We start from the raw sequence: 60817 nt of genomic DNA on the forward strand, positions 1-60817 counted from the left end.
ACCAAAAGTCTCTAAATATGTATCAAAAGCTCTTTCCAAAACACTGCAGCCAGTCAATCTTGATCAGTAAATGAAACGTGAAAGCTGAGTATGGCTTTAAGTAGTGCTCCCAATGTTCAAAATGACTTCTATTTCTCCTATTCAGCTAGTTGTTATTAGGAGAGGTTGATAATTGCAATGTGAGCCAGCAAAACGATGTGCAGTCTCTTTAATGAGCATTAGGAGCCAACTTAAATGATAATCAGAGATTTAATCATTCTTGGTGTGGCTGCCCTTAGCATGTAGTTAAATTCCTTGGCCGAGAGAAAGATGAGCTTACTGCCTTGGATGTTCTTCAATTCCTAAACTATTAGCACTACAGCATCAAAAATAGCTATATATGTTTAAAGATGTCCTTATCCTTCTCTATCTATGGCCAATTCCAGCCTTATAGTGTCCCCCACTCCCATTTCTTGGACTCAGTCCTCTTCTGCATTTCCCCCATAACCCTTTGCCCCACCATCGGAGGTGCTACTAGAAACTTTTAGGTTTAACTTGACTCTCTACCTCTCTCTCGTTAAAACCTACCTACAACAAAACATTTTGTCAACCCTTCCAATTTCTCCTCTCGCCTCGGTATTCATTTGCTTTACATCTCTGCAAAGCATCTTGGGATATTTTTCTGTGTATAAAAATGCAAAGTGCTGTTGAAATTTTAAACTCTGAAAATGGGCACAAGAAGCTGGAGGTTAAAGGGGACTGCAGGTGAATATCCTTAAGCAACTGTTTCACAAAATCTGCTCCAGGATCCAAACAGTTATTATACTTTAATATCTACTAATACAACCACCTCTGCATCTTCTCGCCAATATGATGAAATATTATTGTTGAAAAGATATAAAGTAAAGGTGCCATCAATAATCATTTATCTTTATTTTCAAACTTCGAACATGGGATAGTTTATCTTTGATGGCTGCAGTATAATGGAGTATTTTAGACAAACTCCCATAAAGGGTTAACTGCAATAGTGTGTGATGTCATAGAAGGGAGTGACATATATGATGTAAGACTCTGGCACAGTCTAAAGTGAAAGTAAAGAGGAAAGCAAGTATGGTCAGAAATTTGTGAGAGTGTTTTCCATAGTGTGTAAATATGCTAAAATAAATGTTAGATGTTTATAGCTAGCAGTCTTCTGAAATTATTGAAACTACTCCAACCCAACTATACAATAATACACGGTGGCAAGCAGCAAAAAGATGGCCCTATAAAAATCCCTACTCTATTGGATTGTTTCGAGAAAGTTGTAGGCCTAAATCAGGCTGAAGTGTGGCCAAAGTGGCACATGAGATTTGCTTGATTTCGCACTACATGGGTCTTGGAGTGAAGCCAAACTGTGAGCAGGTCAGGACACTTTTGTATACAATAGGCGACTGTGCAGATGACAGTTTAATTACCCTGGGGATTGATGAGGGTAAAGCTACATATGTAATGATGCATTGGAGACATATTTCAATCTCAGTAAATACAGCATCATGAAATGCACAAAGAACACAAGAACATAAGAAATAGGAACAGGAGTAGCCCATTTGGGTCCTCAAGCTTGCGCTGCCATTCAATAAGATCATGGCTGATCTTCTTGTCTTTCGATTTCCACATTCCCATCTAACCCCGATAACCTTTGATTCCCTTGCCTAACAAGATTCTATCTACCTCTGTCTTAAAAATGTTCAATGACTCTGCCTCCACCACCTTCTGAGGCAGAGAATTCCAAAGTTGCACAACCCTCTGAGAGAAAAAAATTCTCCTCATCTCTGTCCTAAAAGGGTGACCGCTAATTTTAAAACAGTGCCCCCTAGTTCTGGACTCACCCACAAGGGTAAACATCTTTTCAACGTCCACCATGTCAAGGCCATTCAGGATCTTGTATACTTCAATCAAATCACCTCTCACTCTTCTAAACTCCAGTGGAAACAAGCCCAGTCTGTCCAACTCTTCCTCCAGGTATCAATTTAGTAAATCTCCTTTGAACCACCTCCAATGCATTTACATCCTTTCTTAAATAAGGAGACCAAAACTACAAACAGTATTCGAGGTGTGGTCTCACCAATGTCCTGTATAACTGAAGCATAACATCCTTACTTTTATGTTCAATCACTCTTGTAAAATAAGATAGCATTCCATTAGCCTTCTTAATTACTTGCTGTACCTGCATTCTAACTTTTTGTGACTCATGTACTAGAACCCATAAATCCCTATGCACCTCAGAGTTATGTAGCTGTTCTCCATTTAAGTAATACTCTGCTTTTTTGTTCTTCCTGCCAAAGTGAGCAACTTCACATTTTCCAATATTAAACTCCATTTGCCAGATCTTTGCCCACTCATTCAACCTATCTATATCCATCTGCAACCTCCTCAAATCCTCTTCACAACATACTTTCCTACCTATCCTTGTGTCATCTTCAAATTTAGCTACCATGTCTTTACTCCCCTCATCTAAGTCATTGATGTAAAACGTAAAAAGTTGAGGCTCCAGTAGAGATCCCTGAGGGCATCCACTCGTCACATCCTGTCAACCTGAAAAAGACCCATTTGTGCATACTCTCTGCTTTCTGCCGGTCAGCCAATCTCCTATCCATGCTAATATGTTACCAACTACACCATACGCTTTTCAATAAACATACCCAGAGACATGGGGAAAGCATCGATGCATTTATTAGTGATTTATACCAATTAGCAGAACTTATGCTAATACGGTAATCTGAAAGAGAAGCTAATTCACGACTGAATAGTTGTTGGAGTAATGGATGATGCATTATCAGATAATTTTCAGTCCTGACTAGACTTGACGCTGGCGAAGGCGATTCAATTATGTAGGCAAGCCAAGATCAGGAGGCTGAACGGATTGGTAGTCAGAGGAGAGAGAGACAGTCTGAGTCACAAAGTACCAGATACAGTTGAATTCGTCAGACATAAAAAAGGGAAAATAGAGACGAGACACATACAGCATGAAAAGCAATTAATGGCGGCAGCCCGGACTAACTGTTGCTGGTGAACAAAAGAAGGGAATGGGCATGGGAGTTGTTCCGCCAAAGACGAGCATGCTTTTGATGTAAAAAAGGGGGTACTTTCAGGCAGTATGTCGTAGCAGAAAAAATGGGCAGAACACTCAGAAAGGAAGTTTTAAAAGGAAACAAATTCTATGAAGTTGAAGATTCACAAAACATGCTTGGAAGAGATTAAAGAAATACATGGAAATTATTGGAGTGCAGAAATCCAGGTAGAAGGTCACAGGATACACTTTAAATTAGATACCAGAACAGCAGTTTCAATTCTTTCAGATGCTGAACCATGGTTAATCAAGAAAGTTCTTCAACCATTCTGCAAAAAGCTACACGGCTAGGAGGAACAGAGCTGAAGGTTCTGGGAGAATTAACAGCTACTTTACAGCACAGAGAGAAAGTAATTACTGAAGTACTGTATATAATTCAAGATCAGAGTTGTTCACTTTTAAGTAGAAAGGCATGTACAGAATTGGATCTAATCCACAGAATAGAAGAAATAAAAAACAGTGAAGATCACTCAGGCGATTTCCTAAAGTTATTTATAGGATTGTGAGAACTGAAAACAGCATATCATATAACACTAAACCCAGAAGTGAAACTGATATGCTTATATACTCAGAAAGGTTCTACACCCTTTACTTCCAAAGGCAATGAAAAAGGACAACTCAATTATAAGACAAGGAGTAATTTCACCTGTAAAAGAACCAGTGAGTTGGTGCCCCAGATGGTATTGCTTCCAAACCAAATGATTCCATAAGAATATGTGTTGATCTAACTCAATTCAATAAAGCTATGAAAAGAGGTATCAATAGATGAGAGTTTAGCAAAATTAGGGAAGAGCTCAATATTCTCTAAATTAGACTCTAAAGTGGATTCTGTCAAATACCACTAGAAGTGGAGCCCAAGCTTCTCCCAACTTTCATAACACCATTTGGAAGATTCTGTTTTAATCCGTTACCCTTCGGAATAACATCAGCACCAAAGATTTTTCAAAGAACAATGTCAAATCTTTAAGAGGGCTTACATGGATTTGTTTGCCACATGGATACTGTGTTGATACATGAGTCCACTCAAGCGGAGAATGACCTGAGAGGGAGGGCAGTGCTGAGGGAATACAAGAGGCAAAATTGACACTGTAAGTGGAAGTTTTCACAGCCAACAATCCGGTTTCTTGGTCACATAGGTTGATAAATGGAATAAAGGTTGATCCACTGAAGACCAGTCATAAAAGAATTTCCAGCTCCAAGAAACATCAAAGAGTTAAAAAGATTCATGGGACTGGTGAATCAAGCAGCAAGATTTCACAAAAAAAACCAGCTCAATGAGCTACTATGCCAGTTGTTACACCAAGGCCTGAATTTTGTACTTGTCAGACATGCTTGATCAGCAGGCCCAGAAATGGCCATGGTTTCTGCTTCTGGCTGTGATTGGACCCCAAATGCAATTTCATGCTCACTGGCCAATTAAGGGCCAGCCAGTGTAAAATGCGCCCAGACATTGGCGATGTGCTGGCAGCAGGGGCGGGAGCATGACAGGCACTGGAACGAATGTGGACCGGCAGGGCATTTAAAAACAGCGGAGTCAGCTCTCTGGTTTAATGGTCTTCTGCGCTTAGCAAGGGTGTGTATCAAGTTGGCGTGGTACAGTGTGGAGTTGTCGTGAAGGGTGGCCATCCTTCATGGCGCACAGTAGTGTAAGAATCAGAGTGACAAAAGACACATATACCTGTGCTGGTCAAGGCTGGGAGATGTGGCTGCTAGCCTTGGGGGCATAGAAGGGAGGGATGTGCAAATTTGTTGGGCTCCTCAACCCTGTCCTCCAGGAATGGGAGAGGGGTGGTGGTGCGGGGGCTGGTGTGGGTGGTGGATGCGAGGCTGGTATGGCGTTGAAGAAAGAGGGTTGACTAATGAATGCACTTTGTTCTGAACAGGAGAAGAGAAGGCATGATCATGTGGAACGCAGACAAACAGGTGGTGGGGTGGCCAAACTGCTCATACTGACCAAATTTGACATTGACCCTCGAGCTAGAGTGCCAGGAAGGAGCAAGGTCCTCAAGTCGCGGAGAGGCAGGGGTGTCGGAGGAAGGTAAGAATCCAGTGGGCAGATGCGAGACTGGAGGAGAATGCAAACAATGTAGGACTGTCTCATCTCAAATTAGGACTTCTAATCAAGAGTCCCCAGTGATCCAGCAATCACGATGCCACCATGGTACAGTTGTCCATTGTCTCACTCACCCACCTAGCATGCACATTGACTATATGATGATTGTTAATACTGATATCTTGGCTTCCACCCTCAGATGAGCCATCCTCCAGTGACTGACAGGACCCCAAGGATCCTCCTTTTGACACCTGAGGAGGAGCCGCAGACAGATCCACTGGCATCAGACTGTCTCTCGCAACCTGGCACCAACACAGATACAAGCACATCAGTGGGCATTACTTTGTCGGATCAGATAGTAGTGCACTGTGGAGAGGGCACGGCACATTTGTATGAGGAGCTGGTGGAGGCAGAGAGTGCCCAAGGTGCCAGCTGTCGGAGGACTGCTGGAGACTAAGACGGTTCTGACTCTGAGCCTCTGGAGTCGTCCATCAGGTGGCAGATGCTGGATTGGACATCCAGGAAGATCTGACAAAGATCCCCGAGGGTTTGCGTGCCATGTCACAGAGGAGTCCATAAGGAGCTTGAGCATTGTGTTGACACTGAGCACTGAGCGCACAGCTTCCTCAATTGAGATAGCGCCTATTCTCATGGAGAGGCAGCTCCAGGAACAGAATCTGGGCTTCGTGGGGTTGCGCTCAGACCTGCAAGCCCACACACTGGCTGTGAACTCAGGAAGTCACTGTCAGTGTGAGAGATGAATGAGGCACTTAGTCTCTATGCTGGGTGCCCATCCATCAATGGTGAGCAAGGGGTCCAGATGTACCTCACACTGGCAGACAAGCTGCCTGTCATCCCTGTGGGCTCCTCTCATAGCGCTCCAGATGAGGGCAGCAGCTCCTCCAAAACTCTGCCAATGGCTGTGGCACCTGATGAGGCCACGATGACTGGGGAGTGCCTTGCCATGTCGCTGGTTGCACCTTCCCATGCAGAGCCTGCTCAAGCCCTGCCAGCCAGAGAATGGCTGCCAAGGTCATCAGGGCCAATATGACAGCAAAGTCAGTAATCTGCCTCTAATGCCACTTCCAGTGAGGTTGCGGGGTGGGGGGGGTACCAAGATGTAGCACTCCCAAACGTAAGCCTAAAGCACTGTGAGCACAGGATGGAGTTTTCACGGGTGATAATCTTTCATTTCATCTGTGTTAGGTTTTGTTTTTGTGTGACAGTAGCAAGAAAATTATGTTATGTTCAATTTTTGCAACTCTGGAAATGATATAAATCCCGATTTTGTTTTTTAAAATTAATTCACGGGATGTAAGCTTCACTGGCTGGGCCAGCATTTATTGCCCATCCCTAGTTTGCCTTGAGAAGGTGGTGGTGAGCTGCCTTCTTGAACTGCTGAAGCCCATGTGGTGTAGGTGCACACACAGTGCTGTTAGTTACAGAGTTCCAGGATTCTGATCCAGAGACAGTAAAGGAACAGTGATATATTTCCAAGTCAGGTTGGTGAGTGACTTCGAGGGAAACTTCCAGCCCGTCGTGTTCACATCTATCTGCTGCCCCTGTCCTTCTGGATGGTAATGGTCGTGGGTTTGAAAGGTGCTGTTGAAGAAGCCTTGGTGAATTTCTGCAGTGCACCTTGTAAATAGTACACACTGCTGCTACTGTGAGTTGATGGTGGGGGGAGTGAATGTTTGTGGATGTGGTGCCAATCAAACCAGCTGCTTTTTCCTGGATGGTGTCAAGCTTCTTCAGTGTTGTGGGATCAGTGTACTCATCCAGACAAGTGGGAAGTACACCATCACAATCCTGACTTGTGCCTTGTGGACAGGCTTTGGGAGTCAGGAGGTGAGTTACTCATCGCAGGATTCCTAGCCTCTGACCTGCTCTTGTAGCCACAGTATTTATATGGCTAATCCAGTTCAGTTTCTGGTCAATGGTAACCCCCGGGATCTTGATAGTGGAGGATTCAGCAATGGTCAGCCCAAGCCTGGATATTGTCCAGGTCTTGCTGCATTTGGACATGGACTGCGTCAGTATCTTAGGAGTTGCAAGTGGTGCTGAACATTGTGCATTCATCAGCGAACATTCCCTATTTCTGAACTTGTGATGGAAGGAAGGTCGTCGATAAAGCAGCTGAAGGAAGTATAGCTTAGGACACTATCCTGAGGAACTTCTGCAGTGATGTCCTGGAGCTGAGATGATTGACCTCCAAAAACCACAACCATCTTCCTTTGTGCTAGGTATGACTCCAACCAATGGAAAATCTTCCCCCTGATTCCCATTGACTCCAGTTTTGCTAGGATTCCTTGATGCCACACTCGGTCAAATGCAGCCTTAATGTCAAGGTCAGTCTCTCTCACCTCATCTCGGGAGTTCAGCTCTTTTGTCCATGTTTGAACCAAGGCTTAAATGAGGTCAAGAGCTCAGTGGCCCTGGCGAAATCAGAAACTGAGCATCAGTGAGCAGGTTATTGCTAATCAAGTGCCGCTTGGTAGCACTGTCAATGACCCCTTCCATTACTTTACTGATGATCAAGAGTAGACCGATGGGGCAGTAATTGACCAGGTTGGATTTTTTCCTGCTTTTTTTGTACAAGACATGTATGAGCGATCTTCCACATAGTCGGGTAGATGCCTAGCTTGGCTAGGGACAAGGCATGTTCTGGAGCTGGAATACTGTCAAGACCTATAGCGTTAGCACTATCCATTGGCACCATATGGAATGAATCCACTTGGCACTTCTGGCTGAAGATTGTAGCAAATGCTGGGTTCCCCCATCATTGAGGATGGGGATATTTGTGGCGTCTCCTTCTCAGGTGAGTTGTTTAATTGTTCACCACTGGATGTTGCAGCACTGCAGAGCTTAGATCTGATCAGTTGGTTGTGTCTATCACCTGCTGCCAGACAAGTGGCACACAAGTGTTCTAATTTCACCAGGTTGACCCCTAATTTTTAAGTATGCCTGGTGCCTTCATTGAACCAGGGCATCACTGGCTAGGCCTTTTGTTCTAAAGGCTAATTGCCTTTGTTCAAAGGACATTTAAGAATCGATTGGTTATCATTAGACTTTTAATTCCAGATTTTCATTGAATTCAAATTGTGCCATGGGATTCAAACCCAGGTCCCCAGAGCCTTATCCTGGGTCTATGGATTATCAGTCCAGTGACAATACCACTACGCCACCACCTCCCCAGGGTTGATCCCCTGGTTTGATGGTAATGGTAGAGTGGGGAATATGCCAGGCCATGAGGTTACAGATTGTGTTCAAGTGCATTTCTGCTGCTGCTGATGGCCCACAGTGCCTCATGGATGCCCAGTCGAGTTGCTAGATCTGTTCAAAATCTATCCCATTTAGTATGGTGGTAATGCCACACAACACGATGAAGGGTATCCTCAATGTAAAGGCGAAACTTTGTCTCCACAATTATAGTGCGGTCGCCACTCCTACAAATACTCTCATGGATAGATGCATCTGTAGCAGACAGGTTGGTGAGGATAAGGCCAAGTATGTTTTTCCCTCTTGTCGGTTATCTCACCACCTATCACAGACACAGTCTAGTAGCTATGTCCTTTAAGACTCGCCCAGCTTAGTCAATAGTGTTGCTACCGAGCCAATCTTGGAGACTGACATTGAAATCCCCCACCAAGAGTACATTCTGCGCCCTTGCCACCCTCAGTGCTTCCTGCAAGTGGTGCTCAACATGGAGAAACACTGAATCATCAGCTGAGGGAGGATGGCACTGGACCTCAGACACATTGGGGTAACTGGATCGCTTCTGTGGTCCCTTCTGTCTTGCTCTCCCTGCTGGCCCTGCAACCCCTGTGCCTCTCCTCCCACAGGTCTCTCCCTGGGACGCTGGCTGTGAACACCTGGCCTCGTCTCCCTTCTGTCCTTTTCTTCCTCGTCAGACGAGTTCCCACTAGCGGAGTACACAATCCCCATCTGCTGAAATGCAGATGGCACTGTCTCGTGCATCAAAGAGTGCACTCAACAGAAATGCTCCAAGAGAGTTGACAAAACAAAAGAGTCCTCAAAACAAAACTAACAAGGCAAATACTTAAGCAGAATCCACAGAAAAAGGTATGAAATCTCAGCACTAAAGCAGCAGCAAACTCTCACCTGAACTCCTAACAATTCACATAGCTAATGCTCTGATCCCCTTTTATCTCGTCCATGGATGAGAAATGAGGAAAAAATGGATTTGCTGCTTGGATGTGTTGCCCGTATGATGAGCACTAAATCGCATGAGCAATGTAAAAATTGGATTAATTGGATTGTTAATGGGCTTAATTGCTCATTTAATTGTCAGCGGGCACACTTAGGACTCCTGCGTGCACCTGCTGACTGTAATGTTACACGCAAGTGCAAAGATGTCGGGACGTGTGTCCGTCATCTTCTCACAAAATTTCATGCGATTTCGGGTCAGGCATGTGCCCACTCATTAAACGTAAAATTTTGGCTCAAGACAATGAATGGTGTTGGGAAGAAGCATATCAGAAATCATTCGACAAAATCAAGCAGAGGTTGATGACATTAGAGATATTAACACCTAAATATAATAATGGCAGCAGACACACCTTCTACAGGATTGGGCACAGAGCTTTTTCAGGTACAAAGAGATGGAAAATGCAAACCAGTGAATGACATATCACGATCATTAACTGATACAGAGAAGAGAGACACGTGTCTTTTATTCTTTCATGGGATGTGGCATCGCTAGACCAGCATTTATTACCCATCCCTAGTTACCCTTGAGAAGATGATGGTGAGCTGCCTTCTTGAACTGCTGCAGTCTATGTAGTGTAGGTACACCCACAGTGCTGTTAGGGAGGGAGTTCCAGGAGTTTGACCCAGCGTCAGTGAAGGCACGATGACATATTTCCAAGTCAGGATGGTGAATTGCTTGGGTGGGAACTTCCAGGTGGTGGTGTTCCCATATTTCTGCTGCCCTTGTACTTCTAGATGGTAACAGTCATGGGTTCTTTTGTCCATGTTTGAATACGAAATTTTCTGACTACATATTAGGTCTGCAAACTACGATAGAAACAGACCATAAACATTTGGTCACACTATTGAATTCAAAAGAGCTTACAGCGATGCTATCAAGAGTTCAAAGGCTTAAATTAAGATTGAGGTTTTACACTTATACAGTATATGCGCAAGGGCAAGAATAGAGCACAGCAGGTGCATTATCAAGCATTGAAACAGAGAATCCAGAAAAATGTAATAGTGAATTTTGTGCAAGAAGTCAAGGAGTTTGCTGTAATGACAGTCCATACATTACCAGTAATGACACAAAGAATGAATGAAATCAAAGAGGTTCAAAAATCAGACAAGTATTGTAAGCAGATCAGAGAATTTTGCATTAGAGGGTGGCCAATATGCGTACCACGTAGAGCTATCTTGAGACCATATTTTGAGCAGTGAGTACATCTGACATTGATCGATAATTTACTGGTATACAGTGATAGAATAGTAATCCCAAGAGCATTGAGACTTGAAATCTTATGACATCTACCTTAAGGTTATTTAAGTATTACCAAGTGCAGAGCCAGAACACAGTATTTGGTTTGGTGGCTGTGTCTTTCAAAGTCGCTAGAAGAAATGGTATCCAGATGTATCACAAGTACAATTCACAGACAGGAATCAAAAGAACCACTAATGTTGTCATCTGTTCCTCAAAGGCCATGGGTATGCCAAGGAATGGACTTAATTGAGCATAGAGAGAGAAAATGTTCATAATGGTACTACTTGAGCTGGATTGAAGTGAAACAGTTACATGGTCATGCATTAGAAGCAGTGGTAAAGCATTTGTAAGAAATTTTCATGGTGTGATAGCAGAGAACACCCCACAATTCATGAACATAGAGTTTCAAGAGTTTACTAAATTATTTGGATTTATTCACATAAGTTCACTGAGATTTCCTGGTGGTAATGGAAAAGCTGGGAGAGGTGTCAGAACTATAAAGGCATTACTGAAAAAGAGTAAGGATTTTCAACTAGCACTCTGAGTTATAGATCCTCACCATTGCAGAATGGATTGGCTCCATGTGAATTACTCATGGGGAGAAGGTTGCAGACACAGATTCCTACTGTTCCACATTCATTGCCACAGGTCAAAGACACAGACTTGGAGAAAGAGGAAAGTGAACAGATGAAACACTATGATAATCATCACAAAGCAAGATCATCAGATCTTCAACAGGGATAACAAGTTTGGATCAGAGATCAGTCAAGATTTGGAGAAATCACCACACCCACGATCTTACATTGTCCAGATGGAGCAAGGCACTGTGAGAAGAAACTGAAAGGCTGATTGCAATTGGGCAACAGAGTGGAAATCAGAGGCCAGAAAAGTCGCAGTCATCAGAAATGAAAGAAGACACTGAAGTAGGTGATCCCAAACCATCTACTAATTCGAATTCAGTTCAACAGCGTCCAGAGGACCAACAGTAGAATAAGAATGCCTTATCCCCACAAACGAGAGCAAAATCAGGTATGATAGACCAGTGAAGGCATTACAATGCTTATTCGTGTAAGAGGATATGAGAATCTAAAAAAAACAGAGATGAGAGAATAAGAAAAGAACATGGAGAGACAAAGAAACATTTACAAGAGAGCAAAAAGAGGCTACATTTCCTTTGAGACTTTAAAACATGGAAATATTCTGAATGACTAGGAGACTGAAACATTGGGTTTCCAAGAACGTCAAGAAAAGGTTGAAGTCTGAACAGAGACTTGGGGTGAGATGTAGTCTAGTGGAGTATATTAGACTCCTAAGTCCGGTAAAGAGTTAACTGTAATAGCCTGTGCTGTCATAGGGAGTGATATATACATGTGATATGAGACTCCGGAACAGCCTAAAGTGAAAGTAAAGAGGAAAACAAGTATCGTCAGAAGCTTGTAAGAGTATTCGCCATAATCAGTAAGTATGTTGAAATAAACATTAGATGTTTATAGCTAGCAGTCTTCTGAAATCATTAAAACTACTGCCACCCAACATCACATTACTTCCTGATTTGGAAAGTTGGTTTGCAACTCTGGGGTTAAGAGCTGGGACAGATGATCTAGGGATTGTATTCGATAAATAAAGTGATATGTATGCTACCTTGCTGCTGGGGTCAGCTCTGACGTAATTTGGTTGGGCCTCAGTTGTCAAGAACCGCCTCAGGAGATACTCTCCCTGTTCACCTGCTGTGCCACCAGAATGTAAAGGGTTCAAGTGGAACGCCCTACATATTAGAAACACTCATCAAGTAGAAACACCTGGAAAAACTCAGCAGGTCTGACAGCATCTGCGGAGAGGAACACAGTTAGTGTTTCAAGTCCGTGTGATTCTTCAACAAAACTAAGGAAAATTAGAAAAGGGGTGAAATATAAGCTGGTTTAAGGGGGTGGGACAAGTAGAGCTGGATAGAGAGCCAGTGATAGGTGGAGATAGCTAAAAGATGTCATAGACAAAAGTACAAAGAGGTGTTGAAGGTGGTGATATTATCTAAGGAATGTGCTAATAGGTGACATCAAGGTTAGAAAGCAGGACAAGCAAGGTATAGTTAGCCCTAGTGGGGATGGGGTTGCTGTTGGGGGTGGGGGGGGGGGAGGGATCAAAATAGGCTAAAAGGTACAGATAAAACAATGGATGGAAATACATTTAAAAATAATGGAAATAGGTGGGAAAAGAAAAATATACATAAATTATTGGAAAAGGGGGGGATCGGAAAGGGGGTGAGGATGGAGGAGAGAGTTCATGATCTAAAATTGTTGAACTCAATATTCAGTCCGGAAGGCTGTAAAGTGCCTAGTTGGAAGATGATGTGCTGTTCCTCCAGTTTTCGTTGAGCTTCACTGGAACATTGCAGCAGGCCAAGGACAGATATGTGGGCATGAGAGCAGGGTGGAGTGTTGAAATGGCAAGCGACAGGGAGGTCTGGGTCATGCTTGAGGACAGACCGAAGGTGTTCCACAAAGCGGTCAACGCAAACTGGAAGAACAGCACCTCATCTTCCAACCAGGCACTTTACAACCTTCTGGACTGAATATTGAGTTCCACAATTTTGGATCATGAACTCTCTCCTCCATACCCACCCCCTTTCTGATCCCCGCTTTTTCCAATAATTTATATAGATTTTTCTTTTCCCAATTATTTCCATTATTTTTAAATGTATTTCCATCCATTGTTTTATCTCTACCTTTTAGCCTATGTCGATCCTTTCCCCCCACCCCACCCCCACTAGGGCGATCTATACCTTGCTCGTCCTGCTTTCTACTTTTAATGTCACCTATTAGCATATTCCTTAGATAATATCACCACCTTCAACACCTCTTTGTACTTCTGTCTATGACATCTTTTGGTTATCTCCACCTATCACTGGCCCCCTATCCAGCTCTACTTGTCACCAATCTCCCCCACTACCCACCCCTTAAACCAGCTTGTATTTCACCTCTTTTCTATTTTTCCTTAGTTCTGTTGAAGAGTCATACGGACTCGAAACATTAACTGTGTTCCTCTCCGCAGATGCTGTCAGACATGCTGAGTTTTTCCAGGTATTTTTATTTTTGTTTTGGATTTCCAGCATCTGCAGTTTTTTTTGGTTTTTATCAAGTAGAAATAATTCTGTGACACTCCCAATCCACCTAAAATGTTGATCCCTGGTTTTTTACTTCCGGAATAAATAGAACAAGAAAGGTTGTTCTTTAAGGTTGATTGCATGTTTCGATTTCCTTTTGTTGTTGACCTTTTATGTGTAAAAAAACACCCCAATTCTGATTGTCAAACAAAATGAAATGTGAGTGGATTAAAGGAGTGGTGATAGAAGCAGCAGCTGCTGTCCCTCAGCACAGTAATAACAGCGAGGACGCAGCCTCTTGCGTGCCAATCAAACCCTCCTGATAATCAAGACGCGGAAGTCAGAGGAAGGCTGCAGTTCCCTCATCGAATCTTTGTTGTAATGTTCACCATTTGCTTTTCTCCTCTGCTAGAATTGTTTTTTGTTTGTGTGGGAGCTTTTGGCCTAATGTAGTAACACCAGAGGTAATCACCGCCCTGGACAGGATTGGTTTGATGAAAGTTGTAAGGTACAGTAGTGTAGCGTTGACCGGCGCACGCTAACAGTGAGACATAGAGACTGCGGAGCAAACGGTGTATAGCTCACCCCGCGATGTCCTCGCACTGTTTACGAGTAATTCTCCACCCCGCCAGCCTCGCTGGGGTTCAGCGTGAGATTGTGTTTTGTAGGCCTTAATATTTTAATTAATTCCACAAGCAGTGGAGCCAAACCAGTTCAGTGTGGTGCGCTTCATTCTGACTCATTTTTGCTGTAAATCTTAAAGGGCCGACTTCTTTTGAAATCGCCTGAACAAAGCTGTTTATAACTTGTTTCGTTTTTCAGATGTATAGAAAATGCTTGAAATACACGAACATTTGTAGTTTGTTCCTGGTTAAACAATGTTTAATGATTAGTAATTTCTTTACAGTTTGTTTTTGCATTATCATTGGGATATCATGATGGACATCAACTCGTTGTCAACCATGTGACTTGACCATAATAATATCAGTGTACTTCATAAAGCTGCCCTCTGGGATTTGCAATGCCTGGCTTCTCTTCCTGTTCCTATAATATTGCCTCTGCTTCCAACGCAGCCCTTCACACCCAAGTGCAGTCCCTTATTATCCAGAAACAAAATGTCAGGTTCCAAATGTACATTGAGGATAGCCAGCTCTCCCTCCACCACCACCTCTGGACTCCACTATCTCTGACTTGTCACACTGCTCGTCAGACGTCCAGTGTTCGATGAGCAGCTATTTCTTCCAATTAAATATTTGGAAGTCTGAATCCATTGCCTTCAGTCCTCGCCACAAGTTCTGTTCCCTCGCTCCTGACTCCATCCCTCTCCTGGTGCCCTATCTGACTCAGAATTTCTGATTCCCATTTCATCTTCAACAAGATCACCTACTTCCGCTTCTGCCTCGGCTTTTCTGCTGAAAAACATATCCATGACTTTGGAACAAAAACAAAAATACCTGGGAAAACTCAGCAGGTCTAACAGCATCTGCGGAGAGGGATACAGTTAATGTTCCGAGTCCAAATGACTCTTTATCAGAACTAAGGAAAAATAGAAAAGAGGTGAAATATAAGCTGGTTTGGGGGGCGTGGGTGGGGGGAGTACAGCTGTTTAGAGGGCCAGTGATAGGTGGAGATTGCCAAAAGATGTCATAGACAAAAGGACAAAGAGGTGTTGATGGTGGTGATATTAGCTAAGAAGTGTGCTAATGGGGACATTAATGGTAGAAAGCAGGATGAGCAAGGGACAGATAGCCCTAGTGTGGTGAGGTGGGGTTGGGTTACAGGGGAGGGGTCGAAATAGGCTAAAAAGTAGAGATAAAACAATGGTGGAAATACATTTAAAAATAATGGAAATAGGTGGGAAAAGAAAAATATATATAAATTATTGGAAAAAGGAGGATCAGAAAGGGGGTGGGGATGGAGGAGAGAGTTCATGATCTAAAGTTGTTGAACTCAATATTCAGTCCAAAAGGCTGTAAAGTGCCTAGTCGGAAGATGGGGTGCTGTTCCTCCAGTTTGCATTGAGCTTTACTGACTTTGTTACCTTTGAACTCTTCAGGCTGATCTTCCACCATGCGCCATCTGTAAACTTGAGCTTATCCAAAGCTCAGATGCCCATATCCTAGTTCTCTCAAAATGCAGAGGGAAAAACTTCACAGAGCTATGGGGATAAAACAGAGGAATGGAATTAATTGTATTACTTTATCAGAGAGCCAGCTCAAACACATACTTTGTGTGCTGTATGATTCTGTAACTAATAATACCATGTAGTTAGCATCGGCCAACCAGATTTGGAAAGCAGAAAATTAACAATGAACGTGAGCAATTCCAACCAATTTCATCCTCACTTCCACAACCAGTCCCAGAAATTTTTAAAAAAGCCTTCCAATTAGATATGCACAAATTCACCAGTTCTCTGGGTGGATTTGTGTGATCATTGGATTGGCATTTTTTTTCTTCTTTTACAGGATGTGCGCATCACCAGCATTTATTGCCCATTCACAATTGCCCTTGAGAAGGTAGTGGTGAGCCACCTTCTTGAACTGCTGCAGTCCATGTAGGTGTACCTACACCACAGTGCTGTTAGGAAGGGAGTTCCTGGATTTTGACCCAGCAACAGTGAAGGAACAGCGATTATAGTTCCATATCAGGATGATGAGTGGCTTGGTGGGGGAGCTTGCAGGTGGTGGTGTTCACATGCATCTGCTGCCCTTGTCCTTCTTGGCAATAGAGGTCGTGGGTTTGGAAGGTATTGTTGCAGAAGCCTTGGTGATTTGCTGCAGTGCATCTTGTAGATGGTACAATACTACTCATCTTACCTCATGCCTATTCCTTCTAGACCTCAGAACCACCTTTGGATCCAACCTGCTTCCTGCGCCGAGCATGCCTTCTACCTACATACCTCCTAGCTAGTTCTTGGTTGAGGTCTGCCTCTGAGATCTAACCTGCTTCATAGAATCATAGAATGATACAGCACAAAAGGAGGCTATTTGGCATATCAAACCTATGCTGGCTGTTTGCCCATAGCCCTGTGATTTATTTTTCTGTCCAAGTTTTTACCCAGTTCTCTTTTGAATGTTACTGTTGAGTCTGCTTCCACTACCCCTTCAGCAGTTCTGTGCAGGTCACAACAACTCACTGTGTCTTAAAAAAAATCATTCTCATATTATCTCTGGTTCTTTTGCTAATCTGCCTCCTATGGTTGCCAATCTTACTGCCACTGGAAACAGTTTCTCCTATTTACCCCATGATTTTGAACACTATCAAATCTTCTATGCCCTAATTCTTACTTCTTTCCTGTCTTCTGCCATATACATTGCAGGAGATGCACTCATATTTCAAAACATAATTAACTATATTAAATTGAGATTTTATTCACATTCTGTACTTGGAGCTGCTACTAAATTCATAATTTGCTGGAGAGGAAAATCAATGTCAGATGATCTCTATAAATTTAATGGACCAGCAGTCAATTTGGTTTTGAGATAGCCTAACACAAGTTTTTTTAAAGAGAATTTTCCACAAATCCACCGCATGATGTGAAATGCCATTTAAATAATCAAACCATACTAATCACATTATACTAATTCTAGACAATAAAGAATATGCTTGATTTGTGTCCACAAAGAAGAAAAGATTTCAGAAACATGTGGTAAACAGACTGAATGCTTACTATAGTAAAGGTGCAGTGTGATAGCTCCCTTCTGATTTCTGTGATTATATTGAAAAATTAATTTTAATCTTATTTAAACTGGAGTTTTCAATTTTGATGCTGTGTAACGTGAGTGGTAAATGAGCATTTTCTGAACAAGCATTGCTTAATGAACATACATTTTCAGCAAGCCTACAATTTTAATAGCTATAATACCTCTTATTTGGTTGCTGTGTAATGTAAAGAGTGTGAACAGGATATTTAAGTTAAGTTGATAAGGAAATATGAATAAGAGCAGGCTGTTCAAGTTGTCATCTTGTTTGGAAATTTAGTACCTGACCTGCTTGGTTCATTTGTGCAGTGGCAGAAAACCCAATTTATAATGAATTGCATTTCCATAATATCTGAGGATCCTCAAGTAAAAGGAATAGCTGAGTGCTTAGTAATGAATGCTCCTTGGCTTTTTTTTCAATTGCCTGATTGCAAATGGGGGAAAATTCCAAAGAGGTGATTCTGTGATGCAGCACTCAAAATGGGGAGAGGAACTCGCAGCTTGGAAAATTTCTGGCAATTTTTTAGACCCTGCTTCATGTTGGTAGTGGTGTCTTTGCAGAATCACTCCCTGAAGCGTCAAATAAATAAATCAAGAACGCATATTTTATGAATGTATTCATAAATTCAGGACATCCCAAAGTGCTCAAGGTAATGAAGTTGTTTAAGAAATGTAGCCAGTGTCATAACGTATGAAAACCATAGCCGCCAGTTGTGCACAGAAAAGTCCCTCAAACAGTAATGCGATTAAAATAACCAATTAATCTATTTTTACATAATGTTAGTTGAGGGCTAAATGTTGACCAGGACACCAGAAAAACTCCCCTGCTCCACTTATGTCTACCTGAAAGAGGAGACAATAAATGGAACATCACTTCTGGCAATACTGTACCGCACTCCCTCAGTACTGTATTGAAGTGCTAGCCTAGATTATGAACAGTTGCATTTACCTCAATGTCTCCTTGCATTGTAAATAGGTCCTTTTGGTCTTCAACGCATCCACTCACCAGTTAACTTTTTAATTTGTGGAATGTGGGCAGTATTTATAGCCCATCCCCAGTTGCTCTGAGAGCTTTAAGGGTCAACAAAAAGTGTGGAATTGGAATCTGATTATAGGCCAGCCCAGCTAGGGTAGATCCCTTCCCAGAAGGACATTAGTGAGCCAGTTGGATTTTTAAATTATATTTTTTCTGGTGCTAGTCCACAAATTACCAGGTGAAATTTGAATTCAATAAAAATCTGGAATTAAAAGTCTAATGATGACCATGAAACCATTGTCGATTGTCATAAAAACCCAACTGGTTCACTAATGTCCTTCAGGGAAGGAAATCTACTGTTCTTGGAAAACCTCAGCAGGTCTGGCAGCATCGGCAGAGAAGAGCAAAGTTGACGTTTCGAGTCCTCATCTGTTGAAGGGTCATGAGGACTCGAAACGTCAACTTTGCTCTTCTCCGCCGATGCTGCCAGAACTGCTGAGTTTTTCCAGGCATTTCTGTTTTTGTTTTGGATTTCCAGCATCCGCAGTTTTTTGTTTTTAAATCTACTGCCCTTACCTGGTCTGGCCTACATGTGAATCCAAACCCACAGCAATGTGGTTAACTCTTTAAAAAATACCCTCTCAATGAGGGCAATTAGGGATGGGCAATAAATGCTGGCCTAGCCACCGATGCCCATGTCCCATGAATGGATAAAAAAAAAGAATTAAGATTCACAGCTTGTCTTGGTGTGTTTTGAACTCTCAACCTCTAGGTACTTCATCCAGTACCATAATTTTGTGGTTACCATACCTTGCATACCATACTATTCATTATAGTCACCATCCCCATCTCCTGTCCGAATGGGGATGCTGTCACAGCATCCTTTTAAAAAAAAATATTTCATAGGATGCAGGCGTCACTGGTAAAGTCAGCATTTATTGCCCATCCCTCATTGCCCTAGAACTGAGTGGCTTGCTAGGCCATTTCAGAAGGCATATAAGAGTCAACCACATTGCTTTGGATCTGGAGTCACGCAGAGACCAGACTAGGTAAGATTTCCCTCCCGAAAGGATATTAGTGAACCAAATGGGTTTTTACAACAATGATAATTTCATGGTCACCATTACTGAGACTAGCTTTATATTCCAGATTTATTAATTGAACTTTAAATTCCACCAGTTGTTGTGGTGAGATTTAAACCCATGTCCCTAAAGCATTAGCCTGGGCCTCTGGATTGCTGGTCTGGTGAAATTGCATCTTGCATAGTTCAAAAGCAAAATACTGCAGATGTTGGAAATCTGAAGTAGAAACTGAAAATGCTGGAAAGATCAGACAGCATCTGTGGAAAGAGAAACTGAGTTATTTTTCATAAGTTCACTGATTTAAGTTTTTATTATTCTTGTTGACCACCTTAAAACTTTTGCAGTGCCTCTGTCCTTTGTGCGTGGCTTCAATCATACTCCCAATGCTCTCAAGTGTGGCATGATTAATATTTTACATAGTTCTCATGTGCCTGAAGAACAAATTTTAACTGGTTTCTGAACAAAAAACTTTAGATCTGATCATTGTCCAGCACAAGACCCATGTATGACTGGAGACCACACTATTTTTTGTCCCAAACTCCATTTCAAGTATTTATTCTGTTTTAATCTATCTGATATATGCATATGTGTGTGTGTGAGAGAGAGAGGGAGGGATAAATTATATATTTTTTCTAGGACTGATGACACGACCTTTTACTATCTTGTCAAATGCAATAATAGAATGCGTATAAAGTATCTGATGTTTTGTTGTGTACTATTTAAAGCTGATCTGGAGCGGTTGGGAGCGGCTGTTAGCTTAGTTGGCTCGACAGCTAGCATGTGGATCAGATTAACACCAACAGCACTTGGGGTCTGTCCACTCACCCTACCCTAGTAAAAAAAACATCATGGCACTTTGCTGTGGTTCATCAAATAATTGCCAAGGACCTGCCTTCAATCAAAGAACTCAAAGAAGTTAAAGCTTCTGTAAAAGAGGACTTTTCACTACATGAAAGATCAGATCAGAAATCAAACTGTATTTTACACTTCAACGTAACTCACTAGAATTGAGATACAAGAACAATAAACGATTTGCACAACCCAATTTTCCTTTCTAGTTAACAGTATAGTCAGATCAGCTTTTTTCTCCTATTGCAGGTGAGACAATTCCACTGCATGTCAGCAGCTGGTATGACTTGCCAGGTTTAAATTACTACGAAGAGCACTTTAGGAATATAAATAAGTAATGTCCTTTGACTTGAGCTGCAAACATAGTCAAATGAAATAATGTTATAAATTTTAAGCAAATACCTGGAAGTATCTTGGTACAGTTTCTTGCCTCGTGGGACTGCAAATTTGCAAAATCAGCCTTTGTGTCTAAAGTCTGCTTCCCTCCAATTTTTGGATAGCCCTTCACCATATATCATTTCTCCCTCTTTCTCTCACACACACATGCATAAATTAGATAGATTAAAACCAAATAAATACTTGAAATGGAGTTTTGGGACAGGGAAACGTTTGGTCTCCAGTTATACATGGGTCTAGTGCTGCACGATGGTCGGTTCTAAAAATCTTTGTTCAGAAACCAGTTAAAATTTGTTCTTCCATGCACGTGAGAACTATGTAAAATATTAATCATACCACATTTGAGAGCATTGCGCGTGGCTTCAATCATACTGCCAAAGGACAGAGGCACTGCAAAAGTGCTGACAGGTTAGACCAGATGCTGATGTGTAGTGGAATCATGTTACTGGCAGCAGGCGAAAAAACTGCTAATCTGACTATAACATTAACTGGAAAGGAAAATTGGATTGTGGAAATCAATTATTATTCTTGTGATTCTACTTAAAGTTTATAGTTTCTGTTCTTCAGCTTTTGCTGTTTTTCCCTCTTTCTGTTTCATTTACTGCCAGCTTTTGTGGTTTGCTACTTCTATTATGTCCAAATCCTAGTTCCTGTTTACAAATATTCAGTGGTTGACCGTTGGTTTCTTTATGCTCATGGGACTGTTGCATCCTTCTTAACTATTTCTGTTTCTGGCGTATTAGCAACTTAAGGCACAGACCTACACACAGAAGCATAATGGCTTCTTTTTAAAATTACTTTGCAGACATCAGGGGCAGGAATTTTTCTCCAGTTAGGGGTGTGAACAGAGGTGGGTGGGCCCATAATTTCATGGGTTGCTAGCACTATTTTGCCACTGAGCCATTTTTTCTAGATGCCAGATGATGAATGGAACAGATACCCACTGTAGAGCCAATTGAGCTAATAAAGAGGCCATTTAAGGCCATTGATCAGAGGCTGACTGGAATTTCTAGTGGGGCTTGGCCTAAATAGCCAAGTGGTTATGGTACTGGGTTTGTAAACCCAAGATCATGAGTTCAAATCTCACAATGGCAAAACTATCAAGAGTTCAAATCTCACAAAGGCAAACTATGAAACTTCATCTGAAAAAAGATGGAATTTCTAGTGGGCCTGTTGGCACCCCACAGTGTGAGAACAGGGCAGCTACCTGGAGGCTGTCTACTGGTGGTCAACTGGGGGGCAGTGCTCTAGGATGTCTTTGGAGTGCCAGCTCCACCTCCCGCCCCCTCCACAATGGTGGCTGGCATCTAAAACTAATTTTACTTCAAAAGTTTTAAAAGTGCTAAGGGGCTGCCTTAAGGTGGAGGTGCCCTCTCTCTTTCACGCCTCTCTCTCTCTCCCCTATCTGCAATAATAACAAGCTGTGGTTCTTTACATGGTTCATTTCTATTGGCCCTCCAGCCTTGAGAGCTTAATTGCACAGCGAGCACGTCCCTCTGGCTACTAATTGACCAATCCAGGGAAAATTGACTGCTCTCACCACAGAGCGGTGTCAGGACTTCCATTTGACCCTGACGTCAGGGTAGGGTTGCCAACTGTGATTAAATGTATTTCTGGAGGTTTCATCACATGACTTGCCCCCACCCCATGCTCCATTCATTCATCGGCCAACACCTCCATCTTTGTGATGCACTGCTTTCCTACACTATTTGGAAAGTAAAAAAACTCATTACCTAATTGGATGGTGCTTGACTGACAACAAACAGGCTAGCCCCCCATCCCCCCATTTTCAATATTTGAGTATCTGGTAACGAGAAATATTCAAAAAAATAATCTGTTTTAATGTCCCGATGATCTTTCTCCAGGGTTGCACACAGCAGTATCCTGGAGATTAATCTTCAATTCGTGGAGGGTTGGCTACCCTACATCAGGGCCCTCCACCCAAAATGTAAAATCCTGTCCTAGGTATTTATATTTCAAGTCAATGTGCGGTGTCTGCCCTTTCTAGCCCAGAAAAGAGGAGCAGTTATAGCGTCAAATTTGTTGAAGGTCTAATGCTGGCAGTTTTTTGAAAAAAGCTACTGCAGCAGTTGGAAAGGAGGGCAGGTCAGTCAAATCAGAAGCATGTTTATACTACTGATACTTGACCTAGTTTGCTTATTGTGTGATGCTATAACAATTAGCTGAGAGACCGGCCTCTTCTTAATTTTATTTGAATATCCAGTATGATTTGGTTGCTTGACAAGATTAGGTATGATCTGATGGGGAAATAGAGAATTTTTATTGTTCAGAAAAATCTACCAATTAAGGGAAGAGCTTGTGATTTCGTTTTTTGAAATAATGTTTTCTTGCTACAGAGAATTAAGTTTGTTCATTTATTTCAAAATATTGTGAATTGCTGGCCAGAATAAATTTGCTATTAGCAATTTTGAGGAAATCCTATTACTGTTTTAAACTATCCCAAAACATTTTGGATGGCCTGTCAGAAGTGTCCCATCCAAGTACATAGTTGCTATCTATATATGCACATTCAAGGTCTTTTTGTATGTTTTGTCCCCAGTATTAATGAGGAATTGGGGAAGCACAGTATTATGGGTCATAGTTATAGTATTTGAAAAGAGTTAGGAACTATATCAAATTGTAGAACTATATTGAATTCTGCACGTATACAAAAGTATCCAGGATTCTAAATCGCTCTCTACTGCACTACAGCCTGATAGCGAACTAATATATCATTCTGCAGCACATGGTGGAATCCCAAAACATATTCGATGTCAATTCCAGCATTTGTGTCTAAAAGTGTGATTATTTTTAATTGCTGGGAACCACAAGAGATAACAAGCTGACAAATCCAGGGATGCTGAGACTTTAACTATCTTTACATCAGTGCCTCATTTATATAACAGCCTGCCCAGGGACAGGAGCATGAGTGAGTGGAAGGAGGCCTGTGAATTGCTTCTCAATGTGAGAATTAAACTGGCTTTGTGCAAGGATTGAACACCCTTGTGTCAAAATTCATGATCCGATATGCCCCCGGTTTGCAGGAAACTTTATCTGAGAAGTTTTGATTCTGCCTTAGGTATTCTCTTGGGTGCAGAACCAGTCACACTCATAAATAGCCGCAGAATCTTGACTACTGCCCAACTATACAATAGCATAACCTGAAGGTATACCAATAGGCTCCCTTGTGATCCAAACAGAGTTGGGGTGATTCCTTTCCAAATTTTCCTAGCCCTTCACAGGATTATGCAACGTGCACTAATTTCAATTCTATTGCTTACTATCTCCATGAACCTTTCAGAGCACAGTGGCCAGGATTTTGCAGTGGTAATGACAGTGAAACTGTTGGTGTTTGCTGCCATTACTCCACTGAAAGTGACAGCAACTTCAGGAGTATGCATATGGGTAGGATAACTTGGAAATCCAAAAATTGCTGTCAGTGATTCTATTGGCAAGGAAACCCACTCGCTTGCATGGAGTTAAAAATTGGGCCCTGTGTTTGTCCAGGGGGTGGGCTGTTGAGGTTCTTCAATGACCACCAACCTCCGCCCACCCACCAATCTGCCAAACAGCAATCAAAGGAAAATCGATTGAATTGACAAGAACTTCCAGTCTTATGTTGTTACTCTTGCTGTAAAAATTAATGTGATTGGCTGCTTACCTTTCTTGTTAATATCACAGTTGCTGCATGATTGGAAATCCCCTTGCCTTGGTTCCAGATTTAAACTGCCATCAGGAAAGGCAGAAATCACTGTCTTTGTGGGAAGCTTTCTTTGAGACAAACAGTGAGCTCCCTTGCTTCAATGCTGGCCTCAAAATCTGGGCCCATATGATTGTGAGCTTCTTGAGACAGATGCCTTGTTTCCAAGATAAGATCTTGTCTCATTACCTATGGTTCTTGTCCAAATGCAGCTTTGTAAAAGCCTCCATGGTTTCCAATTATTATCTTCTTGGGAGGACAGGATGGGAGGCTTAGATGAAGGCAAAATTATGAAATATGCAGATCCACATACAGAATATAAGTACTATTGTTTTTAACAGGAATGAGAAAAGCAAACCTATCTTCCTCATATAGCTGTATCACATGAGGAGGTCAATGCCCATTCATCTCAGAAATTGCGAGCAGTGCCTTGACCACAAGACAAAAGGTTAACAACGTTGTACTAATATTCCAATTTTAATAACTTAAAGCTAATTTTTCTGATGGTCAAATTAATTTTGTAGATTATTGAAGGGAAATTGTGTGTGGCCGTTTTACCAAGATACTTCATTGTAAAGGGTGCAATAAGTAAACTCAGTGTTATGTGTCACACATCCATTTGTGCTGCAAATGGTAAACTTAGTTTTGAGAGAAACTGCATCTCCAAAGTTCTCAATCCAGCACAAATAATGTCATGAACTTGCAAACATTTTCTAATGTGGTGTAGCAGAGGTAACGGAGTGGGTTTTTCCTAACTGTTCTGGAAATGCGTGAAAATGTTCATGGCATTGGATACTGCAAAGACTAAGGGCCCAGACAATATTCCGGCAATGGTACTGAAGACTTGTGCTCCAGAACTTGCCACACCCCTAGCCAAGCTGCTGCAGTACAGCTACAGCACTGGCATCTACTCGGCTATGTGGAAAATTGCCCAGGTGTGTCCTGTGCACAAAAAGCAGGACAAATCCAACCCGGTCAGTTACCGCCCAATCAGTCTACTCTCGATCATCAATAAATTGATGGAAGTGATCATCAACAGTGCTCTCAAGCAACACTTACTTAGCAATACAAAAACAGAATTACCTGGAAAAACTCAGCAGGTCTGGCAGCATCGGCGGAGTAGAAAAGATTTGACGTTTCGAGTCCTCATGACCCTTCGACAGAACTTGAGTGAGTCCAAGAAAGGGGTGAAATATAAGCTGGTTTAAAGTGTTTGTTGTGGGGGTGGGGTGGGGGGGGGGGGGGTTGGTTTGGGTGGGGGGAGAGAGAGAGAAGTGGAGGGGGTTGGTGTGGTTGTAGGGACAAACAAGCAGTAATAGAAGCAGATCATCAAAAGATGTCACAAACAACAGAACAAAAGAACACATTAAATTTGGTGATATTATCTAAACGAATGTGCTAATTAAGAATGGATGGTAGGGCACTCAAGGTATAGCTCTAGTGGGGGTGGGGGGAGCATAAAAGATTTAAAAATATTTAAAAATAATGGAAATAGGTGGGAAAAGAAAAATCTATATAATTTATTGGAAAAAACAAAAGGAAGGGGGAAACAGAAAGGGGGTGGGGATAGAGGAGGGAGCTCAAGACCTAAAGTTGTTGAATTCAATATTCAGTCTGGAAGGCTGTAAAGTGCCTAGTCAGAAGATGAAGTTTTGTTCCTCCAGTTTGCGTTGGGCTTCACTGGAACAATGCAGCAAGCCAAGGACAGACATGTGGGCAAGAGAGCAGGGTGGAGTGTTAAAATGGCAAGCGACAGGGAGGTTTGGGTCATTCTTGCGGACAGACCGCAGGTGTTCTGCAAAGCAGTCGCCCAGTTTACGTTTGGTCTCTCCAATGTAGAGGAGACCGCATTGGCAGCAACGAATGCAGTAGACTAAGTTGGGGGAAATGCAAGTGAAATGCTGCTTCACTTGAAAGGAGTGTTTGGGCCCTTGGACGGTGAGGAGAAAGGAAGTGAAGGGGCAGGTGTTACATCTTTTGCGTGGGCATAGGGAGGTGCCATAGGAGGGGGTTGAGCAGTAGGGGGTGATGGAGGAGTGGACCAGGGTGTCCCGGAGGGAACGATCCCTACGGAATGCCGATAGGGGGGGGTGAAGGGAAGATGTGTTTGGTGGTGGCATCATGCTGGAGTTGGCGGAAATGGCGGAAGATGATCCTTTGAATGCAGAGGCTGGTGGGGTGATAAGTGAGGACAAGGGAGACCCTATCATGTTTCTGGGAGGGAGGATCCGCGGGAGATGGGCTGGACACGGTTGAGGGCCCTGTCAACGACCGTGGGTGGAAAACCTTGGTTAAGGAAGAAGGAGGACATGTCAGAGGAACTGTTTTTGACGGTAGCATCATCGGAACAGATGCGACGGAGGCGAAGGAACTGCGAGAATGGGATGGAGTCCTTACAGGAAGCGGGGTGCCAGGAGCTGTAATCGAGGTAGCTGTGGGAGTCGGTAGGTTTGTAATGGATATTGGTGGACAGTCTATCATCAGAGATTGAGACAGAGAGGTCAAGGAAGGGAAGGGAAGTGTCAGAGATGGACCACATTTTCACTTGCATTTCCCCCAACTTAGTCTACTGCATTCGTTGCTCCCAATGTGGTCTCCTCTACATTGGAGAGACCAAACGTAAACTGGGCGACCGCTTTGCAGAACACCTGCGGTCTGTCCGCAAGAATGACCCAAACCTCCCTGTCGCTTGCCATTTTAACACTCCACCCTGCTCTCTTGCCCACATGTCTGTCCTTGGCTTGCTGCATTGTTCCAGTGAAGCCCAACGCAAACTGGAGGAACAACACCTCATCTTCTGACTAGGCACTTTACAGCCTTCTGGACTGAATATTGAATTCAACAACTTTAGGTCTTGAGCTCCCTCCTCTATCCCCACCCCCTTTCTGTGTCCCCCTTCCTTTTGTTTTTTCCAATAAATTATATAGATTTTTCTTTTCCCACCTATTTCCATTATTTTTAAATATGTTTAAATCTTTTATGCTCCCCCCACCCCCACTAGAGCTATACCTTGAGTGCCCTACCATCCATTCTTAATTAGAACATTCGTTTAGATAATATCACCAACTTTAACACCTATGTGTTCTTTTGTTCTGTTGTTTGTGACATCTTTTGATGATCTGCTCCTATCACTGCTTGTTTGTCCGTACAACCACACCAACCCCCTCCACTTTTCTCTCTCTCCCCCCACCCAAACCATCCCCCACCACCTCCCCCCCCCCCCCCCCCCCCCCTCCCCCCCCCACATACACACATACACACACACACACCTTAAACCAGTTTAAATTTCACCCCTTTCTTGGACTCACTCAAGTTCTGTCAAAGGGTCATGAGGACTCGAAGCATCAACTCTTTTCTTCTCCGCCGATGCTGCCAGACCTGCTGAGTTTTTCCAGGTAATTCTGTTTTTGTTTTGGATTTCCAGCATCCACAGTTCTTTTGTTTTTATTACTTACTTAGCAATAACCGGCTCATTGACATTCAGTTTGGGTTCTGCCAAGGTCACTAAGCTTCTGACCTCATTACAGCCTGAGTTCAAATATGGACAAAAGAACTGAACTCCAGAGATGAGGTGAGAGTTGACTGCCCTTGGCATCAAGGCAGCATTTGACCAAGTGTGGCATCGAGGAGCCCTAGCAAAACTGGAGTCAATGGGAATCAGGGGTGGGGAGTGGAACTCTACATTGGTTGGAGTCATACCTAGTACAAAGGAAGATGGTTGTGGCTGTCGGAGGTCAATCATTTCAATTCTAGGACATCACTGCAGGAGTTCCTCAGGGCAGTGTCCTAGGCCCAACCACCTTCAGCTGCTTCATCAATGACCTTCCTTCCATCATAAGGTCAAAAGTGAGGATGTTCACTGATGATTGCACAATGTTCAGCACAATTCCCAACTCTTCGGATACTGAAGCAGTCCATATCCAAATGCAGCAAGACCTCTACAATATCCAGGCTTGGGCTGACAAGTGGCAAGTAACTTTTGTGCCACACAAATGCTAGAGAATGACCATCTCCAACAAGAGAGAGTCTAACCATTGCCCCTTGATGTTCAATGGCATTGCCATTGCAGAATCCCCCACTATCAACATCTTGGGTATTATCATTAACCAGAAACTGAACTGGACTAGCCATATAAATACTGTGGCTACAAGAGCAGGTCAGATACTAGGAATCCTGCGACGAGTAACGTCAAGGCCTGTCCACCATCTACAAGGTACAAGTCAGGAGTGCGATGGAATACTCTCCACTTGCCTGGATGAGCTCCAACAACATTCAAAAAGCTTGACACAACCGAGGACAAAGCAGCCCACTTGATCGGTACCCCTTCCACAAACATTCACTCCCTCCACCACCGATGCACAGTAGCAGCAGTGTGTGCTATCTATAAGATGCACTGCAGGAACTCACCAAGACTCCTTAGGCAGCACCTTCCAAATCCACAACCAGTACCATCTAGAAGGACGAGGGCAGCAGATAAATGGGAACACCACTTCCTGGAGCTTCCTCTCTAAGCCACTTACCATCCTGACTTGGAAATATATCGCCGTTCCTTCACTGTCGCTGGGTCAAAATCCTGGAACTCCTTTCCTAATAGCTTTTGAGAGTGTATTTACACCACATGGACTACAGCAGTCAAGAAGGCAGCTCACCACCATCTTCTCAAGGACAACTAGGGAGGGCAGCCAGCGGTGCCCAAATCCAGTAAATTAATAAAAAGAGAAACATTTCTATGCTTCAATTATAATTGTTTATGTAGTCAGTAAAACTCCAGCCTTCATATGCAATTTCCTCTCTTATATTTGGTTCCAAGTGATTTATTCAAACAAATAGTGCCTTACTAAACTAATAGCCTGAACTATTTATCTATGCAATCTGTGATACAGGGGCAGGTATCAAAGCATTGGTATTGTGTTTGTCACTGACAAAAGAGGATCTGCCAAATGCGGGTAGGAACAGTAATGTGAAATTCTTTTTTGTTAATATGTTTTTTTTAAAGACACAATTCAAGGTATAAAGTGTGGGCAGTCACATTTTTATTATTGCTATTGCCATTTAATAACTCTCTTGTATCTTTCAGTATACCAAGTAAGCCTCCCAGAAGATCTATAAGAATGTGGCATCTTGTGGAAAACTACCCCACAATGCATAGTTTATGGGTTTATAGCTTGGTGTTCATATTTGGATTCCTTGAGTGCTATTGTAATAATGCAACAAGCAACTCTGAGGTTAGATTACTTCTCGTGTCCTTTGATGGATTCAGGGCCGATTATCTTGAGCAATACAACTTTCCTAACCTTCAGAAAATGATTGTTGATGGAGCCCATGTGAAATATGTAACAAATGTGTTTGTTACCAAAACCTTCCCAAATCATTATTCCATTGTCACAGGCCGCTATGCAGAAAGCCATGGTATTGTGGCCAATTACATGTATGATGCAGCCACCAAAAAGAATTTTTCAAGCTCTGAAGATAAAGACCAATTTTGGTGGAATGAAGCCACTCCAATTTGGATAACTAATCAGCAACAAGGGCACAAGAGTGGTGGAGTAATGTGGCCTGGTACTGATGTGTCAATACATAATACAACTCCTTCCTATTACTTGAAATATGACCGCAATGTCAAGTTCAATGAGAGAGTCAACCACATTATAGAATGGCTTTCCAACTCAACAGAACCCATTAATTTTGGTGCATTGTATTGGGAAGAGCCTGATGCCACTGGACACCATTATGGACCTGACAGTCAAGAACTGAAAAAAATGTTGAAGGAAGTGGATAATCATATTGGCTATTTAATTGATCAACTTCAAAAGACTGGACTCTGGAACACAATTAATGTAATTATCACCAGTGATCATGGGATGGCGCAGTGTTCTAAAAAGAAAGTTATAGAGCTGGATAATTGCATTGGACGTGGTAACTACACTGAGGTGACTTACTCTCCAGTAACAGCTATATTGCCCCTTACAGGTAAGTAGTGATAAATATACAGTATTGACTGATCAACTGTAGATTTAAGTTATTTCTAAGAAAAGGTTATGAATTAATTTGGATGCAAGAAATTGAGCTTGATATTCTCAACTACAGGTTTTAAATGTTTTCTATTCCTCATTGCCTTTAAAAAATTACATCAATGTATAGCTACTCAAACTATCGTGGCAGAAAATCTATTTTATGAGCATATAGTAACTAAATGTTAGTAAATCAACAAACACAGGAATGATAGGTAAAATCAACTCTATAGACATCCTGTAATTCCCTCTAGACCCCAGTTTGAAAACCTCTTCTAAACTAAATAAGAATTGAAATTGTGTAATTGTCTCCTGATACTTAATTCCAGTGCAGATACTGCTAATACTCGTTCCAACTATTAATTCTCTTTATTGTTGATACATTGCACAGAAACTACATGACAGCACCACATTGTTCCCGTGGGTTCAAGTATGAAAAAGGAAAACTTGCATTTATATAGTGCCTTCACAACCTCAGGACATCCGAAAGTGCTGTACAGCCAATGAATTACTTTTGAAGTGTGGTCACTGTTGTAATGCAGGAATCACAGCAGCCAATTTGTACACAGCTAACCCCAGAAACAGCAATGTGATGGTGATCAGATAATCTGTGTATGTGATATTGGTTAAGGAATAAATATTGGCCGGACACCAGGGATAATTCACAAGCAAAGTATTGTGGATGCTGGAAATCTGAAATAAAAACAGAAAATGCTGGAAATACTCAACAGGTCAGGGAACATCTTTGGAGAGAGAAACAGAGTTAACGTTTTGGTTCTCCCTCCACTGACCTAGAGTCATTACAGCACAAAAGGAGGCCATTCACCTCATCGAGTCCATATTGGCTCTCTGTAAAGCAATCCAATCAGTTCCGATCTGCCTGACCTGAGTGTTTCCAGAAGGAATTTTTCTGTTTCAGATTTGCAGTATTTTTCAATTATTGACTGATCCCTAACAACTTATTGGTAGTGTCAGCTGCCCACAAGGATCAATGTAACTAGCAGGCAGCACGGATGTTTTGCTCTGCCAGTAATGATAGCCTGTGTTGAATGCTTGTTTTTGGCAAAAATCTGATTTCTAAGCCACAGTGTTTTAATTGAAAAAATTAAACTTGTGTTTAATGCTCCCAATTTATATTGGCTCAAAACTTCCCGTAACCAGTCAACTTTCTGCACCTGCTTTTGTTAGACTTCTCCGTGCCCATTTAATCTTCCTACTCCTTCAGGTACCATGCCTTAAGACTTCGTTGTCAATTATAGATTTCCATTGGATTGGTCCATGATCATGCTTGGCAAAGCACTACAGTGGTTTGTTGCTGCCTTCTGCAGTATGTCTGACCAGGAAACCTCCCCACTCTAATCATCTGCCATCAGGTGTATTGGAAGGATCTACAGCCTGATAATCAACCTGTTTGGCCACATTATGAATGCACCCTCTGTGGCCATCATGTTCGAAAATGGGACTTGAACCCAAAGCTCCTGGCCCAGAGCTAGGGATAGTACCACTGCCACAAGTCACAAAAAAGTAATGATAAACGGAGACAAAAAGGTAATGATAAACTGACACCAGAGAGGATTTTAGCTGTTTATTGCTTCCAGAAATATAAAAACAGTGGCCCAAAAATTCCCACCAAAATAGCGGTGACGCTAATGTCCGCTAATCATTATTTAGCTGCAAATAACATAGCAATTTCATGTGAGAACAGATGAATTACTAAATGTGTAAATTGAGAAGTTGTTGCCGGAGTTGCACCGCTCCACTGTTAGGTTCACAAAAACATTGCACTGTCTGCCTCACCATTAAAATGCATTGAGTGGCTTGACATTCCTGTACTTGCATAATAGTTATGAAGTAAACTAGCAATAGAAAGTTGTCATTTCAAGTATATGTACACTTCAAATAACATGGAAACCATTAATTACTTCTGGTCAACCTCTCTGGCATTGAAAAGTAACTATATGTTAACTCTTATTCCTTCAGGTTTTAATTCATTGGAGATTTCTTTAACTTTATCTTTGTCTTTTTTAATCTTAGTTCAATCCTTCTTTCCCCGTCTTTATTTCTCTTGTTGCAGTCAATTTGACATTGAATTCACCCACTCTAGTTTACACTTCCTTGATCATACCTTGCAACAATCCTGCAATCCAATTAGTTAATCCAATTTAATCACTGTGACATTTTCTGGAGCAAGCTGCTGGACGTGCAAGATGGAAATGCTGCAAAGCCCTCTACATTTGGAATCTGTGTGAACTGGTCAAGCAACTGTGTATCTTCTTAACTAATTGGATCACAGGACGGTTGCAGTCCTGCAATCCCATAGATCTCCTGCCAGTGATAAAGTTTAAAACTGCCAACCTTGTCTCAGTGTGTGCTGGCTTCATTAACATATTTGTTGTAATGTCTCTTCCACCTGCCAAATTAAAGCTGAGGTACTGACAGTAACATTTATTTGCATGTGTGTTATTAGTGCATAGTTACAGGTAGGAGCGAGATTATATTCAGGTGAATAATAATCTGGAAAGTGAAATGCCAGCCGAATACTCTTCCTAGAATGAAAACTCAATGTTAACAAGACAGTCATCAAATGTCACTGTTTAGCTCTTGGGGATTAATGAACCTCAGAAATATTCCCATCATCTACAGTGGAACGTAAGCTACAGTTTTGAAGGAGTTATGCATAACTCCTTGTCTATTGCAATATCCAGGTTAACCATTTGCTCTAATGCATTACTACACTGCACTCTAACAAGAAACGACTAATTCATTTTTGCTTCAAGTACTTGCTTCAAGAACTAATCTGTGATGTTTGATGACTGTCTTGTCAACATTTGAGGAAGAGTGCTGGGCTGGCATCTCACCTTTCATTATTATTCCCCTGAATAGAGTTACAAATAAGAATGAGATTATGACCCTTGTCATGTTTTAGATTTTTTTAAAAATTCTTTAATGGGATGTGGGTATTGCTGCAAGGCCACGTTTGTCACCCATCCATATTGCACTTGAACTGAGTGGCTTGCTAGACCATTTCAGAGGGCATTTAAGAGTCAACCACATTGCTGTGGGCCTGGAGTTACATGTAGGTAACCAATCCAGGTAAGGATGCCAGATTTCCTTAATGAACCAAATGGGTTTTTAGGACCATCGATGATAGTTTCATGGGTACCATTACTGAGACTAGCTTTATGTTCCAGAATTATTAATTGAATTTAAATTGCACCAGCTGCCGTGGTGGGATTTGAACCCGTGTCCACAATGCATTAGCCTGGGCATCTGAATTACTAGCCCAGTGACATTAGCACTACAGCATCTCTCCATGATTGTATGATATATGCACAGTACCACTGATGTTTCCTTTCAGTGTTTAACAATCTATTCTGTATTTATGTCTTTGTGTCTTTGCAAATATTGTTGGGTGACTCTGCGGGTGGTAATTATACTTGATGTGGTGTTGGGGATTTGATGTAATTTCAGAATATACAGCTATGGTTTTATAGTTAATATCAGATGCATAATGTGACTATTTAATTCATGTCTAATAAATGCAAGTGTCCTGGAAAAGAGACAAATGGTTATTTCAGAATAATTAAACATGTTATAACTTGCAAAGCAAGAGTGGAAAACTCTGGTCTGAGTTCTACTTTGTCAGAATCTTAAATAGCTGTTATTCAAAGTGTAACATATAATGGATGAATTAAAAGTATTGTAAATCTTGGATTTTGGTAATATTGGCCTGTAAAATATATCCACAACCATGTTTCAATCATATTCTGCACATGGCTGCACAAATTTCTGCAATGGGAAGAATGAAGATCATTGTGCTAATTGTACTGCCCTTTCATGGGTGGACTTAGTCAGCATTACAATGAAGTTACACTGTCTTTTTCTAACATTCATTTTAATTGGTATTGAACATCAACTTCAACAATTGATTCTATTTTTGTATTTAACAGACATAAAGTATGTATACAAATTGCTGTCAAACTGTGATAGTCACATGAAGGTATATTTGAAAGAAGATATCCCGGACCGTTTTCACTACAAACATAATGAAAGGATTCAACCAATTCTGCTTGTTGCTGATGAAGGGTGGACAATTGTTCAGAATGGATCAATCCCCCAGTGTAAGTGTAGAACGCAAAAGGATATATTTTTGTTTTTGTGTCTGAACATTACATCCAGCCTGGTTCTTTCCAGGCGTTGCTACCTCATGTTTGTGTGTGTGTGTGTGTGTGTGTGTGTGTGTGTGGATGTTTCCAATAATCAATAAGTAACTTCTATGGGGTAAAACTTAAAATTAAATTGCATTTTTTTTAAACAAAAGGAAAACTTGATACTCAAGGTCACAAAATTGCAAATAGATTGTTTTTCCTAATGATTGCTTATGGATTACCACCCAAACTTGCAGGATTACTTGTTCCCGAGCAGGTGTGTTTTTAGTTTCTACAGGAAAATAGACAGAATTGTCAAGTATTATTGACTGCCCAAATTTTCAGTTTTGTGCAGGAATTGTATAAGGGGTTCAATGGAATCACGTATAAGATTAAAAATGAATGTATGATGATAAGGAAATGTTAAGGAGCAAATACTCCCAAACAGATATCAACCACTTTAGTTTACCCACAAATTCTATGTCCTTACCATGAATCCTGCCTGCTTCCCTGAGTCTACCTGCCTTCTGTTGTTATCTTGAGCTGGCCTCCAACCTTAGGGTTGTGATAAGGATATTCTCTTTTACTATACTGCTGGGTTGCGTTTTTATAGAAAATATTGGTATCCCCTCTGTTTAGAACGTCTGTGCTTTCTACACAATGTTTTATCTGTTGATCTTTACTTGATGTATGAAATTTAACTGTTTCAATTGTGGTTTCCAGTACCGTGCATATTGCAATAGACAAGGACTTATGCATAACTCCTTCAAAATGGTTGCTTATGTTGTACTGTAGGTGATGGGAATGTTTCAGAGAGGATCAATAATCCCCAAGAATAAAACAGTAACATTTGATGACTGTCTTGTCAACATTAAGTTTTCAATTCTAGGAAGAGTGTTGGGCTGGCATCTTGCCTTCCAGGTTATTATTCACCTGAACTGCAAACCTTGGAATTAAATTCCAGGTCTCGTTCACAACTGTTTTAGAAAATGATCAGTAAAATCACACACAGCCCTTAGGAGTTTATTAAATAGTATTCGAAGAAATCATGTTTTTACTTTTAAATAAGAACCTGTGCTGGATTTTGGGTACAAGCTCTAAGCTTGTCTGGCTAAATGGTTAGCAGAATATAAGATTGATCTTTCAAACTTCAGTTAGCAAACTGTTCAAGTAAAGTTGCATTCAAAGATAATGAAAGAATTTCATTCATTATCCCTAAATTCTATAAGCCAAATTATAATCATGAGCTAGGCAGACACTCCAGTGCAGTACTATCAGAGGTGTCGTCTTGTGGATGAGATATTCAAATAAGACATCCTCTCTGCCACCTCTGGTGGAGGGCACTATTTGAAGAGTATCAGGGAAGTTGTCTTAGTATCTTAGATAATATTTATCACTTAACCTGCTTTTCAGATTTTAGTTATCTGGTCATCTATCTCAGTTTGTGGAACTCTGCTGCGAATAAATTTGGTGCTTTGTTTTCAAACATTACAACAGTGATTGCACTGCAAAAGCACTTATTGTGAAGCGCTTTATAAGTTCTTCCTTTTGCCCACCTTATCAATGACATGGCTACAAAAGCAGGGCAAAACTAGGCATTTTGCAACAAGTATCTCATCTCCTGATCCTCTCTACCTCCCAACAAGGCTCAAGTCAGGAGTGTGGTGAAGAGTCACCACTTGACTGGCTGGGTGCAGATACAACTACAATCAAATCTTGGAGTGATTCAGGACAGTGCTGTCCACTTGATCAATGCCTCTGGACTTGATATCCACCTCCTCCCCCAACGTCCCATTATAGTAATTCCTATCTACAGGATGCACTGCCAAGTTCACTTTGATTGCACCATCTAAGACTATAACTTCTATCACCAAGTTGGACAAAATTAGCAAGATAATGGAATACCATCACTTCAATTTGCACACCATCCTATCTCAGAACGCTTACTTTGTTCTCAAGTTTTGGCTTGTGCCCCAATCTGTCTTCTCCCATTTATCTGGTAACTTGTGGCTCCCCATTTTATTACAGCTTCAGACTTAGTACTTTTCGCTCTAATCTGCATGTTTTGCACAACCATGTGGACAGCTTGTCCTCAACCAAACCTATTACCCACAACAAATCAGCACATTTTGGCTACCATCTTCTTGTGAGCCATTGCCTTTCACATAGTTGAAGTAGAGAAAAGCACACATATTAGAGGCACTCAGAGACATTGAGCGATGTATGGAAGATTGGAAAGGAAGGATAGACTTAAAGTATGATAAAATGTGAGTGGTACTGCCACACATGGAGAGATTAGATGTTGATATGAGGCAAATGTATGAATTTTATACAAAAAAGGTGCTTAGAGAGAATTAGAGAGTAGAAAATCGATAGAGATCAGTTACAGAAAGTGAGAAACCAATTTTTTAACATATGAGCAATAGGTAGGGAAAATCAAGTCATAGTATAAGTATAAATATACATATACAAGGATGTTGATATTTAAAAATACAATTTTTATTTGTAGTGTCAAACATACTACTCCCCAAATATGTATTCACTTTTTCACCAATAATGGGCGGAATTAACCACACCCTAAATCTTACGTTCCGAGGTCGGGCACATAAAGTTGCACAAAAAGATGTTGCACGTGCATCCCAACATCATCGCGCATGCGTGCAATATTGAGGCTGCGGGCCCGTGCGGGAGTCAGAGAAGCATCCGCTGACAAAGGGCCAATTAAGGTAATTAAAAAGCCTATTGACTGTGATTTTACATTGCCTGTGTGATTTTAAAAATTTATTTTTAAGCTCATTACGCAGGCAATACGGGTGGGCGGAATTCATATTTTAATCATTTCCTCATCCATGGACGGGATAAAAGGTCCCGGAGCAGCAACACTTTCTCTGTCATTGCCTGTCCTTTGCTGTGTGAGTACAGAGCTGTCCCAGAGTTTCTTGGCATCTCGTTTGATTGTCAGGCCTGCCCTTCATCATCTCAGCTCCACATCTTCCCTGGAAGGTTCCCCTGAGTATTGCAACACAGTGCTCCTTCATTTTCAAGGCACTGGTCCCCTGCATCCCATCTAATGGGGATCGCGTATTCCGCTGTTGGAACCTGCTCTGAAGAGGGAGAGAGGAGCAGAAAGGAGAGGATACTGGGGGGCCATGGACAGCATCTAAGGGACAGACCTTTAAGAGAGGCATGGGCTCAGTCGGTGCAGGATCAGGAGAGATACAACAGGAGGCATGCCTCCACAAGGGCGGTGGTGGAGAGGACCATTGGGTGCTGATGATGCCCTTCAGATGCCTGGACCGGTCAGGGGGAAGCATTGCAGTATCATGTGTCCCTCCACAGTTGTTGCATAGTTATGCACCCTGCATAGCCTGGTTCTGGCAAGGGGGCACCCACTTGAGGATGAGGAAAGCGAGGCGGCTCCACAGGCCACAGAGGATGACTCAAGTGATGGCTCAGAGGAAGAGCCTGGGGAGGCTCAGGGTGAGGACCTCGAGGCAGAGCACAGGAACCTTCATGGACGCTGAGACACTGGGGATGCTTTGATCCAGCGAACCTTCTGCTAGGCATCTAAGGTATTGATGCCTCATCAAGCCAATGGCACTGTCTCCTTTGGTAACAATCAATAAATGAGAACCAAACTCAGTGCGCCAGCACCATACAACGCCACATTTTTATAAGCCTGTGCTGCATCTGACACCTATTCATACCACTCAGCCCCTCAACCCATTTAAGTCAAATAAACGTTTGTTACTTCACATGAACAAATAAAGAACAAAATGTCCATCCCTAACACAAGCTTCAAAATAATTAACATAAAAAATGTAACTCGTGACATGCCCCTGTTGTGCTCAAGGTGCCTTCAACTTATATCTACAGGTGCTGTGTCTTGTTTCCTCTCCTCCCCCCCCCCTTCCCCCCCACCGTGCCCCCAACTCACTGACAGTGGTGTTGGAGGCAGTCTGCTGTCCTGGTGGCCCTGGTAGTCATCCTGTGACTGCCGGAGCCTGAGCAGGCTCTGCCTGGGAGGGTGCATCCAGCCCCATGGCTGGGCACTCCTCAGTTGTCGCGGCATCATTAGACACAGTGGCCACTAGCAGAGGGGTAGAGAAACTGGTGCCCTCGTCCAGAGCGCCCTGAGAAATGCCCATAGAGATGACAGGCAGCTCGTCTGCCAGCATGAGGTGCGTTTGCATCTCCCTGCTCACCATTGATAGACGGGGACCTAGCAGGGAGACTAGGTGCCTATCCATCTATCATTACCTGTGTGAGATCTTGCTGGTCCGAGTGCAACCCCAGGAACCCGAGTCTGCTTCTGAATCTGCCTCTCCATGAGAGTTGATGCTCTCTCAATGGATGAGGCTGTGCGCTCAGTGTTAAGGGTGAACGCAGAACTCGTGCTTCGCTTGGACTCCTCTATGACAGAAACCATGGCACGCAGACCCTCATGGATCTCCGTTAGTTCTCCCCGTGCATCCCGCTGGATATCCAGCATCTGCTGCCTGATGGACAACTCCAGAGGCTTGTCATCTGCCTTGGACACAGCATGGTCCTGGCCTCCAGCTGTGCCTCTATTGTCAGCTCCCTGGCACCTCTCTGCCTCTGCCAGCTCCTCATGCGGCTGTGATGTGCCTTCAATGTGCCTTACCCACAGAGCCAAATAAATAATACCCAATGACATGTGAGTATCTGTGCTGGTTTCTGGTTCAGAGAGACAGTGTGATGCTGGTGCAGGTGTGATGTCTTCCTCTGAGCTCAATGGGGGGCCCTCAGTGTCGCCGGTGGCTCCTGCAGATGGTGCATCTGCGAGAGAAAAGATCAGTACGTTCAATCATCAAAGTCACTAAGCATGCTAGGTGGGCTGAGGAGACAGCGGAGACCTATTGCATGGTGCCATCTGCATTGGAGCTTCAATGGGCTCTCTGGTACGACAGTTTAGTTTCTGATGAGAGGAGCATGTCATGTTTCCAGTACCCACTGCAAACGCATCTGTTACCTGCATCTGAGACCTTCACCTTACTGCGATGGGAGGAGCGAGCTGGCCGGTGACATTCCAGCTCCAGTGTATCGCTCTCATGCTTCGCGAGGATGCACAGATTTGGCTCTCCTCCACCCATTCTGCAGTGCTCTGCAGCGTTATGACTGCTGTTCTCCTGACATGGAAGAACAGCCTCATTATTGCTCTGTCTCCCTGAAGGTCCTCTCCTGGTTCCCTTCTGCCCACCCACCGGACATTAGATGGGCCATACTACTGTGGCACATCTCACCCTGCAATGCACGAGGCCAGTTATGCTGACATCCCAGTCTTGGGAGGGCAGGCTGAAATGCCAGTTGGCATATACACTCTTAGACCACTGAACATTTCAAGCAACGGGCACCCGACTCATGTTCTCTGCACAGGTCCATGCCATTTCTGTACTCACCCTTGCTGACTGCAGCAGATCATTGAAGCTTTTGCAGCACTGAAGCCACGTACAGCGCACCACATTGTGCCATCTGACCTGGGCAGCGATTTCTCTTCGGGCATTGTTGGTCAAGTGGGGCGACCTTCTCTTGCCGTCCCTGAGCTTTAGGATATGCTGCCTGGCACTGACCTCCTCAACCAGCACTCCAGGCACTCATCTGAGAAACGGAGCAGAATGCCCACCCAACTTGCCATCCTGTCTTCCATGACCACCAGGTGCAGAGGCCGTGACTGCATACCAGGACATTTGTTGGATTGCTTCCGAACAGCTCCCTCAGCCTCCCCGCACATCTCCTGGCAGCCTTCAGGGAGCTGCCTCTTCTGTTTTTGGAACACCTCGCTGTGACCCCATTGGACCTGGCGTCTGATGCGTTCCCACCCCCACACATGGAAAGCACATCCAGCGGTTGTGTTTTACACTGGGTGGGCCTTAATTGGCCATTGAGCGTAAGATTGCATTCACAGTGCAAACCTGGCCGGGAGCAGGTTTTACATCTGCTTCCAGCCATGCGCCGCCTTCAGGTGCACCCGGAGGTTAGGATTCAGGCCCATGTTCTTGGGGTTATGTGTTGAAATTAACTTAATTACACTTGAAATGATTCAGTGAGACTGTCATATCACTCCAGCATTTACGGAGAGTCGAGGGAACCTGATATTGAAGGAAAACCCAACAAGGTCAGGAAGAAGTTCTCACCAAATCTAATGGCAAAATCTCATCATTTTTTTCTTCAATTTCCTATCCAGTAGCTGACCAAATTGGCAGCTTGGTTGATGGCAGCAACAACCAGTAACAAGAGAGTGAATCCCAGGACCCTTGGGAACGTTCCCTAGCAATTGTGAGGAGAGGGAGTGAGAGATTGGAGCTTGGCAGGTGGATGGGATGAGGCCATTGTGGAAATGAGAGATCAGAACTGGAGTCGGTATTGGTGGGAGGGAGGGAGCAAGGGATTAGCATTTGGCGGGGAGGTGAGTAATCAGTGATTACAGCAGGGGGAAGAGGCTGCAAGTGGCAAAGCGATGGCCTAAACTAGGGGCCATGCAAATAAAATAGTCACTAATAGTGCCGAGAAGGAATCCGGAAAATTTTCCCTTACCTACAGTTGAGAATGTGGAACTCTCACTCCCACATGGCATGTTTGAGGCCAGTAGCATGAATGTATTTAAGGGGAAACTAAACAAGTACACCAAGGAGAAAAGAACAGAAGGATTTATCGATGGGGTGAGATGGAGTAAGGATGAGGGCTTATGTGAAACATAAACCTGGCATAGACTTGTAGGGCTGAATGTGTTGTAAGTTCTAGGTAATGACTGCTTCCATTGGGCAATGATCCCACCAATGATATCATTTCAAAATCTTGTTCTTAGGTGTCATAATTGTTGGTTTAAGCACTGATAATCATATTGTATAAATTTTTTTGTTTTTTGCCTTTTTCTTCAGTAGGCGACCATGGTTATGATAACACTTTACCAAGCATGCATCCTCTTCTGGTAGCTCATGGACCAGCATTTCGAAAGGCTTACAAAACCAACACAATCAACAGTATTGATATCTACCCACTGATGTGCCACATCTTGGGACTGAAAGAGGAGCCTAACAATGGAACTTTCACGAATGTGAGATGTTTGCTGGTAAATGAAGTCTGTGTGAGTCTACCAGATGTGGTTGGAATTGTGATTGGCTCCTTGATGGTATTGGTAACATTGTCCTGCCTTGTAATACTAATGAAAAAGCGAATGTCACCTCAGCATACATTTGCTCGACTCCAGTTGCAGGATGATGATGATGATCCTTTAATCGGATAGTTTTAAGGCTACCAGTGTGAAAAGTCAGCAGTGAAATATATTTTATAATTTTAAGGTGGCAGAAGGCAAAAAATGATTTCTTTTTAAAGATGTTAGCAATGGAATTATTTTTCTTTCCATTTTCCAAGTACCTTTCAATACTGCAGACTTCTCTAACTTGCAAATTCTAGTGGTGAAATCACCCAAACGTAATAGCTGTCTTCAAAAGTCACACAATTAATGAGATTCAGAATTCTGTTCTTAATCATACTAATTCCTGCCACATTTGAAAACATTCAATTTTTTAATATACCCTGTCTGTATTGTCAGTCTTGAATTGAAGTCAATAAATTTCTCGTGCAGTTTGGTTTGCAAATGACTGTGTATATACAGCTCAAACTCTTTAAATTGGCATAAGAAAATTTCTAGTAGATTAGAAGTGATATGTTAGAAAGCAGTTCAAATGAAACGGAAACAAAACCAGGAATTCCCTGATTACCGACACCTCGTGTCACTGCATAGTTGTCATGAACTGAGATGGAGCTGATTACAGTATTCAGCAGATCTACTGTGAATATTTAACACCTTGTTGAGAATTAAATTGTTGCCGATGTTTGGGGTGACACGAGATCAAGGTTCCGAGTTCTGCATTTCTTTCTGAACTTACATAAATTTGAGAAACTGTAGATACTGAAATCACAAAAATCAAACCTAATCAGAGTGCACTGATGATGCAGGTGTATTTATATTTAGATTAGGTAATTTGTCCATGCTACAAAAGAGGTTAATGCAATCAGGTTTCATGACAAAGTTAATTTGTCCAGCCATAGTGCTGAAGTGTTTGTGAGAAAATCTAGATTGGATCTGATCGTACTGTAGCCTTGGCAGTGGCAATATGAGAGTCCCAGGTCCTGATTTTTAAAAAATGGCAGCCACATAAAATGTAGTGAGAATGTATGTAACAGATATTTTTAGGAGAAAGTATGGAGCCAAAATAAAGGAAACATAATATAAATAGATGAGTAAGAGAATAGGGAAAGGGGGACAGTCTATGGAAGTAAAGTGTTAAGATTAATTACAATGCTTTAGATAATTTGCAGAATAATACTATAGTAAGCCTTGATATTTGAGGTACTTTTAATGCTTGTAATGCCATGACTTTCTCCAGTGTGACACTGTATTAGAGGTCTATTGTTTTTAAGTTAGCTCTGATTTGCTGGCAGTCAAAGGGTTAATAGATTGACATCTACGGTGTCTGCATTTTCACAAAATTATTGAATTGTTTATCTGGCAATACACAAGTAAAGATAGGACTAAAATATGGTTTAAGCAGATTTGCTTTGGAGACGAGACTTTCTAGGATTTATATGGGGAGGGGCAAATGGAGTGTGTATATATAGGACTTTTCAAAAAATTCTGAAAGTAATAAATGTTTATTTTGGCAAGTTGCATTTAAACAAATTTTTATTCAAATTAGCTTTTTTAAAGATGGCCCATTTTATAAAAGAGCATTGAGCAAATTTACCACTTCTATTGCAAACACTATGATATTAAGGATTAATACTTCTAATGCTTGCAATATAACACAATAGCAGTTGTGATGGATTTTTAACCATCCATCATAAACCCAGTGTCCCATTTAAAGTTTGTACTTTAAATGGTCAAGAATATCAAGTCCTTGAAGTTATGACCAAACTATCTCATGACAGTTTGAGTAGATGTTGATCATACCTATAAATCTGTTCTCCAGTACTTACAGAACTGGAGTAGTGAACATGTCAAATGCTAGCAGGCAAGCTTGTGCTTTAATGATGTGTCTGGCTGGCACAAGGATGTACCTTTATTTAGGTCAAAACAAGAGATGACATGAAACATTTATTGAGTATTTCTTGGTGCACTGGCAATTGCAGATGGAATCTTGTGGAGGTGACGGGGGTCTCGACCACTGGCTGAAGAGCCAGGTGAAGCCCGTCAACTATCTTTGGGAAGGCCTGCAGCATCTCATTCTACTCGGGGCCTTGACAGGCCAGCGTCAGGTCTCCCCTCAGGATCAAGGACCCTAGGTGCAGATGTCCTGCCTGCCGAGAGCTGCCAGCGAATTACAGGCCAGCAGCTTTAGTGAACAAGCACCACCAGCGGGAGTAATGGCTGCTGCTGGTATGACACCCACCTGAGGCCTATGATCGGTACTGGATCCCAAGCCTGAGGTGGGGGTGTGGGGGGGATCACTGGGGAGGAGGTACAGGGGTGGGGTGGGGGTCAATAGCAAAAGCACGGGAGTGGCTCTCAAGTGGAACTCCCTCTTCATTCCTGATGCCAGGTTCCTCGATCTAGCATTGTGCCTTTTAATAAGGGGATTCCACTGGAAGCCCGTAAACACCCCCACATGGCAAGACCCTGTCTTCTGCAAAGTTAATATCAGCAGCGGGGGGGATGAGGCCCTTTAAATGGGCATTAATTGCTCACTTAAGGGCCTCAGTTCGGGCCTGAACTGAGGTGGAAGCATGAAAGTGGTGGGGTCCCCGCCTGCCACCTTCCCAACTGATTAAATGCCCCCCGCCACCAAACCCACCATGGGGGAGGGCACCAGATTCCATGCCCATGTGATAAATGTTGTAAATGCCTTATTTCTGAATTCACCGTTGAATGGGAAATGTCTCAAAACATTTTAACTCCATTTGCATCTTTATCAACTAAGCAGTTTTTAAAAAAGAGCCTATGTGAACAACATTAGATTGAAAACCTGAAAGACTTTTGACACCGAACTGAGGGTGGCAACAAGATGCAAACAATATGTATTGCATATAGATTATTTCTATATATTTATAAGCTGTTAAAGGCAGTACAAATTCTAGTTGTTAGAATACCTTTTGCTGCTTGGTTTATATTTGTCTTCAATATTTTGATTATTTAATAGTTTCTCTTTACAGATTTTTCTAATACAAAGTGTGAACTTTCTTCACCTATTTTATGCTAGCTAATAAAATGTGAGAATTCTTGTCAAGTCTCACACAAAAAGTATATGTTTGAAAGGTAACCAAACAATACAATCAGGAAATAATTGACCTCAACCTGCCAATAAAATTATACTAAATATCTGCCTGTCAGTCTGTTATATCACTTGTATACTCCTAAATCAGCACTCCCATTGTATATTTGATTGACAGCTCTGAGATGGAGTTTCTACAGTTATTTGTGCTCAACATAGTTAGAGGTTCAACCATACTAGATGTGTGACTCCAGGTAAATAGTTTGCTTCCTGTAATTTTAGTCTTCCTTATTACTTGAATAGTTATAAAGTCCATGCAGTAGTAGTAGTAGTATATTTGTCCTATTCTGTAGAGATAAGCTACCTAGGAGCACTGATGATCCAACCCCAAAGGTCCATTGATGAATTTTGGTACCCCATCCTTTAGCAGCTTTTCCCATTTTAACATGTTTCTGGCCCAGGGATTAATTTTCAGGTGCCAATGAGGTATCAAGCTCAGTCTTGAGTCTTTTAGTTTTTGATTGAAGCCCATTTATAGCCAAAGCCCATTATTTTCCTTCCACTTAGACAATATTAATGAGAAGTTACATTAAATGTTAGCAAAATGAAATGAAAATAAACATAGAAAGGAAATAAAGAATGAAGAAAATAGATGGAAACAAAGGGAGTACAGTGAGCGATAGTAGTAAAATTATTTAAAATTGGGTGTTTAGCACAGGAATATGTTACAATTTAATTCAAAGGGAGTAGGGGAGTTCTGGTAGACTCTTGGCGAATATTTACTCCTCAACCAACATCTGGTCATTAAAATAAAAAGCAAAATACTGCAGATGCTGGAAATCTAAAACTAAAACAGAAAATGCTGGAAAAACTTAGCAGCTCTGGCAGCATCTTTGGCAAGAGAAACAGTAAACATTTTAAGTCCAATATGATGACTTTGGAACTTGAATAATCATGTCATTGATGTTTGTGAGCACTTGTTATGCACAAAAAGGCTGCTACGGCTCCTGTATCAGAACAGTGACTACACTTCAAAGTATATAATTGGCTACAAAGCATTTTGGGGCTTTGTGAGGTTGTGAATGCAATTAAATGTATAAAATGGCACTTTAGCTTTTCGTACAAAATGAGAAATATATCCACCCTATTACCTTTCAAAAACTACATAAAAAAAATATAAATTTGAAGTGCAGCATGTTTGTCCCTAGAAGTGAATCCTCATCCAAACTTCATAATTTGTTGTTCCAATCTTTCTCTTCACTGTTGTACCAATGTACTAATCCAATATGATCATGTTCCACTTGTGGTTAGGTAATGAGGTTTGTCATTGTACAACATAAACATAATCTCTGTTACTTGCATTATGCGGCAATCACATTATAGTTGGAGATGTTTGGTTCAACCTGTGTAAATTAGCACTGAACTTAAGGAGTTACTGTTGTTTCTGTACTTGTCAAAATGATAGGGAAAGAACAAGCAACTCCCAAACTGCTGTTGTAAATATGAGCTTTAAGTTGTGTGCAATTCTTTAGATGTACTTGCTTTGGGACTGGGGTTCTTTGTTTTCTTAAGTCAAAACACAACTTTCCACATTCATCATCATCATCATCCTCAACAGAGTGGATGCTAAACAACTGTGGTAAAGATATTGATATATAAATTAGCGTACAGGCAGTCCTCAGACTTGGGACACAATTGTTTCCTGAAAACCATGTCTTAAGTCGAAACGTTGTAACTCGGAACTGATTTTCCCATAAGAACAATGTTATAAATGGATGATTGGTTCCTGAGCCAAGGCCTGATCCCTTATTTTCAGCAAAATAACCCAGAATATGGAACTTGATGAATTATTGATGAGTAATATAGCTATATTCATGTATTTATGTTGTAAATATGGCAAAGAAAAGTTACATTTTAAGAAAAAGTTTGGAAACACAAAAATTGACCAAGTAAAAATGGTGTTGGAACAGCAACTGAGCATCTTGAGTCAGAGATGGGTGGTGCAGAATGTCAATGCGCACATATGAACATTTGAACATGTTTGCTGGCATGGCGTGGGAAAGTCAAAACAGGGTGTCAATTTACAAACGGTGTAAATGCCGTTCGTCGTAACTACAACGTTGTAAAGTTGAGGACTGTCTATGTATTTCTTAAACTAGTGTTTATCTTTTGGTCATCATTTCTAAAACTGAAGATACCTGTATCTAATTTCTTTCAATTTAATATTTTAGTAATACACTGAACCTTAAGGTGACATTCAATCTTAATGGGCTACTCCAACAGCTGTATGGTGATTTTAGAATTGAAGTGTTGTGTCATTTATGTATTCATTTTGAAACATTTGAGAATAAATAGTATTTCTGCATCCTTTTTAAAATAAGATTAAAATTGATGTACTATGTTCCAAAATTACAGAATGATAAATATTAGTGTTTATAGACCAAAAACCTGCTTCAGTCCTCAGAAGGTGAGAAATAAAGATATTTTGGCACATAATGACTGTGAAGTAGCGTTCTCAGAAATTGGCACTGTCCTGCTCATTTATTTGGATTCTGAAATATGAATAAATATTTTTTCATTTATAAATAATTTACTAATTTTTGTTGTTGACTTTTTTGCATTACATGGATATATCATTGAATTAATGTGACCATTTCAAATCACCTAAGATTAGGAAAAGCAGCGCCTTTTCACTGCTGTTAAAAATTAAAGGGCCATTTTACTGCTGGTTCCATGTCTATTCCCCTACAGATAAAAGCTATGGTTTTAAGTTTTTTGATTCGTTAATGGGAATGCACTTCGCTGGCTGGGCTGGTATTTATTGCCCATCGCTAGTTGCCCTTGAGAAGGTGGTGGTGAGCTGCCTTCTTGAACCGCTGCAGTCCATGTGCTGTAGGTACACACACACTGATGTTAGGAAGGCAGTTCCAGGATTTTGACCCAGCGACAATGAAGGAACAGTAATATATTTCCAAGTCAGGATTGTGAGTGCTTTGGAGAGGAACTTTCAGGTGGTGCTGTTCCCATCTGTCTGCTGCCCTTGTAAAGTATTATTTTCCAAGAAACTAACACAGGTTATTTACACTTAATTCTTGTAAGGACAATGCTTGTCATAGTCATTATGGATCTGAAGGAGGCCATTTGGCCCTTCAAGTACATGCCAGCTCTCTGTAGGGTAATCCAGTCTGTCGCATCCCTTGCTGTATCCTTGCTACTACTTTGCACATGTTCACATCACCTGGAAGTTCCCCTCCAAGTCACTCACCATTCAGACTTGGAAACATATCACCATTCCTTCACTGTTGCTGGGTCAAAATCCTGGAACTCTCTTCCTAACATCACTGTGTGTACAGCTACAGCACATGGACTGCAGTGGTTCAAGAAGGCAGCTCACCACCACTTTCTCAAGGGCAACTAGGGATGGGCAATAAATGCTGGCCCAGCCAGCAAAGCCCACATCCCGTGGATGAATTTTTAAAAAAGTTAACAAAATTCATAAGCCAACAAACATCCACATCCTCCATGTTATCATTTTGGTGTTCTCACATCATAAGATGTGTCTGTTGTAAATAGAGCTACATGCAAAAAAAAACTATATTGTTACTGCATTGAAATATAAGCCTTGGTCAGATTTGTGGCATTTTAATCACACTTAATTTGCTTTTCCTTTATATTCAAAGACAAAGCTGTTCGGAGGGATTTCAATCTAAAAGGCTTGAAAACACAAGAATGCATTGAATGAAGTAAAAGCTATTTCTTTTGCAAATTGGATGTTTTGGTGCACTGTATAGAAATTGTCCTTATGTCTAATTGCAGTCAAAGAATCTACTTAATTTTATCTACCAGTTTGATGAATAACCACAAGTAAAACATAGTGGGGAGAAATTGAATCCTGTCACAACTATTTTCCTCTTGTAGCACAGAGGAAAAAAAGCATAAACTTACTTATGCTGTCTCCTGTGCCCCAAGGTCATAGGAAATGCATCAGACAACATACTTTGTATGCACATATTTTGTATACCCAGTGTCTCTGACAATGCCTAAAAGAAGCTTTAGGCACCTTCCTCATACTGAGCTCTAATACCTGTTTCAGGATCTTCCCCTGAAATTTGTCAGAACTAAGTGGAGAATGAGCCCAGCATGCTCTGCTCAGAGTTTTTGGGTTGTTCAGTAACTTATCCATCAGTCCTTAAAGGACTGCTGGAAACGGTCATCAAAAAGGTGGAAATGGGACATCACACTGACCACTTCCTCCTCACTTCCCCTCCAAACTTAAAGATGGGCACTGCAGGAGTGGCAGCTGCTCTAAATTGGTCCTTTTTTAAACCAGTGAAGTGCCTCTGGCCATCCGACTGAGATCTTCAATTCTCTGTAAATATACTGATGATGCCTCATGCCCAACTTTGCTGCTCATTCAGGCTAATGGCTTCTGACATATACTCCCAATGTGCTGCATGTTGTGCATCCAAATGGAATTACAAGCATTTTAGAACCACAGAAAAGTTACAGTGCAGAAAGAGGCCATTCAACCCATCATGTCCGAGCCAGCCTAAAAGAGAAAAAGGACAATAGCTGCTCATTTTACTCCCACTTTCCAGCACCTGGTCTGTAGCCTTGCAGTTTACAGCACTTCAGGTGAAGGTCCAGGTACCTTTTAAATGAGTTGAGCATTACCACCAACTTAGGCAGTAAATTCCAGTCGCCCATCACCCTCTGGGTGAAAAAGTTTTTCGTGTCCCCTCTAATCCTTCTACCAATTACCTTAAATTTATGTCCCCTGGTAAATGACCCCTCAGCTAGGGGAAACAATTATTTTCTTTCTACCCTATCTAGGCCCCTCTTAATTTTGTACACCTCAATTAGATCATCCCTTAGCCTCCTCTGTTCTAAGGGAAACAACCCTAGCCTATCTAATCTCTCCTCAGCTGCAATTTTCAAGCCCTTGTAAATTCTTATAAGGATTCTTGTAAATTTCCTGTGCACTCTCTCCAGAGCAATTTTGTCCTTCCTATAATGTGGTGACCAGAACTGTACACAAAATTCCAGCTGTGGCTTAACCAGCATTTTATACAGTTCCATCATTACATGGGAGGTGATGGGCATGGTGGTATTATCGATGGACTAGTAATCCAGAGACCCAGGCTGGTACTCTGGGGACCTGGGTTCAAATCACACCACGGCAGAAGATGGAATTTGAATTCATTAAAAATCTGGAATTAAAAGTCCAATGATTGTTGTAAAAACCCATCTGGTTCATTAAAGGGAAGGTATGAAAAAGGCAACTAGGGATGGGCAATTATGTTGGCCCAGGCAGCGAAGCCTACATCCCACAAATGAATTTTTTTTAAAAATCCCTGCTTTTGTATTCAATACTACACCCAATAAAGGAAAGCATTCTATATGTTTTCTTGACCACCTTGTCCACTTGCCACCTTCCTGGACCTGTGGACATGCAGTCCAAGGTGTCTTACTTCCTCCCTCAACCCCACTCAATAACTTCCCGTTAATTGAATATTCTCTTGCTTTGTTTGCCCTCCCCAAATGTATTGCTTCACACTTTTCCGGATTGAATTCCATTTGCCACTTTACTGCCCAGTCAACCAAACCATTGACATAATTCTGATGTCGGCAGCTATCCTCTTCACGATCAACTACATGACCAATTTTTGTGTCATCTGCAAATTCCCAATCATACCTCCCACATTTATGTCCAAATCATTAATATATACAACAAAGAGCAAGGGCCCTAACACTGAACTCTGTGGAACACCACTGGAAACAATTTTCCATTCGCAAATTTTGAATCAGGAAATCTGTTTCTATGATATACTCCTTGCCTAAGTTTATCAACATTAAATTTTACGTCATTCCATAGCTCTCCCTCTGCATCACTTGCCAAGATTTCTTAATATGTTACATTTCTTGAAGTACCTTCTTGCACATGGCTTATGATTAATGGAAACTGCAAGGGACCATTATTAATCACTGCCCTTTAAATATAGCTGTGTACTTTTCACTTGTTTTTTCTTGTCAAATCAAATTTAAATCCAAATCTGCTAAATTTATCAATAAATGCACATAACTTTTTAAAAAAATCTAATGCCTATCTTTATTAAATGCCTGAAACCTACATTCTACTTATATCTATGAAATAATATTTCACTAATCTGGTTTTATCCTCAAACCATTGCAGTAGTGTTAAGACACAACCTTTGCTGACTACTTGTTATGCCACTTAAGTTTTAACAACCTCCCAAATAGAAATTCGATATTTGATGACAAGTTGCCCACAAAGTTGTTCCAATTAAAAGAAAACATATTTAAGTTGAAATGGCATTTCAAAGGCTTCAAAAAATAGAAGTAAAAGGTTGTGCCACATTACATATTTCTATGTCTCTACAGTAAGCAAACAAAATTCACAAAATGACCATCTTGTAGCGTTTTTACAACTTTCATGAACTGACCTGACAAAGATTGAAAACAAATTACAACAGTCTGAACAAGTTCTTTAATTTTTCTTTTCAATGCTCTTAATATTTTACAATTGGTTTTCTTGAAGATTTATCTTAATTTTTTATTACAGCACAACAGCATTACAGTTTTAAAGCAGTGTAAAAAATGCTCACAATTTGTCTTTGTACTTTTATTTTGTAGTTGTTACATGAAGGGTAGTTGGGGTGTACAGTGTGCATCCTCCCCTGTCCTACCCCACATCCCAGCTGTTCCATCAAGGTAGCTTCTCAATTGAGCAAACTTGAAAATGCAATCGGAGAGTTATTTAAGTCATAGTTCAGGTTTCAATTTGAACACAGACTCAATTTAGATCAATTGCTCTTAAAGGAATTGCAGAAAAGCCCAGAAAGCTGGACGTTTCATGGTGCTTATTTTTAATTGAGTGGAGAAAATATACACCATAAACAGTAACCATACCAAATGAACAAATAGCAACTTTTTGTTAAATTAGAAATTCCCAAAAGAGAAACTTCAAAAGTTACAATAAACCCACTTGTGGTAGTCAGCTTCACTTATTTGCAAATTCTGTTTTGAGTATTGTAACAACAGAGAATTGTAACAACATTACCCCATGCAAGAAATTCAGTGTTAGACACTATTACAGATTGTAGAATTTCTTGAATACTAGTGAATGTCTTATGACATTGTACGGATAAAGCTTTTACCTGTGGCATATTACAATCACTAATAATTACAGAAATCACAACTTGCATTTATATAGCAACTTTAACAAGGCAAAATGCCCAAAGTGCTTCACAACAAAAATCTATTCTGGTTCTAAAAAGGAAAGATTGGGAGGGTGATCAAGATGCATTTTCAGGAAGGTAGGTGGAAAAGTTAAGGGAAAATATTCCAAAATGTGGGACCTGGATGGTTGAAGACAGTTAACAATGGTGAAGGCCAGGGTGCAAGGGATGGAAAAGTAGGGTGGAAGAGGTGAGAGAAGCAGGTAGAGATAAAGTCATAAAGTGACAAATTCTATAATTTTAAATTGGAAGTCTTGCTGGGCTGTACATGAGCCAATTTCGCTCAGCAAAAACAAAAAATGATGGATCAATGGTGAATGGGACTTGGTTTAGGATAGAACACAGACTGCAGAGTTGGACGAGATCAAGTTTGTAGAACATAGAGGGTGAGAAATTGGCCTGAGGATTGGACCAGTAGAGACAGGTCTGAAGTCGACAAAAGCATGGATGAAAGTTTTGGCAGTTGCTGGGCTGAGACAGGTAGTTCCAGAGGTAGAAGTAGCCAGTCTTTGTAATTGAGGGACTACGGGATCTGAAGTACAGCTCATGGTTGAATAGGGCACTAAAGTTGAAAACAGTCTAGTTCAACCTGAGACAATGGCTGGGGAGTGGGATGGAATTGGTGGTAGAGATATGCATTTTAAAATAATGTTTGCAATGTTTAACCAGAGGAAACTACAATTCATCTGACACTGGATACTGGTATGGCAGTCTGTCAAAGAGGTAGAGCTGAATATTGTCAGCATACATATAGATTCCGACCTATGACTTTGCACGATCTCGCCAAGCAGAAGCATGAAGATGAGAAAGAGGAGAATACCAAGCAAAGGGGATTCTGACAACAGGAAGAGAAGCCATTCTTGGAGATATTCTGCTTCCAATTGGATAGCTAAGAGTGGAACCAGTAAGGGTAATCATGCTAAGCAATGGAAAGGGGGTGAAGCAACAGAAGCAACTGTTACTAAGATTGCGATAGTTCATTCAAAGAAGTTCATGAGCTCTTTATACATTGTTAGAAGTGAACATAGAGGGGTTTATGGAAATGTTTTATCAGGCAGAAAAGGTGGTAGGATCATCTTTTCTCTTCAGAATGATCTTTGAATAGTGGGAAGTTTTCCTAAGGAGAGTAAGACTTAACAACCCTGGACGCAATCCAGCAAGATCTGGTGATAAGTGGCTAAACCTCTTCTGTGGCAGATATACTTGTCTGCCTCATGGACTTTTTTTTTTAATGGTCGGAAAATTAAATGTTTTATTTATACATCAGATATAGAATGCACAAAGTATATCCTTTTGTCTTCATTTCCCAGTGTGTTTTGGAGGAGCAATCACGTCACTCATTTCAAGTTTCTGTTACAAGAATTTACTTCTTTGATTTCACACTTTCAAAAACAGCAGCATCTCTCATGGCTTCAAATGCCTTCATGGCATCATATTTCTTATAGAAGTCAGCATATGCTCTCTTCCTGGAATCACCTACTACAAACTTGAAGGTACCAGCTACAGCAAAAGCTAAAGTAAAAGCCACAGCCAGGTAAAACTATAGACATTTGGCCAACAGGCCTCTCATCACAGGCTTGCTAATCACAGCGGAAGACATGGTTTATTCTCTATTCACACAACCTTAACCTGCCAGAGAAACCAGGCCTTTGGTGTACTCCATACAACCAGTAGTCCTAATACCATATACCTATGTTCCCATATCCCTTTATTCTTCCTTTCCTTCAATCGCCTTTCAAACTTATTCTTAAATGGCGACTTGATTTCTGCTTCAATCACCAACACAAGTAGTTCATGCCACAGCCCGACAACGCTATGTAAAAGAATTCTTCTGGTCACTATCCTAAACCTTAAATTATTGCCCATTATTCAACACCCTAGAATCACTGAAAATAGTCCGACTTTATCCTGTCTCATCCATTCTTAATTTTAAACTTTTTTAAAAATCGAATCATCAAATCATCTCGTCAGTTCAAACAAAATTAGCCCCAATTATTTAATTCTCATATGTCATCATCCCAGGTGACCTTCTACTTAATCTGCTCTGTACTACTTGAACATCCGTCCTTTCGTACGAAGTCCATAAACTGCATGCAATATTCTAACCAGGTCTTACTAAGGTTTTCTACTGATTCGCCATTACAAATGGCCCTTTTTTATATTTTAAGCCCATTCCATTAAAATTCAGTAGGCTGGATTTCGTTCCAATGACGCAGGCTCACCTGCACCTACCCTCAACCCCACTCCCACTGGAGAATCAGCGGGAACCCTGTGTGGCTTCTGAGGGGGAAAGGTGTCCTCCAGGCATTTAACTGGCCTGTGTTGGGGCTCCCACATGGTAGAAGTCTCTGGAGGGTGGAAATCACATGTCTAAGAGATGTTGGCTAATTAGAGGCCGACAGCTTTCCACTGTCAGCAGCACCATCAGGTATGGTGACAGCTGCCAATAATGCTCCAAGGTCTTCACCAGATATCAATACTGGATCCTTGGAGGCAGGTGAATAGGGTGGGATGGGAATGGCGGGGAGGGGCTCGCCAATAAGGGGGCCGGAGAAAAGGGTGGGGAGCATGGCTTTCAGTGGTTCACCCTCCCACCACTTCCCCCGCTCCCCCCCCCCACCCCCAACTTCTTGATGCTGGGTCCTTCCGTCGAGCACAAGACATGTGGGTAAGGGACCCCCTAAGCGGCCACACACAAACTCAGAAAGGGTTTGCTGGGTGGCTTTCAGGAGGCATGGGAAAGCCATGTGAGTTCAGCAGAATCCATGATCTACCTTTAAATTCTGCTGAGCTCAGGGGTAATTGGCATTAAGTGGCTCATTAATGAGCTCCTGGTGCCAGCAGGCAGGTGTTCCACAACATGCCCTTCCTGCACACAACTTTACTGGGGATAGTTTTCTGACATCGGGAATCCAATGTGAATACCCCCTCCTGATTCTCCCAGCCATCATGCCTGCTTTGGCGAACACCTATAATTCCAGCCCAATGTTTCATTTACTTTTATATTTATCCACTTCAGGTACTATTAAAATGATCCTGAACCCTCAAATCCCTCTGCTCTCCCATGTGAACCAACTCTCCCCAAAGTATTTTTTTTTTACTTTCATTTACCAAAAATGAATCAACTCACACTTAGATATTTAATTTCAGCTGTCACTTTTTTGCCCATCCCACCATCTTATCAATATATCTTAGAGTTACCTTTCTTCCACCCTCAGAATTAATTACAACCTGCTTGATTGGCTTCAATAGACCACAAAACTGCAAATAGGTGTAAAAGAAATGTACACCTGAACACGTCTTTCTCCTACCAAAGCAGATTAGGCTAAAAAATTACCCCCGTATAGTCAACGCAACATTTATCAAATCCCAGTTTAGATAGAGACACAGAATTGCAATTATACTTTAGAAATGTTGAAAAATATTTTTCACTAATCTTAGGTTAATGTTCTGACCAATTCAGATGAGAATTACTATAGTTTTATGAATCAATAATTATGTGTACAACTACCAAAACGTTATACCTTAGAACAGGAGTGTATAGGCTTCATTCTGAGACCTCCTTGCTTTCAGTTTTAGGGTTTACTGCTTGGCAGGTAGCTCATAGCTCAAAATTGGCTCTGCATCTCATCAGAAAAAAATCATTTCTGGCATCACTGCTAAATCATGACATGCAATGGCATTACCATAGCTAAATCACCCTCTATCAACATCCAGGGTTGCCATTGACCATAAACTGAATTGTACCAGCCACAAAAAATGCTATGGCTACAAGAGCAAATCAGAGGCTGGAAATTCTGTTTACTTCATCCTGGGACATAGGGCAAAATTTTCCCATTGGTGTGCGTAAAATGACGTGCAGTGACATTGGGCGAGCATCCCAACGTCACCATGCGCCATCACGATATTTCATTGGGCGGGTGCACAATACTCTCCAATGCGCACCCACCATTAATTAACAGGCCACTTAAGGCCCTTAAGGTGCCAATCAATTGCGATTTTTCGGCGCCCGCGCAATCTTCGGGTCGGCACACGGTCAGGCAGGTAGGACATATTTGTGTAAACCTCATCCGTGGGCGGGATAAGAGGGCTCAGTGGAGTCGCTAGTGTGCTCTGTGTAATATTGATGTTTCAAGGTTACTGTGACCTGCAATACTTCAAAACGCATACCAGCTGCTTGGTCTAGACTCTCAAACTTCAGGTCAGCACTCTGGAAGTGAGGAATTTTTTTTGGGCCTGCATGTTTCAGGAAGTCTTCCCTTAGCCTGGGAATGGGAGCTGAACTCTCCACTGGAGGCACCTTCTCTGAGGAGGAAGGGAGGGCTAGAAGGGGGAGGAGCCCAGGAGTGTACATTCAGCCTCCAGGGGAGCCACCTTTGGGAGGTCAGGTGCAGGCACAAGGGGTGTAGGGCCAAGAGGTAGTCCAAGACAGAAGGGGCCGCAGAAAATGCCACTATCCTGCTGCCAGGGTATACACGTGGCAAAGCAGCTAACTCAATATGTCCGAGGTGCAGTGTCGAATGAGGCTCCGTCTCTCAAGGGAGGCAGTCTTCTATATCTGTCAGATGATTGGGCCTGAGATCTCCGCTAACTGTGTGGGTATACACCCCATGCCAGTGGCTCAAAAGGTCACAGCTGCCCTCAACTTCTATGCCTCTGGCTCCTTCCAGGGCTCGGTGGGTGATCTTTGCGGTGTCTCCCAATCAACTGTCCACACTTGTGTTAAGCAGGTTACAGGTGCTCTGTTTAGGCATGCATTGACCACTGTTGGGACCAGGCAAGCCAGACACAGTGAACCAGAGGCTTCGCGGCCATTGCTGGCTTCCCCCGCATCCGGGGTGCAATAGACTGTACACATGTGGCCATCAAGGCGCCAGCAGGTGAGCCCCGTGCCTACGTCAACAGGAAGGGCTTCCACTCCATGAACGTGCGGATAGTGTGTGATCACAGGATGCCGATTCTTCAAGTCTGTGCAAGGTACCCAGGTATCTCCCACGACGCCTATATCCTTAAACACTCCCAGGTGCCGGGGCTCTTCAGTGCTCCAGCCCGACTGGATAGATGGCTGTTGGATAACAAGGGCTATCTCCTCAGAAGGTGGCTTGTGACACCTCTCCGCCATCCAAGAACAGAAGCTGAGCAGCGGTACAATTGCAGCCATGCCTCCACAAGGGCTGTGACGGAGAGAGCCTGGACCATTCAGGGGGTGCACTCCAGTACCCCCAGATCGTGTGTCGCTGATAGTGGTTGCATGCTACGCTCTTCACAATCTTGGGTTGGAAATGGGGGACGCTGTGGATGATGAAGAAGTAGACGCATTGGCTGAGGATGCACACGATGAGTCCAGCAGTGAGTCTGAGGATAAGAACGCATCCTCGTAAATGCTGAGGGGGTAGACGCTGACTCAGGCATACTCCAGGGAGGTAGGGACACCCGGAAGGCTTTAATCCAATGAACCTTCAGCTAGCAGACCACATATGGACCTCCAAGACAAGCCTGGGCTGTATGCTCCATATTCAAGATCTAAGTACAAAATCTGCCTGGTTAGGAACATTAACTAAGGGCCTTGTTAATAAAGCTGAATCTCCCGCAAAGTACACATTACGTTATTGGAAACCATCCACCTGCAGAACAAAAGAGGCAGCCTCAGCCACGGTGAGATGCTTGAATTTCATATTGCAACCAAAGAAACTTAATGAAACAAAATGAAAAAGGTGTTAACTCATAAAAACCTCATTGCAGGCCAACACAAAAGCGCCAGTGATAAACCCACCACGGGTGCCTTAAGGTGCCTTACGTTTACATTTTTGAGTGCTACATCTTGGCGCTGACCCCTTGCTGGGAGTGGCTTCTGAGACAGCCTGTTGATTCTGCTATCCTGTTGGCCTCGATTGCCTTGGCGGTCGTCATCTGGCCTGTGGAGCTTGTGCTGGCCCGGCCTGGGAGGGAGCTGCCAGTTCCACAGATGGCATTTCCCCAGTCGTCGCAGCCTGACTGGATGTGATGGTCACTGGCATGGGAGCGGAGGAGTTGCAGCCCTCATCCGGAGAGCCCCGAGAGGAGCCCGCAGAGACAACAGGCAGCTGCTGCGCCAACTTGAGGTCACTTTGGACTTCCCTGTTCACCACGGATGGATGGGCACCGAGCTAGGAAACTTGGTGCCCAGACTGTCTCCCACATTGGCACTGACCAGCGGAGGTCAAAGCCGATGTGAGGTCTTGCTGATCCGAGTGCATCCCCAGGAAGCCTTGCTGGGTCTCCTGGAGGAGCCTCTCCACAAGAGTCACCACTCTCTCCAAGGAGGTCGCATGGCGTTCAGACATGAGGCTCATTGCTTCGGCGATAGTCCGCATAGACTCCTCCACCACAGACACCAAGACAAGCTTGGCCTCTGCATCTCCCCAGATGCTCCTGCACACCCAGCCGCATTTCCTGCACTTGCTGCGTTGCGGACGACTCCAGAGGCACATCATCAGGCATCGACTGAGCATGTGCCTGATCCCCTGCAGTGTGCCGACTGCTGGCACCATGGGCACTTTCTGTCTCTGCCAGCTCCTCCAGCGACTGTGAATTGCCCTCACCACTGTGCCCCAGGACATTAGCTGATGTTCTAGTTCCCACCAAGGTGCTGGTATCTGCACTGGTGCCTGCATGGCAGAGATGATGTGACACTGGTGAGACTTCAGGGCCCTCAGGTGTGAGAGGGGTTCTCTGCTGCTCCTCCTCCCGGCCCTGCTCCGCTGATGCTGAAAGGAAGAACAAGGACATTGGATCAGTTAACGTGGAGACAATGTCAATGTGTATCCCTGTCCCCCGGATCATTACGCGCTCATCCTTCCATAATCAATGGTCAAGCCATGTTGCAAACTTCAATCACTGAACATTAAGCAGTGCCATGGCTGCTGGGAGAACAATGGTGACCTCACTGCTGGGCAAACATACCTGCCCGTGGCACCCCAGCCTCACCGACACCGGTGGACGCAGGCGCATGGTGCTTTTCCAAATCTAGGGCCTCCTGCTCAAAGTGGCTGAAAATTGCTAACTGTGCTGGCCCGCCACAAGTCCTCACCCGCTCAGCTGCATTATGTGCATTCTTCTCCTGAAAAGGAGAGAAGAGCATTGATTAGTGCTAATTGTACTCTCTTCGCGGATGGCCCAATCTAACCAGAGTGGGATATTGCAGGGCTCCAGTGTTTTCTCACTCCGCTGCTGTCGAACACTCACACAAAGTGAGCTAGGCCTGTCCCCCACATCCTCCTTGGCCAAATGCTGCCAACATCACATCAGGCACCACACGGTCTAACCTTTCAAAGCAAGGAGGTGCAAGCACGTGGAGCGCAGAGAACAGCAGATTGATTGGTGCCCCGCCAGCTTGAAGCTTCCCTCCCAGCATGCCATCACCCTGACTGACTTTGACATGTCCTGGAGTTCCAGCACTGTGCCTAGGTGCAGCTCCTCCAGGTTGTTTTGGGGGAAACAGTAAAATGGGTCTCAGTGTACCACTTGCTGCAGGGACAGAACCCATCTCTTCACCACCCTCTCAAGGTGACTTCAGCATGGACAATATCTGCTGGCCCACCCAACAAAAGACACAGGCCATCAGTGATTCAGACTTGGTGGGGGGTGGGGCACCAGGGGGCAAACCTACTTGCTGGGTTAAGTGACTAAGGCCAACAGGATACTCACCCTTCTTGAGCATAAGAGGTCGTTGAAGCGCTTGCAACACTGGTCCTAAGTGCGCTCCACCACATTGCGGGAGCTCACCACCTCCGCCCAGGCACGTTTTGTCATGTGGGGGATCCTCCTCCTCCCATTCTGAGGTACCAGGACCTCCTGCTGTGCTGCCACCTCCTTGAGGAGGACAGCAAGGCAATTATCAGAAAAATGGGGGGCACAGTGCATCCCTGCCTTACCCTCCTGTCTGGCCAGCTCACCAGCAGCACTCTGGGAAGCCATAATTCGCAGCCTTCAAAAGGCTGCAGCAACTTTTTAAAACAGGCCACCGGGTCATCATTGGACCCGGCAGTCATTGCAGTCCCACTGCCCCCCCGCCCACTCCCGCTGTCCTCAGAGCTGCAATTCATGCTGGGTATGCCTTAATTGGCAGGTCTGCCTAAAATGGCAGTGCAAACCCGATCGGGTCCGTACCCGCCCATGCCTGCTCTGCCCACCCCACCAGCCAGAAAATTCAGCCCATAATCTCCACAGATGAACTTTCAGCTGTGATCACTTTTACAGCAACTAATAATTCCTGTACATTTTTAAGGTACCATTATTAGGCATTGGGTGAATTCCCAAAAGACGGCAAAGTGGTGGATAGAGGTCAACAATGGCCAAACTCACGACCTCTACCATCTAGAAGGACAAGAGCAGCAGATGCATGGGAACACCATCACCTGAAAGTTCCACTCCAAGCCACAGACCATGCTGACTTGGAACAATATCACCATTCCTTCACTGTTGCGGGATCAAAATCCTGGAACTCCCTTCCTAACAGCACTCTGGGTGTACCTACACCACATGGCCTGCAGCGGTTCAAGAAGGCGGCTCACCACCCCCTTCTCAAGCACAATTAAGGATATTCAGTGAAGCCCACATCCTATGAAAGAATAAATAAATCACTAAAAAACAAAATATTGTTTAAGGAATTTTCCAGGATAAGACATCATTTGAGTGAACATTCAAGTGGAAAAATACAGCTTGTGATAATCACCATTTGTTGTTTTAAAACTCATTATGAAGGGACAGGTCA

The 60817-nt window shown here is 42.5% G+C and overlaps 1 protein-coding gene, 1 long non-coding RNA gene and 1 pseudogene across 7 annotated transcripts; 1 reads left to right on the forward strand and 2 right to left on the reverse strand.

Moving 5' to 3' along the window:
• The first annotated feature begins 11981 nt into the window (after positions 1–11981).
• enpp4 (ectonucleotide pyrophosphatase/phosphodiesterase 4) lies at positions 11982–47395 on the forward strand. Of its 5 annotated transcripts, XM_041187718.1 has the most exons (5): positions 14042–14219; positions 24757–24863; positions 29493–30385; positions 34377–34547; positions 41474–47395. In XM_041187718.1, the coding sequence occupies exons 3-5, from the start codon at positions 29527–29529 to the stop codon at positions 41836–41838; spliced, it is 1395 nt and encodes a 464-aa protein (XP_041043652.1). In that variant the 5' UTR covers positions 14042–14219; positions 24757–24863; positions 29493–29526; the 3' UTR covers positions 41839–47395. The 5 variants fall into 5 exon arrangements, with proteins under 5 accessions (XP_041043651.1, XP_041043653.1, XP_041043652.1 ...); XM_041187717.1 differs by lacking the exons at positions 14042–14219; positions 24757–24863 and adding an exon at positions 11982–12069; XM_041187719.1 differs by lacking the exon at positions 24757–24863 and having other exon boundaries at positions 13959–14089.
• LOC121277900 lies at positions 14978–20797 on the reverse strand. Of its 2 annotated transcripts, none has more exons than XR_005943001.1 (3): positions 20722–20797; positions 15753–15869; positions 14978–15120 (listed from the first exon to the last, which is right to left on the reverse strand). It is a non-coding gene; the product is annotated as an uncharacterized LOC121277900 (long non-coding RNA). The 2 variants fall into 2 exon arrangements; XR_005943000.1 differs by lacking the exon at positions 20722–20797 and adding an exon at positions 19799–19972.
• Positions 47396–51297: 3902 nt separating the features above from the next.
• Positions 51298–54638, reverse strand: LOC121277624 (annotated as a pseudogene).
• Positions 54639–60817: the final 6179 nt, after the last annotated feature.

The sequence above is a fragment of the Carcharodon carcharias genome, chromosome 5, assembly GCF_017639515.1.
Source record: "Carcharodon carcharias isolate sCarCar2 chromosome 5, sCarCar2.pri, whole genome shotgun sequence".
In the NCBI taxonomy this organism is placed as follows: domain Eukaryota; kingdom Metazoa; phylum Chordata; class Chondrichthyes; order Lamniformes; family Lamnidae; genus Carcharodon; species Carcharodon carcharias.

Coding starts and splice junctions, on each gene's coding strand:
- enpp4 (XM_041187714.1), top strand. Junction 30,386..34,376: donor AGCTATATTGCCCCTTACAG/GTAAGTAGTGAT, acceptor TGTATTTAACAG/ACATAAAGTATGTATACAAA. Junction 34,548..41,473: donor GAATGGATCAATCCCCCAGT/GTAAGTGTAGAA, acceptor CTTTTTCTTCAG/TAGGCGACCATGGTTATGAT.